This window comes from Sinocyclocheilus rhinocerous, unplaced genomic scaffold (genome assembly GCF_001515625.1).
Source record: "Sinocyclocheilus rhinocerous isolate Xijiao unplaced genomic scaffold, SAMN03320098_v1.1 scaffold174, whole genome shotgun sequence".
Classification (NCBI taxonomy): Eukaryota; Metazoa; Chordata; class Actinopteri; order Cypriniformes; family Cyprinidae; genus Sinocyclocheilus; species Sinocyclocheilus rhinocerous.
In genome coordinates, this window is record NW_015646289.1 from 990375 (window position 1) to 1061938 (window position 71564).

The 71564-nt window shown below is 36.0% G+C and overlaps 3 protein-coding genes across 4 annotated transcripts; 2 read left to right on the top strand and 1 right to left on the bottom strand.

Moving 5' to 3' along the window:
- Window positions 1–6949: 6949 nt before the first annotated feature.
- LOC107707187 (protocadherin Fat 1-like) lies at window positions 6950–41884 on the bottom strand. Its single transcript, XM_016511122.1, has 26 exons — window positions 38689–41884; window positions 36504–36818; window positions 35392–35453; window positions 34259–34573; window positions 33625–33835; window positions 31768–31833; window positions 31387–31526; window positions 29253–29528; window positions 28947–29157; window positions 24745–28803; window positions 23065–23261; window positions 22740–22893; window positions 21609–21842; window positions 18851–19240; window positions 18559–18773; window positions 16552–16689; window positions 16278–16421; window positions 15943–16131; window positions 13575–14376; window positions 12659–12790; window positions 11506–11657; window positions 10719–11181; window positions 9134–9287; window positions 8929–9039; window positions 8247–8848; window positions 6950–7083 (listed from the first exon to the last, which is right to left on the bottom strand). The coding sequence occupies exons 1-26, from the start codon at window positions 41882–41884 to the stop codon at window positions 6950–6952; spliced, it is 13062 nt and encodes a 4353-aa protein (XP_016366608.1).
- Window positions 41885–64245: 22361 nt separating this feature from the next.
- LOC107707197 (acid ceramidase-like) lies at window positions 64246–68016 on the top strand. Of its 2 annotated transcripts, XM_016511131.1 has the most exons (14): window positions 64246–64358; window positions 64486–64529; window positions 64661–64751; window positions 64825–64908; window positions 65029–65107; window positions 65322–65396; window positions 65485–65530; window positions 65860–66004; window positions 66085–66139; window positions 66341–66422; window positions 66703–66834; window positions 66919–67042; window positions 67201–67257; window positions 67463–68016. In XM_016511131.1, exons 1-14 carry the CDS (start codon window positions 64290–64292, stop codon window positions 67550–67552), a joined length of 1173 nt encoding a protein of 390 aa, XP_016366617.1. In that variant the 5' UTR covers window positions 64246–64289; the 3' UTR covers window positions 67553–68016. The 2 variants fall into 2 exon arrangements, with proteins under 2 accessions (XP_016366617.1, XP_016366616.1); XM_016511130.1 differs by having other exon boundaries at window positions 64275–64529.
- A 1752-nt stretch (window positions 68017–69768) lies between these two features.
- LOC107707188 (fibrinogen-like protein 1) lies at window positions 69769–70745 on the top strand. The gene is made up of 4 exons (XM_016511123.1): window positions 69769–69965; window positions 70105–70279; window positions 70395–70554; window positions 70640–70745. Exons 1-4 carry the CDS (start codon window positions 69909–69911, stop codon window positions 70743–70745), a joined length of 498 nt encoding a protein of 165 aa, XP_016366609.1. The 5' UTR covers window positions 69769–69908.
- Window positions 70746–71564: the final 819 nt, after the last annotated feature.

Below are 71564 nucleotides of genomic sequence, written 5' to 3' on the forward strand. Positions count from 1 at the left end.
GTCCTCTTTTGGAAGATCAAACAAAGTAGTTTCGCTTTCACAATGAAGCACACAGCGTCTTCACAACATGGCGGCGGCTACAATACTACAGCGAGAATAAAAGTTACGTCTTCTTTCTTTGCGTGAACATTTGGGCGGTGTTATGCAAATCTTCCCACATCGTGACGTAGATATGTGGGGGCGTGTTAGAACGAGCCGTTTTAGGTAGGTGTGGCTGACTCTTAACTTTTATAAAGAATATCTCTTTGGATTTGAGACTTTAGTCTTTGCAACTTTACAGATCTTCTTTATGCACCAAGAGCTTGTAACACTCCAAAGAGAAAGGAAAAATTTAAATCGCATCATATGACCCCTTTAAAATATTAGCATAGGTTGAATAGGAAAATGAATTCTGCACTGTAAAAAAATTACAAATAAATAAATAAAACAAAGATTATTAGAGTACTTTTACAAAAAATATATATATTTCACTCTTTATACTTAAAAAAAAAAAAATCACATTTAACTGTTAAATTCTCCGATTTTTGTGTTTGTTTCTAAATGTCACTTGAACTTTATGGGTTGGGAATCGAAAATCAATTCCAGAATCAGATAAGTCAGGAATCAGATACTTGTTACAAAATGAACAGTTCAATTCCACTAATTAATTCCTGTGTGTGCATCTTTTTTTATTTTATTTCTTTTTTTTTTTAGGTGGCGAAAAGGGGCTGTTAAAAATGTATTTCTCTTTGAATCATTCATTCAAGAGATTCATTCAAAAACACTGATTCATCCAGTAATGAAACAAGTAAATCTTGAGTTAAGTCATTGAATCATTACATTCATAAATTCCATGAGATTTTGTTTAGTTGTCTAATATTTTTTCTTCAGAATTGTGAGAGAACTACAACCTCCATTTAAAAAAATGATCCAGAATCGTGGAGCTCTATTTTGCACACAAACAACTCTTAATCGAGTCCAGTTTTTATGTAGCCAGCTGATTTTTGTTCATGGTATTCAGCAACAATTAAATGTTTTGCAAAAAGAGACACAGAATAAATGATATCTAAATGTTTGACTTCATTTTATTAACCACATTGGAATCAAAACTGTGAATCGATAAGAACTGGAATCGATAAGCAGAATCCGAATCGGAATTTATAAAATTCAAACGATACCCAGCCCGAAACTTAAAAATGGTTTCTACCAGGTGACAAGTGACCAAGTGACTAAAAAAAGTCCATTACAATTTAGAAAACTATCCTCTGAGGTCATTTTCTCTAAAATTGTTCATTAATATGCAAGATGGCACCCAATGCATATGAAACGGTAGAAACATGAGCACGCTGGCCAATCAGAATCAAGTATTCAGTAGGGTCGTCTAATAAAATACAACCTATAGAACTTTCAGCAAGACATGAAATCTATAAGAGATAAAAGTCAGAGATATAAGGTTTGAAAGTTATAGGACAACAGACTGTTTGTGAAATGCACAAACTTTTCAGTGTCACAGCAAAATTGAAGTGCACTGTTGAAGAAAAATGCCATTGTGTTTTCTGTGAAATTTTGGCATTGAAGGGAAAATTGATAAGGAGTGATCATTTCAAGTGACATTTAGGTAGAAGGGTGTGTGTTGTTGGGCTATTTTGTCTTTCATTTTGTGGACAATTGCTATATTGCAGCAACAAGAGATGTCTTTCTGTATTTTCTCTGGATGGTAAATAACATCGAGCATGACTGAATAGAAAGAGCACAATAGGTATTCAAGGCTGGAATGCAGCTTGTTGTTTATTTATCCATTTTTATTTATTTATTTTATTATTTTTTTGGTTTTCCTGGAAATAGCCAGGAGCAACAATGGCTGCCATGAAGAGGTTATTCTTTGTAGATATTTTTTCCTTCCAAAAATGCTTTGAAAGCACTTAAGAGAGCTCTGGCTGCTGTAAGTGCCCATGCAGAGTTGAAACTGGGACATCCAACATTTCGTGGCATTCTCACCTTCTGTAGAGGCCAGGTGTGAGGAGACTGCACACGAAAATTAGTCCCACTAAACAGGCTATTACCACCTGGCCTGCTCATTAATATGTTTAATTGAACTTGGTGTGTGTGTGTGTGTGTTCCCGAGAATTATAATGAGTGTAATACTCAATGAAATCTTGAGGTGATATAGCACTCAAAGGTCAGATTGAAATATTGGATGTTTTAGACACAAGAAAAGGTGTGAAGTTGCTGTTCTTGACACATGGGTGGTTCTGTCCACTTTAGTGATTTTTTTAACAGCATTTTTTTAGATAGTAAGATGGATTATAGGATAGAACTTTTTACTGTGCCTAATTATTTCTCTATTTTTTATTTGATTTGATTTGTTTTGACATATCACATTCAATACCCACATACAAAGTCCACATTATTATATATTATGCTAAAACCACTTGAAGGTTGATTAAATTCATGATGTGACATTTATTGCAGCACATATGATAAATAAATGTTAACAGATTAAATAATTTAAAGAATTTTGCAAAACGTAACAATCACTCATATATATAAGCTGTGTTAAAGGTCTTTAAAACCTGCTTTTAAAAAATGTTTGACAAATATTTTTGGAGAACATTGATTGTATGTAAGTGCTGCTCAGGGTATAGATATATATTTAGACAGTCTGAACTCAGTTTGAAAATCCCTTTCATGCACCTCTTGTTAAGGTAAGCATTTCCATCCGTCATTGACATTTGAAATGCAATCATCTATTATAAGCATGCAAGTCTCTTCTTCTTCTATGTGCAGTGGGTTATACGAGTGCACTCGTGCAAAATAATTTAGCATTCAAGAAAATTGGCTACATTCATTTTATGATAATGTTTTAGTGATTGGTTCAAATTCTTGAAAACAAAATAGTTAATTTGCAATTTGTGCCCAAATCTTATTTGGCAGTTCACTCAAAAATTACATGAACTTTCAATTTATTTGTCACACAGGATTGCATTGTGGGATAGAGTATTATATTTGGAGTGAATTTTGGCAGACGTCATCTATGGATTCCATAATAGAAAAAAGTCCCATTCATGGAGACCCTTAGACCATTTGTTGTTCATTGTGGAACTGGGTGGGCCACATGAGTCATATGACTGCATCAGGCAAGGTCAACCTGTCACACTGTGTTACACACACGCATCCCATTCCTCGCCTCAGGCCTCTGTCACTACTTGTCAAAGCGTTTAAGTGCTGTCACTCTCATACAGTGATTTGTAAGACATGCACTAGTGTAGACCTGTCTTCCCCTCAGTATACTCTGAGCACTGCTGTGGTCATTATATTTTGTCTTTTACAATCAATTGACTATCAGCAATATTCTAAAATGAAAATATATTTTCATTGAAATATTCTCAAAATTAAGTGTTTTTATGTGTTATCGTTATCAAAAGAATCTGTATTAAGTTCTAAAAGTCTTGTAATAAAACTTCTCTGCGCAGTTAGCTTTCATTAGCAGTGGGCAATCAGTCATGCAATCAAGCTGCTTGTTTGACTTTATTTGAGTGTGCTGCCCACTAGTGTTTAATTGTGTGTATAACATCGAAAGAGTGGTCTCCCTCGAAACCCTGCATTTCAGTTTTGCTAAAAAAAAACAAAAAAAACACCAATGCTGATATTATTTGATGTGCTCATCGTATATACAATATAAAGCATAGATTTTGATTTAGCGGATATTGTAGTAAACCATTGTGGATTATTTGATTAATTAGCCATTTAAAAAGTCATCAATTCAAAAACATGTAAATTGTGAATACATTTAAACCCATAAAAATGTTAACATTTTCATGCCATCAGTTCTAAATGAGTAAAACGCTCTTAATTTGTCCATGAAATAAAAGGGCGACCCTGACAGCAGATGACCTTCTAGTCATTTCCATAACAACCCCATTGAGAACATCTGCTATTAGCTCCGGATCATCAGCCTTTGCAAATGCAAAATTTCACAGCTTCAGAAAAGTTTCAACTCCACTAATGAGACTGTTAGATTGCATTAGAGGAGCTAAATCAGCAGGAAACCTGTAGTCTTCAGGTGTTTTTACTTACCATATGGCTATAGAGATTCTCTCTGCTCCTCAGCCTGATGCCTTACTCATTAACAAAGACCTTCAGGTCCTTTATAATCTTGAAACAATCAACCAAACACTATAAATGCATAAATGAGACAGAACATAATGTATTATCTCTTAAAAAATATTTTCATTTTTGTACGTACAGAACATTAACATTTCAAAGGAGAGAATAATATACACAGCATTTAACAGACAATACATAACTGTCTACTGTTATAAAAAAAGTATTGTGTATTATCACGTATCTAAGAATACATAAAGGAAACATTGTTTGATTTATTTATTTTTTTTAACTTTACAATGACACATTTAATAATGCCCCTTTCTGGACACTAGTCATTTACAAACCTCAGTAATTAAATACATTAGGAATTAAAACTTAAAATGAAATTTTCTTGTCATATTTGTTTCTGATTACCCAAAACTAATTCATAGTGAACTTCACAACTGTACAATTCCCACACTGACCATAACATTTTAATGAAAATTTCATGTCAATTCATGTCAGCAAAAAGAAAAAAAAATTAAAGCTGAAGTGTGATTTTTTTTTTCCCGAGTTAAATATTTCAATGTACTTTAAACAGCGTCTAAACCAATGGCATGAGTTTGGGGTTGAACTATATGTAGTACGACCAATGTATATAAAAATATACAAAAGAAATACATAGGACTATTTAAAATGTGTAAAGATCAATCATATCAGAGACCTAAAAAGATTCAGAGTTCATTTGTACTAACTGACATTCAACTTTGCAACTCAATTGTCAACTAGCAGTCATTAGAGTATTAGTAGACTGTATGCTTAATATCTACTAACACTTTATTTCAGTGTCCCCCAACACATTCATCTGACTACAAGGAAATTGTTGCAAGTATTTCAGCTTACTCTACTAACCCTAAACTAACAGTCTACTAATACTCTAATGTTAGTTGACATGTAGTTGCAGATTACTGAGAGTTAGATGAAGTGAAGTTGCAAAGCTATTTATAGTTAGTAGTATGTTTAAAGTGGACTATTGAAATAAAGCACTACTAGTTTTATTCTACGTGGAGCGAGTCCCCTCTTACGGGCCACCATGTTGAGATCACATGACTTAAGCCAAACTACTTGTTTGACATTAACCTCCTGTTTTGTATGTTTTCAATTACAGAATAAATCACGACTGACTGTGAATAGCATGTTTGACTGATGGCATGAATAACTTAAAAAAAAAAATGTAAAAATTAAAAACGTTTTGCATGATGCTTCACTTCAGAAATCATGTTGACTTGGTGCTCAACAAACATTTCTAATTATTATCAATGTTGTTATTACCATTGTGCTGCTTCATATTTTTGCGGAAACACATTTTTTCAGGATTCTTTTATGAATAGAACATTCAAAAGAACAGCATTTATTTTAAATAGAAATGTTTTGAAAAATTATGACAATATTATATAATCTTTTTTGTCACTTCAGATAAATTGAATGGATTCTTTGCTGAATAAAACTTTTGAATGGTAGTGTATATTGTTACATCATCCACATTCTCACAGCCATAAGTAGTTCCACAACACACAAATTTCAGTAAAGCTCACATGTATCTTCAGACTACGGCATGCTTTGATAGTTCTGAGGCTCATTAATCTTAGACGTGTGAAAGATCTGAGCACGCTGGTTTGAAAGAGCTTGTTATAACTCCTCAGATTTAAAGAAGATTAATCACCAAAGTGCCCCTGAGATCGATGCCAGTGCATCTTGTTATAGCCGATTCACAAGAACCTATCAAATTCACAAAGTTTAATCATGACAACTCTCTGAAGATTTTAGCATGGTGATGGATATGACAATGTTAATGTATTTGGTCTCGGAATAGATCTGCTACACTGCTGCTGAATTGCTGCTGCTGTTGGCTAGAGTTTCATGACTAAACTATATATTTGTTCAGTGTAAACAAGCTTGCTAAAGCAATGGAGCATGCAAGAAGGGTCAAATAAATAACAACAAAACACAGAAAAAAGAAAACGTGATTCTCAAGGTACCAAAGCTCATGAGAAACATCTGTTGATAAGTCACGGAAAAAGAAAAGGGCATTTTCACATTTTGAAAGTTTTAAATACACATTCAAAATAGCTAAACGAATCTCTTAATTTTCATGCGATTAGCTTGGTCAGTGCTGATCGTTGAGTAAATAAACAATCAGCTGCATGCTGCCATGCAGGAACTGAGTTAGAGTAACAGACTCATGGGAAATGTTTAACACCCAACGGGACATGAATGTAACATTGTATACCTGTTTCTCACCATGTCAATCTATGTTTTGACAGGGTGTTTCACTTTGGAGGCTTGTAAAAGTAAAATACAAAGAAATCACTTGTTAAATCAGATCTTACACTTTTTTTTAACATAAAACAATACTAAAGACCCTATGTATTAAAAATATAAATAAAGCCTAAAATATAACAGACACAACATAGAGACATAACATATTGATATAGCCTAAATGTGATTCTAACTAGGTGTTCTGTAAAGCCACTATGAAATCGTAAACATGATTAAGATCTAGCAAGACCAACGCATTATGAAAATACTAAAGCAAGAGTTCTAAAAGGGTTCTAAAAGCAGAAATCTCAGGCCTTTCTTGCTTTTCTTTTTAAAATCCAGTCATTCAGCATAACACTTACACTGTAAAACCCTTTGGATCTGTTCAGAATCTGTACTCAGATTTAATCCATATGGGGACTGAATTCATTACAGAAATAGCAAAGATGCATATGTTGCAAATTAATACACCGGTGCACAAAATAACAAAACACATTTTTGTCTGATCTGTGCATTTGTAAAAATGGTGTTAACTAAATGATACAGTTTCAGATTTGTGGAATTTTTAGTACAACTTACTGTCGTCATCCATGACGTCTGCTTGGAGAGAGCACATGGACCGCAGACCTCTATTTTCATGTGAAAAGGAAATACTGTCGTCCTCAATTGCTAAACAGGAAGTCAAGTCTAGGACTTTTTCTGCAAGAATGAATACAAAGAAGTAACAGTAAACAGCAATTCTGCAAACAAAGGCGATAACTAAGGGTACATTAAAACGACAACAATGTACTAAAAACGGAAAAGCTTCTTTGCGTTTTTGAAAAGTTTTGCATACAGATGACAAAGTTATCAAAATGATCCCCGTCTACAAGAATCAGCGAAAACGACCAAAAACAATGTAATATTCATGCCAGGCCAGTAGTTGGCGATGTCTGCGCTTTTTGTCTCCAGCAGTTATGACTCATAAAAAATGTCTTTGTACTCTTTTAAACTAAAGTTGTGGCTCTCTCATAACCCTCTCACACAAGTGCTTGTCAATGTGGCCGCCTGTTGTTGTTGCAGTCTCCACCATTTTGTTTTTGAAACTCTTTAGTTTCGTTTTCCAATGTGAAACAACCGGCCGGGCCAGTGTTGCCACCTTGTGGAACAATTTATTATTGCAAAACCAAGCCAATGTGCAAGTGCGACCTATGTGTATAAAGTATGCGTGGTTACAAAAATCGGATGGTGTGCATACAATACACGCATACTATTGTGGTGAACAGAGGTGATAATGCCATTGTTTAAAAAAAAACTTGCACTTTGAGACCCAGTTTACAACTAAATAGCTACAACACAATACATAGGACAAATTTTGTTGTGTTGCGGCTTGTTTCTGTTGTGTTGACTTGTTTCTGTTGTGTTGTGACTTGTTTCTGTTGTGTTGCAGCTTGTTTCTGATGTGTTGTGTCTTGTTTCTGTTGTGTTGCGGCTTGTTTCTGTTGTGTTGGATGTGTTGTGGAGATTTCGTTGTGTTGTGCACTACTGGGAAAACGTACAAAGCACTGTTGTTGTGTAAATAAATGGCCAAAACACTTAAAAAGTTTTTAGTTTTTAGTTGAAAATGGTGTTGTATAAACGCCCCCTTAGACCAACCACTGAACAATCGACTATTTAGGAATTAATTTTAAATTAAAATAGAAATAGTTTTAGTTTAAAAATGCACTCAGCAACTAGTTTTACACATTAATAAATAAACAATACTCTTCAGATAATCTACATGGAGTCCACATGTGGAGATCGCATGACCAACCGAATAGTACTTGCTTTTTTACTGAGGGCACCTTAAAAGGCCCCCATCTGAGGGTTCAGATTTCACTAACCATCATACTCCTCATCCCAGTCCATTTGCTGTATGGAATCATTTTCCGAGTGTGAATGGGACGCCTTGCGATGTGGTAGGTTAGGGGCTACACTGCGCACAGCCACAATCTTCCTAAGACCAAATAGTGGATCTGGCATAAAGCTGCTGAACTCAGGCACGGAGCCTCGGTTGTTTCGACATTCTCCAGGAATGCTGGGCGTGTAGGAGATGGATCGCACTGGGACCTGCGGCGGGGTGTCCGGGCGCGATACTTTTCGGGCTTGGTTGTATACGCAGGACCTTTGAATGTAAGAATCAACATCTTTGTACTTATCAATTACTTTATCGCTCTTGTCAGGTTTGCAGGTTACTTTCCACACTATTAAGAAAAACAACATCAAAACAAAGATGGCTGTCAAGAAGGCCAGCATTGCAACCAGTTCTCCAATCCAAGAGTTCCAGAACGAAGATACAAGTTGGTTCCTCACTTCTGTGTCCATTTCACACAGTCTCCCGCTGAATTCCACCAAACAGGAACAGTTAAAGGACCCGTATGTGTTGACACAATGGCCGTCATTGAAGCAAGGCCTGTCCACACACTCGTCAACATCGATCATGCACCTGAAATACAATAATACTCTGTCAGACATACTTAGGAAAAGTAATATGATATGTTCATAAGGATGATATAAACAAAAGACCTTTCTCCTTTGAATCCCGGCTCACACTCACAGATGGGTCCATCAAGACCGTCTATACACTGTCCACCATTCTGGCATGGATTCTCCTCGCAGTATAGACCTATCTGACACCTGCAATCACACAAAGAGTGTTGGGCATACAGTAATTCTGTCCCATTGACAGATTTTATAATCAAAAATTCACTGTACACTGAAAGTGCAGTACCTTTGACCTGAGTAGTGGCCCCTGCATTTACAGAAGTAGTCCAGGTTATTCTGGATGCAGGTTCCTCCATACAGGCAGGGGTTGGAGTCACAAGGACTGATCTTGACCTCACAGTGAGTCCCAGAGAATAAAGTGCTGCATTTACAGACATAACCTGTGGGAATATCAGCGACTCAGCAATACAATAAACCAGTTAATATAGGGGTTAGCTAAAGATATATCTTGTACAGTGGAGTCATAAAGCACCAGCAAAATGCTTTGTTTGTCTAATATTATATCTCTAGTAGGTAATTTTAAAAAAAAGAATGGTATAGAATTATCTCTCTTTTAAATTTTATGGAAGCCCATTTCCTCCTTAGATAAATAAAATGTAACTGAGATAAAGTTCAAAATAAGAAGTACAGTCACATTTTGACAATTAAAGTCACAATTGTGACTATTTCTCAAAATGATAACTACACATTAGTTTGGGGTTGGTTAGATTTTTTAAAATATTTTTTTGAAAGAAGTTTCCTATGCTCACCAAGGTTGTATTCATTTGATTAAATACGGTTTTTAAAAAAAACAGTACTGTGAAATATTATTACAATTTAAAATAATTTTTAAAAATGTAATTTATTCCTGTGATGGTAAAGCTGATTTTTTTATTATTATTATTATTATTATCGAGGTTTAAAACTGTTGTGTTGCATAATATTTTTGAGGAAACCAGATTCAAGATTTTATGATTTGTTTGTCTAATATTATATCTCTAGTAGGTAATTAAAAAAAAAAGAATGGTATAGAATTATCTCTCTTTTAAATTTTATGGAAGCCCATTTTCTCCTTAGATAAATAAAATGTAACTGAGATAAAGTTAAAAATAAGAAGTACAGTCACATTTTGACAATTAAAGTCACAATTGTGACTATTTCTCAAAATGATAACTACACATTAGTTTGGGGTTGGTTAGATTTTTTAAAATATTTTTTTGAAAGAAGTTTCCTATGCTCACCAAGGTTGTATTCATTTGATTAAATACGGTTTTTAAAAAAAACAGTACTGTGAAATATTATTACAATTTAAAATAATTTTTAAAAATGTAATTTATTCCTGTGATGGTAAAGCTGATTTTTTTATTATTATTATTATTATTATCGAGGTTTAAAACTGTTGTGTTGCATAATATTTTTGAGGAAACCAGATTCAAGATTTTATGATTACTATAAAGTTCAAAAGAACAGACATATTTGTTTTTAAATATTTTAAAAACATATCATGTTTTTAAAACAGACATATTTTGTAAAAAATTTAAAGTCAGTACTGTCACTTTTGATCAATTTAATGCATTATGTTTGAATAAAAAATATTACTTTTTTCAAAAAATTAAAAATAACAAAAACTACTACCCCCAAACCTTTGAATACAATGTCACTTTCTATCTCACAATGAGAAAATCAATGGGGTCATAGACCATTGGAGTCTAACAGTAATAATAAAATGTATATGAATAATAAATATAAAAAATATTGTCTGCATTAATATTAATACAGATCCTGTTAGTATGATATTGTCATGAATCTATAGTATGTGGGGTTCAGTCTACCTCCACTCTGCCTCATTAAGCAGCTCCCTCCGTTGAGGCAGGGATTACTGGAGCAGTCTGGAGATAGGAAGAAGACACAGCCAGGAGACACTCCCACCATGTCCTCAATGGCAACCCCTAATGGACCATTTGAGTCCAAGGACAGTCTCTGTCCATTAAACAGCACAGAGTCCATGCAGCCCTGTAGGCTGTCTGATACAGGCAGATTGCGCCTGAGTCTGGAACCGAAGCGTTGAGCGGGTCCACCCAGGACCACCTGGTCGCCCAGGTTGAGGCAGTGGAGGGGACCGGGCGCGATGCCTGACACAGAATGGAGCTGATCCAGAATCAGCCTGGCATAGTTACCCTTCACCTCAAGTTCTGCCATGTGCCATTGTCCATCATTCACCAGGACGCTGTGCACAGAAACTGTAGCGAGACCCCAGCCGCAATCAAACTGGAACTGCAGTCGGCCTCCCACGATCTGAGGAATACATGCAGACAGTATTAAGAAATATAATGGTAAAATTCAGATGAAATGGAAAAATAATTTTGCTATCATTTAAAATACACTGCAGAAACATCAGCTTTTTGTTGGTCTAAGCTGGCTTAAAATGGTTTAGTTAGTCTTCAAGCCTGCCAACCACTCTAAAACCAACATTAAACACCACCTTACACTGGTTTAAGCTCTTTTCAGACTTACCTAGGGACTTATCTGGTTTCATTAGGGTTCAAGTATATTGTACTATACTTTTTTTTTTTTATCAAACACCATGAAAATAAGGCATGATTTAATATTCTTTTATACCTCTAAAACGCTGTGGCCTCTTCCTCTGGCAAGCATTACTGTTCCTTCTCTTGAGAGAGTTTTTAACTTGAGCGTGAGCTTCACTTCTCTCATGCTTTCTCTCAGGCGATATTTAATGTAGCTGCTCTCACTAAATGTCATTGAAGATCCTCCTTAGAACAGAAAAAAACAGACAAAATATGATTAGTAGCAAATTAATTAAAACATACAGATGACATTTAAGTTGGGATCCTGGTTGGTTTAGTCTGTTTTACACACCTTTAAAACTGGCTGTAATAATAAATGTCTTACTAAATCATTTTAAGCCATGGAAAATTGTAGAAAATGTCATGCACAGAATACCCATACTAAAATTACTGACTATGTTTCCACCACAATATCATACTGCATACACAAGAAAGACATAGTAACTATAGCAACACTGGAACTGGGAAAATGGCTTTTTGAAATGTTATATTGATTGATTGATTGATTGATTGATTGACTAACTGGTAACTTAACGGACAGATTATAGTATAAGGGCCCTGGTTACAGTCACAATTCAGTTTTGACTCAGAGTACAGTTACTGTATTTTGCCTTTAGCTGCATAATAACTACAGTAACCGTATCTACAATAAAACTGTTATCAATTGGTAAGGGTTTTAAAAGATGAATGGTATTTTGGCAGAAATGTTACCATTATAATGTCTTTGTAATAGTAAAATACATGCGTCAAAACCAATAGTATCAATTACTCTGACAAAGAAGTATAACACGTGGTTGTGGAAGATAATTATAACTGTTAAGACATTCTCCTTAAGGATATAATGGAGGATACCCCATTTCTCAGTTGAAGAAACTCACGTCTATCTTGTAGTTGATTTACTGTTAAACACCTCATAGATCCTGCTCTCTGCATTAATTATAAAAACACCCTTGTGTTAAATTACGCGTGTAAACACTGCTCCACCTAATGATTAAATCTTCAAATAGCTGAAAGTGAAGCCTATATTATTGTATACTTAATGAATGTGTTTACAATACACACACTTTAACACTAAATGCTTGCAAATTATGTTTAATTAAGTGAGCAGGGAACAATTTAATCTGCAGCTGTGATGTGTCTTTTAGATGACACTGTCTTCTCTGATAAGGAAATTAATTCACTGTTACCTGAGCATTTGACTTTGGCAGCACCTGTGCATACGCAGCTGTGTTTGTCTTCCTCAAAGCCTGACACACACTCATAGCCCTGAGGACATGGGCTGTTTTCACAGGTGGTTTTGTGCTTCAGGCACTTTCTGTCTGAAAATGGGGGGATGGGGGGAGGGGGGGGGTTGGAGTAAGTCCATGTACAATGTACACTTAAATTTTTTACAAAGCATCAATACACAATAATCATTTTGATAATCATTTTTACAAATATATTTAGTTTTATGATCATTACAACTATAATTATTATTATTAAATATTTAAATCATTAATTATTGGTTTTATTAGGGAGTATAAAATAAACTAGTTTTTTTTTTATCAAACACCATGAAAACAAGCCATAATTTAATCTTTTTTTATACCTCTATAACTAGAATAATAATAATTATTATTATTATTATTAAGAAATATTTGTAATAATGATAGTACATATAATAGTAATACTAATAATACTAAAATAAAATAAAATTAGAAATAAATAATAATAATATTATTATTATTAATGATAATAGTACAATTAATACTATTATTAATTCACCAATTAATCACTCCAAAATAAAAGTTTGTTTACATAATATGTGTGTGTGTGTGTGTTGTGAATAGTAATATGTGTATATAAATACACACACATACATGTAAATATTTCTTAAATATATACATGTATGTGTGTTTATTTATATATACATATAAATATACACAGTACACACACATATATTCAGTAAATACAAACTTTTATTTTGGTGCAGTTAATTTAACAGCCCTACTAAAAATATAATACAATTGTGGGGAAAAAACTTTTGTTTTTTAAAATATTACAATTCATAAACAACAACTTTACAGATTACTGTATCCAGTTTATAACCGTAACATTGCATACCTGTGCACAGGCATTTGGCTGTCATGTGGTGTCTGGGTGTGACATAGCTCACTCGGGCAGTGCTGTACGTGGCCGTACTGGTCTGGTTAAGCAGCACCACTCGTCTGCACATGCTACCAGGACACTCAGAGCTTGAGCACTGACTATTCAAAACCCGCACTACATGTAGTCCTGTCATCTCTTTGATGGCTGCTCTGGAAGAGCTGAGCTTCTGAGAGAAGGCTTCCAGCGAGCTGCCACCTCGTCCTGGTTTCTCAAAGCACAGAAGAACATCCAGGCCGTCGCCAGTTTCTGCAGACTGTAGACTGATCAACTGCAGGGCACCCCTGCGGACTCCGGCGACACTCCGCACCACTTTTTGGAGGTTTTTCCAGTGGTCCTGGATAAAATCTTCTGCAGCAATGCCAGCAAAGCGTAAAGAAACAGAACTGTCCAGCATCTGCTCTGTGACCCGCAGCACGTTCACTGTGACACTGGCTAAGGCTGAGAAACGGCCGTCACTGACTGAGACATTAAGCTGGTAATGACCCACGTCCAAGCCTCCGCGGGCCAACAATCTGCCATCCGTGCCAACGACGGAGAACAAGCTGTGTGACTGTGGCTCCAGACTGAATGTGAGCGTGTCATATTCATCTTGATCTGTGGCGTGGACTTTGCCCAGCGTGCCTCCTAAATACTCATCTTCCAAGATCATGATGAAAACATCCAGAGAATGCACAGATGGAGGATACACACTCGTCTGTACTACAAGCACACTGACAGATGTGACTGATTTCAGTGGAGGCCTTCCATTGTCAGACACCTGAAATTACATACAGAAGATTTTCTTTTTTAATTTTAAACTATGGTAAACTAAGGTTCACAATAATTTTCATAAATAACCCTAACAAACATATATAATATGTGACAGAATATTTGTTAAAGTACATACAATTAATTCATATTTAAACATTCAACAATTAAAATTTTTAAGCAATGAATATTTTTAAATGAAAATGTAAAAATATAATATAATATAATATAATATAATATAATATAATATAAGAATATTTGTTAAAGTACATACAATTAATTCATATTTAAACATTCAACAATTAACATTTTTAAGCAATGAATATTTTTAAATGAAAATGTAAAAATATAATATAATATAATATAATATAATATAATATATCATTGTCACATGATTCTTCAGAAATCATTCTAATATGCTGATTTGGTGCTCAAAAAGCATTTCTTTATTATAGTTTTAAAAAGGTAGGCTGCTTAATATTTTATACTGACCCCAAATTTTTGAACATTAGTGCAAATTAAAATGTGAAATCATAATATTATACATGAAACATAAAATTGGTCTATAAGTTATTAAAAATGATGTGTCTAACCAGTATTACAAGACTAATTTGGTGCTCAAAAAGCATTTATTTATTATAGTTTAAAAAAGGTGGTCTGCTTAATATTTTTGTGGAAACCGTGATACATTTCTTCAGGATATTTTTTTCAAATAAAAAAACAGCATTTATTTTAAATAGAAATATTTTGTAAAATTACTTGTATGTCTTTACTGCCATGTTTGTTGTTAATGCATGCATCCTTGCTGAATTACAAATATTATTATTATTTTATTTATTTTTTAATTGGGTCTTACTGACCCCAAATTTTTGAACAGTGGTGGAAAAAATTAAAAAAGTGACATCATAATATTATATATGAAATATAAAATTGGTCTATAAGTTATTAAAAAATGATGTGTCTAACCAAAATTCTGCCAGTATTTCAGGTCTATAGGGCTGAACATTGTGGAGAGGAAGATGGTACAAGTATTTTTACTTGCCTGCTATGACACTTGTTCAACACAAGAGGGAACTTTCAACACATGACTCTACAAATGTCTGCATCACATTACAAAATGAAATCTTCCACTAACCGGTGGAATCAAAGACTTATGCATGTTTTTTGTTTTTTATTTTTTTTAGATTTACATAAATTAATGCTGTTTTCATCATCCTCTAATCATGCATAGTTTGTCCAACATGTCTAAGCCATGGAACCTTACATTGAGCCCAAAGTGTCTGCAGGCCATGGTTAACTACCTTGTATTTTTTATGATTTCAGATGCATTTTTGCTTTGATTCAGTTGGTTGGTTGGGTTTAAGGCTATTATTTTCTAATTCTCAAGAGGAAAACGAATACTTAGGGAACCCTATTCTGCTAAAAAAGTCACTGTTGCACTCTATCAGTGAGGGTCCCCTGGCTATTTATTCGGGACCCACTTGGGTCCATAAAGTCCAGTTTGAGAAACTGCTGTAAGACTCTCCTGAAGGCCTACTACACAACAAACAAATAAAAAAAAATTTTCACTTCTCACCTGCACTTGAAGTATATGCTGACCCTTTCTCAGTGGTCCAGTTGTCTTTGCCACACCCTGCTGATCTATGATGAAGGGACTCGTTTCTTCACCCTTCAAAATACTAAAGGAGAAAGGAGGTCCATTTTGGGGGGAGTCGTTGTCTGTCACATTGAGCTGTAACACAGCGGCCCCTGAAGGCATATTCTCCTACAGAAGAGAGAAAGATATCCAGAATCACTCCAAAAGAACGGAGAGATTACAACATCACCTCTCACTGAGAACTCAGGCATGGAGTTTAGGAAAGGGAGTGTAGGATTTAATTTGCTCTACTCTATGGGAGAGTGTGGTCTTGCCTGGATGATGAGACTGTAGTTAGCCTGAGAGAAGACAGGGGGATTATCATTCACATCAGACACAGTCATGTTGATTGCAGCGCTGTTGGATTTGGGGGGATTTCCACTGTCGGAAGCCAGAACGGTCAGCATGTAACTCGCTACCTAATTTAACCGAAATGAAAAAGGCAGAAAAGATGGAGACATCCTTGGCTTTTCCGAGGAATTAGGAGCACTGTTGTCAAGGCCTGTGAAGATGTAATGAAGGAGGAAGACGTTATTCAAAAAGCATTACCTTTTCCCTGTCCAACTGATGGGCCAGTCGCAGTTCACCACTGACTGCATCCATGATGAATGGACACGTTTGGTTGTTGTTCTCAATGGAATAGCGGATTCGGTTGTTTAAAGGCCCATCAAAATCATTCGCAAGTACCTAAGGACAGGGATCATTACACTTGATGAAAATCTGTTTATCTCACATAAACCATATGCCACACATTTATATATTGGTGTAGCAACACAATCAAAACATAATTTCATAATTTTAACTAGATTAATGTGGTGCCTGCTCACCCAGAACTAGCTGGCATAATGCCAGGGTGTTGTTCTGTGTGTTTTTAGCATATTACTATAGAGGTCCCGAGGTCTGGGCCTCTTTATTTTTTCCAAGGTATGTATAATTAATAAATAAATAAATATTAACTCTACTTTGGTGCTTCAAAGGATATCGCACAACGTCAAGATAGCCGACTTTCTAATGATCTGCCTCAGTGGTCTAATAGCGCTCATCAATGTCAAGATGTTTAAGATGACAGAAGGCGGGTTTTATTGTTCACAAAGGCTGCTGAGTCAAATTCCAGTGCGACCCTTCGGTTGATGGCCATAAAGTGTGAGATAAGATGCAAGAAGCTAAACAGTTAATATTTGATAGCTGTTTTGCGATATAAATGATAAATAACTCACAGATACTGTATAATCAGGGATGCAAACTAACTTTTGTCTAATTTCTCCTTTTGAATTGAATATAGGCTATGATTTACATTTACATATTATTAACTGAGCCGTTTTCAGCATATTATGCATAAGATTAATAGCCTAATGAATGTGTACATATTGTGAATGAATTAAAAAAAACTATATACCTAGTTTTCAGTAAATTTATCTGTCAAAGAAAATGTTTCATAAAACATGCATAAAATATCAGTTGACCCTATGTGAAAAGCACTGAGACTTTGAAAACATTTATTAATTCAGGAAAGAAACATGTTGCTGAAGCAATCTGATCTTAGATGCTCATACAAATTCATAATATAAAACCCATTTCACTTATGTACTGTTGGAGACACATTTCTATAATTCAAATCCAAAATGATAAAATGACGTATAATTTGACTAAATTATTTCACTAAATTATTTTAGATATACAACCCTTTTGTATATCCAGTTTGTAGTGTAAATCATTTATTCAAATATTTAACCTGATTCTGATGTTTAAGAATCTGTTTTCTGAATAACAAACAATTTATGTTACTACCCACTGACATAGTTTTAATGCTTGTTATATATATAGAACCTCAATTTTTGGATCTCAGTATTTATAAAAACTTGTGTATGGCCCTGGATGTCATTAGTGTTTTTTGCATTTTACTATGTGGTTGTTGGAGTATTCTGGGGTCTTAAGTAAGTTGTTATGCGGTTGCTAGGTTGTTCTTGGAGAACTGGGGTATGTTTCCCAAAAACAACTATGGTCGCAAGTTCTGTCGTTACCAATAGAGTTCAATAGAACTAACGAACATAGTTAGATAACGATGCTTTTGGGAAACGCACCCCTGGTTGGTAGGTTGTTCAGGGTCGTTTGCCATTATGGTGTTATATGGTTAATAAGGTGTTCTGAATGTTCAAGCATGTTGCTATGGGGTTGCTAGGGTCTCTGCTGAGAAAAACAGAAAAAACAGCCTAAGCTGGTTGGTTGGTTATAGCTGTTCATTGCTGGATTAGAGGCAAATTTTAGAGGGGTTCTGACTACTTCTCTAGCTGGTCAAGCTGGGAGACCAGCTAAAAACAGCTGCTTCCGGCTTAGAGGTGTTCTGTTTGTTTGGGTTTTTATCTGTGAAAATGCTACGCTGTGACAAATAAGTGGTTGTAAAATTGTTGAATATAAAAACAGAGCATATTATGAAATGTAAGTGTAGAGAGAACCTGAAACATAACTGCCATACATACTGCAAAACATAACTGCCCACACTATGGACCACTTCAAAGATATGGTGTAATTTAATGCAAACACATGCAAAACACTTACCGTCAGCACTGTGCTCTCGAGTTTGGTGTCCTCACTGACTACAGCCGAGTAGATCTTCTGGCTGAACACAGGGCTGTTGTCATTGATGTCAAGGAGGTGAACAGTAACAGTAGCTATGTCACTGAGCGACTCTTTCCCTCTGGCGGTGGCCTTCACTGTCAGGTAGTGCTGTGGAGACACCTCATAGTCCAGCGGCTCCATCACAAAGATGTCACCTGCAAACACAAACATTCACTAGATCCCCAAAGCCACAGTAGAGTCACATCATCAGAGGGGAAACTGTGTGTGTCACCTGTCTGTGAATCAATTCGGAAAGCTCCTTGCTCATTGCCGCTGGTGATAGAGTATGTTGTCTGGGAAGTCATTTCCCGGTCTCTGCTTGCAGCAAAGACATTCAGAAGCTTTGTCCCTATCGTAACATCCTCAGGTAGTGTGGAAACGTATTCCCTGTGCTCAAACGCCAGTGGATGGTCATTAGCATCCAGCACTGTCACCACCACAGAGCTGAGAGAGGACAGTCTATGAGGAGAGCCATGGTCTGTCGCTCGTACCCTCAGCACATGTGTGGCCTTCATCTGTCTGTCCAGGGACCTTTCTAAACTGATAATTCCTGAGCTCTCCTCGACTGAAAACAGACCTCCGGCAGAGTCCTCAAATGTGTAACGTATTTTACCGTTCATCCCTGGAGATAAAGAAAGAAGAAAGAGTATTAGGAAAGGTCAGTTCTGGAGGTCTGCATTAGATTTCTGACGGCCCGTATTAGATTTGTGGCAGCATGGGACTCGGTCTCTGATGTGTAGGATGGGAACAGGTGGTTGTTAGTGGAAGCAGCCTGCTTTAGAGTAGTTTTTTTTTTTGAGTTTTCAGTTCCCTGTAGTGTTTTCTAGCGTTCATAATCATTGAAAAAGTCAATTTAGTCTATTGAGTGTTCACAGAAGCTCCACTGAAAGCCCTTTTTTATAGCAAAAATTGAGTTACATTTTTTTGTTGGTGAACAATATACCATTTATGAATGGTTGTTTAAATAGCTTAATATGCCAAAGCTGTGATGCTGTGGGCTATATAAGAGGTGTCGGCTCCCACCCCTCAAACCACTAACTATAAAAAATGTGTGGGTTGATCTTGTTAAATTTACAATAAAAAAAAAACAAAAACAAAACAAAAAAAACAGGCACCTGTGATGAAAAATGCATGATGAATCAGGGTTCATTGTAAGTGGCCTGTCCATAAAAACTAAATATGGTAGACTGTGCACTTGGTCATAAACACAAAAACAAAATACTATGAGGGTATTAAAATATTAAAATAAAATTAACTAAATAACAGAAAGTGTAACACGAAACACCCTAAAGTACATTACTGATGACAAAAGCAAGAAATAAAACTATTTAAATAAAAAAATAATGATGTCTCACACAGAGACTTCTGAGAATGTCTTTTCACAGTTTTTCACGGTAAACTATATGTTAATTCACAGATTTTACTTCAGTTTTACTGTAAAATTACATGTGATGTTAAACTATTAACAGTTTTTCACTGTATCTGGTCAGGTAACTTACAGTTAACTCGGTTAACAGGTTTTTACTATAGCATTTTTAAATTTCTTCTCTGAAAATTGTAATAATAATAATTACAAACATTTTGTTTACATTTTACAGTGCTACTTTCCTGAAGGCAAAAAAAAATGTTGAACAGATCATTAGTAATTGTAATAATTGTTTAACTAGTTGATAGGCTGAAGTGTTATTAAAATGTAAGTTGTAAATGTTTTACAGTATATATCTTCTCAAAAGACCCATGCAGTATGTGTACCTTTAGTGACCCCTTTATAAACCTTCGGCTTTTGGCAACAAAAATAAATTTCTCACTTATTGTAAACAAGAGAAACAGTGATTTGTGCTGTGATTTATGCTCTTTGTAATTAAATTCATGATATTTCATGACAAAAACGCAGCCTCAAATAAAGACACAGAGTAAACCAGTTCAAAAATTAGACTTAAATTGAGTAGAAGTGGGCAGAGGAATATCATTAAGTCATGAGTGGGTTGAAATGATCAAATTTTCTGAGAGCGTCCTGACTTGTAACAAAACCCAAGGGATGCAAAAACGAGCCTGTTCCTCTAGTCTGTTTCATGTCATAGTGGGGCAGGATGGCATAAATATGATCTGATTGCTTCTTGTTGGGTTAATTTGCAGTTTATATACAAATACATACTTGTTCACATGCTCATTAGTGCAATGAGAGCAGACCTTGTTGTTGGTGTCGCCCGGTCGTCCAGCCTAATTGCCTCTGACTAATTAACGCCTATGAAAATCCTATGATGACAGCTGAGTGAATTGAAATTAATCACTTCACAATCTCCCCTGCAATCAGCAAATGCTCACAAACACATCTTGTTGATGGTAATTTCTGAAAGAACCACTAATTACAAGACATCCATCCGGGTAGTTGTTTACTTTAGTCATTAGTGCCCACAATAGTGTTTGCAAGACAGACAGGCCTTCAAGTGACCAAGCTTTAAAGAGTAATGATGCAGAAGAGAATGGAAAGCGTGCCCGTAACTTCATCTGAACAAAGAAGACTAGTATTGAGACTGAAGCCCAGATGGACAAAAATAATTGAAATGTTACAAATTTGAAGATCAAACAAGCAACAGGCACTTGAGATGTTACAAAGGAGAAAAAAGTGATCTGAACTTTAATTCCGAGGCAGAAAGTTCAAATTATCTGCAGAAAATTAGAGTGCAGACCACTGCAAGAAAGTAATTGTTACCTTCGCAGGGAGCAAAGACAATTGTGCACGAGGAGCAAAGATTATATTCAACTGTTCTATTGTCAGAGAACGCTACACACAGAGTGAAGATGAGAGTGATGAAATGCCACACAGAGCAAAAGATGGCACAGACTAATAACTACTGATGCAACAACTGCTTCAATCAAGATACACACTGCTGGAACAATAGACTACAATCTAACAAATTGTTCTTCATTATTGTATGAGGGAGTTTGCACAAACAACAGAAATGATCATGTTGAAAAGTTGTTCATACCAATATCTGCATCGAAGGCCTCTAGTCGTGCCACGTATGTCCCAGGTTGTGTATTGTGAAAAATACTAATGTGATGTTGGTCAGATGTGAATTTGGGGGCGTTGTCATTAACGTCATCGACTGTGATGAACACAGAAGCTTGGCAGAAACGATTGCCTCCGTCCACTGCACGCACAGTTAAGTTGTACACATCTGTCATCTCTCTGTCCAGGGTTACCAGTGTTCTCACTGCCCCTAGAAGACAAATACGAATATATACACTACTCTTGAAAGGTTTAGGAGTCAGTATGTTTTAAAGAAATGAATACCTTTATTCAGCAAGGATTCAATAAACAGATCAAAAGAGACAGTAAAGACATTTATAATTTTACAAAAGATTTCTATTTCAAATGAATGCTGTTCCCTTGAACTATATGGATCCTGAAAACATCTAACACAATTTACACAAAAATATTAAGCAGTAACTATTTTCAACATTAATTATAATAACAAACCTTTCTTGAGCATCAAATCGGCTTATTAGAATGATTTTTGAAGGATCATGTGACAGTCAACACTGGCTGCTTTGCCATCACAGGAATAAATGACAATAAATGACATATAATACAACAGAAATGTCACATTTCTAACTCTTTTTTTTTTCAAATTTCTATTTATTTGTGATCAAATAAATACAGCTTTAGCGAGAATACGAGATTTAGATTAACACATATTTAAAAGAAAAAAAAAATTTTTTTAAAAATCTTACCAATCCCAAACTTTTGAACAGTAGTTTTAATTTAAAATATTTATATGTACTCTTTAAACATGCTGGCAAGAGAAGGATGGAAACACTCTTTCCTTGCCACTGTCATGTTTGGCTTTTTCGCTTTTTGGGGGGTTTTAAGGGACTGTTCAATGTAAAGCGGATTTGGAACAATTGGTATTAGGAAAATTGCTATTCACATTACACACTGAACGCATTAAAGTCGATACCGATCGGGAATGATAAACACAAGGTTGTGGGCTTGAACCAGGCAAGGAGTGATCAATGAGCAACTGCCATTATGTCCTTGAATCAGACACTTAACCTCTTGCTTTAGATAAAAATGCAGGCTAAATGGCTATATATTTCCCATTTGCTCATTTTACCTGTTTTGGCATCAATTGTGAATGATTCAGCTCCACTGCCACTCAGCTGGTACGTGATTTCTGCATTTGACTGGATATCTGCATCAGTGGCTGAGACTTGAAGAATTTGTCTTCCAACAAGAGCATCTTCAGGAACAGTTTGAGTATACACATCCTGAGAACAAAAGTGGATTTCAGTTCAAACTGACACTGCAGAAGTCAGTCTGTAAAAAAGAAATTCTCTCTGAAAAATGTGTCTATGCGTAATGTGTCTAAAATGTATTAATTCAAAGTTCTCTGCACAGTTCAGAATAAAGAGCTCAGGGGCTAATGAATATACACATGCCTTCTCACAAACAGGACTGTTGTCATTTGCATCAAGGACAGTGATCTCGACGGTAGCCTTTGTCTCAAAGGTTCCATCGGTGGCTGTGATGTTTAAAAGATAGAAATCTCTCTCCTCCCTGTCCAGGGTTTTGCTGACAGCGACCACCCAAACACCATCTGTGTGCTTCACATCAAACAGGCCCTGCGGGTCTCCACCTGAATACATTAAACGAGGAAAAATTAACTTTGGTCTAATCAGAAATATTTAATAAGGAGATTGGCTGTCAAATCATCATGCGTTTAGCATCATTTTAAACAGCTTGGGGATTCATTGTATTTCTAGCTGCATACAAGATACTAATCAGGCGATGTAATGAAACTGAGGACAATAACAAGATGCTCTGAATATCTCTAATCAGCTTCTGTCTAATACAGAACACTCATATACATATCATAGATTATTCATAACATCCAGCAATTGAGTTTCTGGCATTAGCTCTGTAATATCTTTGCTAACTATCCAAAGGTTAATAAATAGTAAATACCTCACAAAATTACCATGTTGAAATGCAAATACCAATTTCCTTAAAGGGATAGTTCGCCTAAAAACAAAAATTTGGTTTGTTTCTCACACAAAAGTTATCATATGGCTTTAGACAAAGTGTTTTCAAACTGGTTCCAGGGGCTGCAAAGGGATTTTAGGCGGCCAAGAAGGAGAAAAGGGGGGGGGAATTTACACCATGTATTTTTAGGGTTGTCAAATATAAAGGGGTAGTTCACCTAAAACTGAAAATGCTGTTCATGATGCATAATATTTAACGCACACAATATAAACATCTTAAATTAGCGTTGCTTTAGATGACCAATGATTTGAGGAACACTGTATGGTTTGATTTCTGGGCAGTCTGAACTATATGGACATTCTTCTTTTTATATTACAGGAACAAACATGTCATTACGGATGCCTGTTTCCGCCACTGAATAAAAAATAAAAAAGTTAATTGCGACTTTTTATCTCTCACATATGACTTTTCTTTTTGCACTGCGAGTTTACATCTCGTGATTGCGAGATATATACTCGCAATTCTGACTTTTTTGTCTCAGAATTGTGAGATATAAACTCGCGAATCTAACTTTTTTCTTTTTCAAAGTTTCTTTCTCACAATTAAGATTTTTTTCTCAAAATTGTGAGATGTAAACTTGCAATTTGCAAGTTATAAAGTCCAATTCTGAGGTAATTTTTTTTTTCGTTTATATCTCACAGTTCTGACTTAATAACTTGCAATTGCGTGTTATAAAATCAGAATTGCGAGATGTAAACTCTCAATTCTGGGGAAAAAAAGTCTGAATTGTGAGTTTATATCTTGCAATTCTGACTTTATTTCTCAGAATTGCGAATTTATTTCTCAGAATTGCAAGTTTATATCTCGCCATTTTGACTTCAATAACTCGCAATTGCAAGTTTATATCACGCCATTCTGAGAAAAAAACATCGGAGTTGCAAGATGTAAACTCACAATTGTGAGAAAAAAGTCAGAATTGTGAAATAAAACATCGCAATTTCCTTTTTTTTTAGTCAGTGGCAGAAACAGGCTTCCATATATCACATAACATGAGGGAGAGTAAATGATGACATTTATGGTGATCTCTTCAATCTTATGAATCTCACCGGTTTCACTTAGTAGCAAGGACAGTGTACCTGTGATAAAGCAGCTGAACCTCCTGTTGACCTCTTCTCTGTCAGAATCAGTATAGCTGAGAATAGTAACAACAGAGCCTGGTGTGGATTCATCTTCTCTCACAGTGCCTTTAAAAACTGCTTCAGTAAATAACGGAGGGTTGTCATTTGTGTCCACAACTGTCACTTCTACAACAGTAGTGCCTGTCATCTGTAGCCCTTGGGCTCGGTCTGTGGCCAGCACCGTGATTCGATATCGGTCTGTCTTTTCTCTGTCTATCTCGTTGAGGGTGGCTATCCAGCCTGACTCACTGTTCACTGCAAACGTCTCCAGAACGTCAGACCGCTCCTGGATTTCATGCAGAGTATAAGTGACCTGACCATTCAGCCAGGAATCCAGATCAGTTGCCTTTACCTGCACTACAGAAGTCCCTTTCGGTAGGTTTTCAACAATATATGACTGGTAGGGGTAGGACTCAAATTGTGGGCTATTATCATTGACATCCTTGAGATGGATACTCACATCTATAACTGAGACAATTTCCATCCTATATTCAGCATCTCTGACCTGCACTGCAAGCTGATAACGTTGAATAGTTTCATAGTCTAGTCTTTTTGTGAGTGTAAGCTTTCCAGTACTGCTGTCAATAGCAAAGACATCATATTTGTTACTCTCAGGAGTGTTCCCGCCAACAAGGCTGTAGATCACAGGCCGCTCGTTCTCGGTTTGGAAGATATCCATCTCACTTCCGACAGCCAGGTCTTCTGAAAGCTCCAGCCACAGTGACGGCTCTGCAAACTTTGGGATTGATGTTTCAGGGGGGACTATTCTAATTGAAACGGGAATAACAGATTGCCTTAGTGGGCTTCCAGAATCTTTAGCCTTCACAAGAAAGGAATAGAGGCCATTTTCCAGCCCAATTAGACTCTCCTTTGTGACAATTGCACCACTAAGTGGATGAATTTCAAAGTGCCCTATATCAGAGTCAATAGTGTAAATGATATCAGCATTACTTCCGTCATCTTCATCTACTGCAGATGTTTTGATCACTGTCGTACCACTGGGAGCATCTCCTGGCACAGTAACTTTATATTCTGAAAGCCTGAATTTGGGTGAATTGTCATTCACGTCAGAGAGAGTTACAATAACAGTACAAAAGCATAATCGACCACCGCCATCTTGAGCCATTAAACTGATGCTAATTGTTTTCTCCTCTGGGTTTTCTCTGTCAAAACTCTCTACTGTGTAAATCCGGCCATCATTGTTGATGGTAAATTTATCCCTGGCGATATCATTTACAATGAATAATGTCAACTGTCCATATATCCCTGGGTCTTTGTCAGTGGCTTCAACTTGTCCAACCAACGTACCAACTGGAGAGTTCTCAGCGAGCTCAATAACATACTCATCCTGGGTAAATGATGGGCTGTGGCTGTTCTCGCCCATCATATAGATGTTTGCCTCAGCAGTACTTCTAAAAACACCATCAGTTACTGACAAAATTAAGCTGTAGAGGTGCTCAAGAGACTGTTGGCTGAAGTTGGCAATCACAATTTCTCCACTTGATGCATCAATGGCAAAGATATTGTTGTCATTTCCAGACAAAATAGCATACTCAAGCTGACTGGTTCCATGGCTGTCAGCATCATATGCTTTAACACAGGTCACAAGCTGCCCTGGAGAAGAAATCTTGCTTATTGTGGCATTATAAAGCTGGTGTGCAAAAACAGGTGGGTTGTCATTAAGATCTGTTACATATATGATCACTTGGACCTCAGCAGACAGCTGAAATGCTCCATGGTCAAGTGCTTTTACAATAAGTTCATGCTGTGATTGGGTTTCGTGGTCCAATAGTCCTGCAGTCCATATGACTCCACTCTCAACATCTATTCTGAAGTGATCTGAAGTGGCTCCATCCTTTTCATACAACTGATAAAACAATATTGCATTGCTTCCTGTGTCCGAGTCCATGGCTACCACTTGTAGCACCGAGGTTCCAATTACAGCAGATTCAGAGATACTGATGTTATACACTGCCGCTTCGAATTTGGGTGCATTGTCATTGACGTCTTCCAATATGATATCTGCAAAAACATCAGAGTTGGCCCCAGTTAAAGAGTCTGTCGCCTGGATGCATAACCGATATGCAGGATGAGCCTCATAATCCAATGGCTGGATGACTTCAATGAGTCCTGAATTGAAATCAACGTAGAACTGATTGAATGGGTTTCCCCCACAGATGCTGTAGACTGTACAAGGTCCTGCAGATTGATTGGCTACGACTTGCAGTATAGATGTACGTTCTTGCACATTCTCAGGGATTTCAATCTCGTAAAAAGGTCTTTCAAACATTGGTGTAGCTTTGTTTACCACTGAAATAACAACCTCTGCTTTTGAAAACAGTGGTGATTCACCTCCGTCTTGTGCGGTGATGTTAATGACGAATTTGCCAACGCTTTTGAGCTCAAGAGGTCTCTTAAGAGAGATTTCTCCAGAAGGGCTTACCTGAAAATATTTATCATGCCCTTTCAAATGGTACGTAACCTTTGCGTTTCTGCCAATATCTTTGTCCACGGTGGTCACCTTCCTGAAAACCGAACCCACGGTTTTGTCGATTGGAACAATGACATTATAGGGCTGATCTACAAAGACGGGGGCATTATCATTCACATCTTCAATGTGCACTCTCACAAGCACGTGGGCAGTACTGTTTAACTTTGGCTCTTTTGTAACCTCCACAAAGATTTCGAACAAATCCTGCTCCTCACGATCAAATGGGATGCCTGTGGAGAAGAGCACTCCAGATGTGCGTCCCATTTCAAATTTGCTGTTAGGGTTGAGAATAGAATAAAACAAAGGCTCATTGACTCTATTTCCAACTACAGAGAGAATTGCCAGGGTTTTCTTCTCTGCTGAGTTTTCCTGCACATAGGCGGTGAAAATTTCCTGAGTAAACTTCAGATTGTGACCTTTATTTTCTTTAACACTAACTTTAACGGTTGCAGTGCCAGTAAAGCTTCCATCAGAGACTTGGATTGTCAGTCTGTACCTGCTCCGCAACTGTGTGGCATTTTGCACAAAAATATCACCTGAAGTTGGATCAAGCATGAATTTGTTCCCTATGTTGCCATCTACAAGTTCAAAGCGCAGTTTGGTGTCTGGCAGTGAGTCCTCATCTGTAGCCTTTACTGTTGTTACTTTAACTCCTTTGTAGGTTGGAAGGAGGAGTGTTGTCTCATATGAATCCTGAGTGAATTTTGGAGCACAATCATTGATGTTAATGACGTATATAGTCACATTGGCAGTGTTTCGAGCAAACAAACGTGGCATTCCAGTGTCATGGACCTGAACTCGGAAGACAAACACCTTTCTCTGCTCGTAATCCAGATTGCTGAGAGTTTGAATAGCTCCGGTCCCAGAATCGATAGAAAAATAGTTATGAGCAAATGGCTCCATAATCTCATAGACAAGCCTGCCGTTTGAGTGCTGATCTGCATCTGTTGCACGAACAACAAGCGGAACATTCTGAGAAGTCAGAACTACACTTCTGACAATGGCTGACTCACTGATGAAGCCAGTAAATTCAGGTTGAGTGAAAACAGGAGCATTGTCATTTTCATCCTTTAAATGAATGTATACTGTGACACTGCTTGACCTTTCAGCCATGTCTGAACCTTGCACAATCAGTTTATATGACGAAAGGGTTTCAAAGTCCAGCTTTTTCCTTGTGATGACAGCACCAGAGTTTGGATTGATGTCAAACGCGCTGTTCACATTTCCCTCTTTGATCTGATAGTAGATGGTTGATTGACTGAAGGCTGAAACTAAAGTTACAAAACTCCCAACAGGGACAGATTCACTGACTTCAGCTGATATTGAACTGAAGGAGAACTTTGGCTTGGTATTATCCGAGATAGTGACCGTGATCTTGGCGGTTGTAACCACACTGAGAGGAGGTTCTCCTTTATCTGATGCTTTAATTACCAATTCATACTGGTCTTTGTATTCACGATCAAGTTCTCTTGCAACTGTTACAATGCCTGAAGAATGATCAATATTGAAGGAATTTTCATGATTTCCTATACCATCAGAAAGAGGGAAAAGATGCATTAAGAAATATTATAATTGCGTTGATCATCTCACTGGCAATTTATACAGCAATTCTATCTATATAAGAATACAATGTTAATAATAGTGCAGTGTTAGTAGAGCTGTGCTGTACCTGAATCTATGTTGTAGAGGATTTCAGCATTTATGCCTTTGTCTTTGTCCAGAGCAGTGACCTGTAACACAGATGAACCAATCGCAGCTGTCTCAAATACACGGGCGGTGTACTGAGAGCTAGTAAACCATGGTGCATTGTCATTACTGTCCTCCACGTTGATGATCACTCTCACAACATTACTCTTCACAGGCACGCCTTGATCCCTAACCTGGAATAATATGACATACTGTACTGTAATAACCAGCTGCACTTTTTCTTCTAATACTTAGTGTAAAGGACAAAGAAGATTATACATGGCCTTACCATTAATGTGAGGATATGTCTGTGCATGGTTTCATGGTCCAGTGTTTCAGCGGTGTACAGAAAGCCTGTTGCAGGATCAAGACGAAACTTCTTCAGGCTGAATAAGTCTGTGCTGCTCAACAGTGTGTAGGATAATTTGTTCTTCTCATCTTTATCTGTTGCATTTATTTCCAGTATCTTCATACCAGGCTGAGTTTCCTCTGGAATACTTATCTCATATTGGTTTTGTCCAAACTGGGGGCGGTGTTCATTTGTGTCAATAACGTGAATTATGACCTGTTTAACAAATTACAATCCACACAGTTAAATATGGCATATATGCATTTATAATAACATTTTAAAGCCCTGCTGTATCATATTTAATTCACAAATTTCTAATGTCTTTAAATTACACACAATTTACTATAAGTTTATACTTTTTTACCAAGTAAAAGGCCTTTTAGCTTAATTATAAAAACATCCCCCTTCAGGTATTTTTGCTGGGAAATTTCTATAGATTTTTTTTTAAGTAAACATAAGAATAACTTTTATATTATTAGTGATATTTCAAGATGAACACTTACTGGACTAAAGCAACTCAGGTTTACTTGATTATCAATACAGCAGTTTTTAGTAAAATAATGGGAAAATGTAAGCATCAAATATGATACATCAGGCTTTAGATACATTTTTCTGACTATTATTGTCAGGCTTTATAGAGTTAACACATATTTATATTTATATTATATTATATTATATTATATTATATAAAAAGTAATATATATAAAGTGATATAAAGTTATTATACTACATTATATTATATATTATTTCTTGTAGTAACCATAGTGGCAGTGACATCAGTTGAGAGTCAAATGGGGAAAATTCAGCTGCTTTTAAGGAAGTACTTTCTTCAAAATCATAGCATATGTCCAAAATCCACATTTTAAGTTCATCACACTGTAAATACATTCATGTTTTTTGGAGAATGTGTGTTTACTCAAGCAACCTGAACATAAGGGCACCCAGTGCATATTATTTGACCCTCTCTCTCTGTGAAAACCCAGATTTTTTTGTGATTTACTGTTTTCTACATAAAATCATCCTTCATAAGGTAAAGAAAATGTAACCTTTATATCTTTAATAATGACTGAGTAAGGCCATGTCAAAGATTGAAATTATAGTGAAATTAATGGTTGAAATCAAACTTTGATGCTTGTTATCTCATAATTAAATTTTGAGACTTTAGCCTGGATTTCACAGAGAGAGTCACATTTATGAAAATCTGTAATGCACACAGACCCTGAAACTGCCCACAAGTAAGAAGCCCATTATGGGATGACAAACTGTACTGAGTGCAATCTCCCGGAGGGCATGCTCTCTGCAACAGGAGCGATGGGCTGAGGGCTGAAACGGAGCTCTCTTTTAAAACATTACTCCCTCTCACACCATTCTTTGCCTCTGGGTCTGCTCACACTGATGGATGAGTCTCGCACTGTGACCTGATAAGGCTGGCTGGCTTGGCTGATACATGCAGGTATCGCCCAAGGAGAGGTATGTTCACACCATGACAAAAGGACAAAGGTAACCCGTACATTAGAAAGACAGCCAGAGAGCCTGACTCCAGCCAAGTCTAGTATTGCAATATGCAGGAGGAGGGTACATTCCAGCTAGTTGAGTTATCATGTTTTTGACATGAAATTGAATATGTTCTATTGAGATTAAACCTGATCTTTCGATTTGGAATGTCACGTGTAACAAGACAAAGAAATGAAATGGATACAACTAAAATCTGTACTTCTTTATTTTTTTTTATTTTTTTTTTTAGAAACGTGATCAAGAGGTTAAGATATCAAGCGTTTAGGAAAAAGCTAAATGATATGTTTTCTTTCTGAGAAATTCAAATCTGTCATTCATTGTGTGGCATGTAATCTTGTTCATTTTAAATAGGTTTTTGCAATTTGAGCAGTGACGGAATGTATAGGTAATACTAAGCAACAAAACAATTATCCTGTCACAATACAGGTGCACGCGTATACAATCTTTGTCAAAAGCAAAGATGTGCATCATTTTTCTTATCCTCCATCCATTATTCAACCGCTCCAATTTTATAAATGCATGGGCAATTTCTTGGTAAGTGCCATTAAAGACAAAACACCTGAGTGCTGATAGATCTTGTTCCATCTGTTGCTTCAGCAGTGAGGTTGTAATTTGACTGCCGTTCAGCATCTAGAGCGCCAGCGATGATGATTGTGCCACTCGCCCTCTCCACGTCAAAGCGGCCATCAGCGTTTCCACCTGTTCATACAAATACAGACAGCGGTCCCATTTTAACGCTGTTCACTAACAGGTGTCATTTTTGCATAATATATCATTTGCATCGGCTATTAAAGTAGCAAACATTCAAAGAAAGTAAATAATTTGCAAGTTCTCTCCACAGAATGCAAATTCAGAACTCTTTCTGGAAGATGTGATAGGAAATAATGCAAGAGCTGCAAAAAAAAAACAAGAAGGGATATTTCTATTTATCAGCAGACACCTGCTCTACAGTTCAGGTCACAAGCCATCTGTAGGATGTGAAAAACCTCTTTAACATGTGTGACTCCTTGTGAAGAAAGAGTAGAAAACAGGAAAAGCAGAGGAGGCAGACAAGAAGGTGGCAGAGGGAAAAAAACATTTAGTTAGTTGAAAGCTGATTAGGGCAAAATCAAGGGTGGGTTATTGAAGATCAAATAAACATTGAACTCTAAGGAGCTGAAACATCAAGAATGACTACAGATGACTAAACATTGTATTTATTGCTTTCTTTTAAAGGAGTAATTCACCCAAAAAATGTATTTCCATTTATTCACCCTCATAGCATTCCAACCCTGATGATGTTCTGGCTTTCGAAGATAAATGGAGAAATGTATTTCCATGTAATTGCAGTGAATGAGAACTAAGGCTTTAAAACTTCAAAAAGCACCATAAAAGTGATATGTGATTTGTCTTCTGAACCCATTCAAAAACATTGTGTGAGGATTAGACTGGAGTTTAAATAAAGTTAAAAGCCCATAAATTCATTTACTCACCCTCATGTCATTCCAAGACTGTATGAGATATTTTGAAGAGCGTTGGAAACCAAACAACACTGAAACTTATTGACTACCATAGTATGGATGCAAAACAACTGACATTGTATAAAATACGTTCTTTTGTTAGATGAAAGAAACTCATACAGGTTTGAAGCAATATGAAGGTGAGTAAATGTCATATATTTTCAATGAATCAATTCACAATACTTAAATATGTTAATTATTCAGTATTGGAGTTGAATTCATTGACTTTTTATAGCGTTTAACAGACCACCGGAGAGGAAGCTTATCAGAGAATAATGGCTTAAAGGGGTCCTATTATGCTTTTTCACTTTTTCAACTTTAGTTAGTCTGTAATGTTGCTGTTTGAGCATAAAAAAGATCTGCGAAGTTACAAAGATCAAAGTCCAGTTTAAAAGGAGATATCTTATTTAACAGAAATCACTTTTCAAAAACTACAACAAACGACTCTTGGACTACAACGCATATTTTCTAGGATTTGTGATATCACAAATACCGACGAATGGGACGAGACCTGGTTGAGCTGCACTAGAGAAGGCAACGAGTGTTATCACTATGTCGGAGACACGCTAGCTTTCCCAAGGCAGACGAACTTAGAATGGTTACAATCATCCAGGTTTAAATCACGCTCAAATTGATTTGATTTTGACGCAATATTTACACTGAAGCACTATGGTAAGGGGCGTGACATTTCCCGACCAGGCACCGAGTGGTGCCAATCACAACACACACTGGCCCAGCTAGCCAATCACAGCACACACTGGCCCAGCTAACCAATCACAGCACATTTCGTTTTTCAGAAGGCGGGCCTTCATTTGATACAGGAACTATTCGAGCCGTTCATGCCAGACCGGGGAGAGAGGTGTTGTAATAATGTAAAATATGTGAAAAATAATGTGTTTTTCGAACAACCTAGTATGAGAGCCTGTTCTAGTACACCCCCAAAACAAAATCAAGACTTTGTAAAAGAGCATAATAGGACCCCTTTAAATTTTTGCCTGTTCTTTACTTCTTTACTAGCTACTGTATGACTTTAATTAGTAGGTTTAAAATGTGCATGAGTTTTATGGAAATTTTAATGGTTTATTTGTCCTTTTTGGGTGATTGAAAGCGCCAATCCCTATTCATAGTGATTGCATGAAATAGAGAAGACCACCATACTCTTGAAAAATTCTCCTGTTGTGCTTCACTGAAGATAGAGAGTCATATGGGTTTGGAATCACATGAGGGTGAGTAGATGACAGAATATTCATTTTTGGAGATATTCTTTTAAGGCTGATTGTAGAGCTTTAGATCTTTACCTTTGATTGTAAACCATACAGGGGAGTCAAGTGGCTGAGCGCTGATGACTCCCACCATATGGGCTACTGGATCATTCTCCATCACAGAGAATGAGAGTGGAATCTCCTCAAACGCCAGCGGTTGTTTAGCCAGCTTAGGCTTTGGAATCCACTCAATGTGCAACCGACAGATGGACGACTTTGAAGGCCTTCCATTGTCTGATGCTTTAATCTGCAAGAGAGCAGTGTGAGTGTTTTCTCTTGTTTCTTGACATAGTGTACCAAACATGTCAAGAACCTATTTTTTAAGAGGATATACTGTTTTTTCAAATCTGTACTGTTTTTTTTTTAGAAACGTGATCAAGAGTTTAAGATATCAAGCGTTTAGGAAAAAGCCAAATGATATATTTGCTTTCTGACTAATTCAAATCTATACTTTTTTTTTTCTTGTAAAAACTAATTTGTTAATAGGTGATTTCTTCCACATTATTTAAACTAAAATTTTATCTAATTATGAAAATTGAAATTGCATTCAAAATCCACTTGGATCAAAAATACAGTATGAAGGGGCATGTTCTCAATTCAGTCTGAAACCACAAATACACCTCTATTAAGCCTGACACCATTTGGAGACTAGGAATTGAAATAAACGTACCGTGAGAATATAATACTCCCCCGCTGAAAAAACCTCTTTGGAGAACACAAACCCAGTTGTGGGCTCAATGAAGAATTTCCTGTGCTCTTCACCCTCCTCGATTGTGTATGAGATATCAGAGGAGGGACTCTCATCTCTGTCATAAGCAATCACTCGATAAATTGGCTCCCATTCGACTGCCTCTGGTCGTTCCACCAGCTTGATTTTAAAGCTCTTTTCCAAGAACTGGGGACTGTTGTCATTTTCATCCAATACGCTGACTATCACACGAACCACTGTAGACTTGGATGGGCTGCCATCATCCGAAACAGTGATCTGTTTATAAGAAAAAACAGATCTCATGCCTGAGTGCTTAAGAAACTACTGCCAAAGTAAACATGAGGGAGGCATAAAATGCATTCAATTAATTGTAAACTTCAATATCTCTTCAATGGGAACAGTTCACCCAAAAATTAAAATTATTAACACACCATCAGTGCTGGGTAGTAACTGACATTACATTTTATTTACATTTTAAAATACTCTTAATCAGACTACAGTTACTTTTTAATGATTACATGATTACATATTCACACAATAGCAAAAAATTATTTATAATTAATTCAGTTAAAATCACGAACCCCATTTTGGGAAACCTTGATGTAATGTAATATTTAATGCACTTCATGCTGGTAATAACCACGAATGGAATATATTTTCTTTGTATTTTTATATCAATATGATTGAGAAGATTATCTTATTTAAATCAAAGTGATAAGTAAGTAATCTAAAGTCAAAAGTAAAGTCAAACGTAATCTAAAAGTAATCAAAAAGTAGTCCAATTATATTACCAAAATGTGTAATGTATTGGATTATGTTACAAACTACACACTCCATCATGTTATTTTAAACCTGTACTGTGTTATTTGTCTTCTGTTGTCATTCACAAATCAGACAAAGCATAGTGCACAAGTGCATTGACTACTTTTTAAAATGCTTTTGTGTCCTTTTAGGAGCTTGACACGTGTGGTCACTATGAATTGTTGTTGTAAGGGAAAAGGGAGCATGAACATTCTCATTTTATGCTCTGTGGAATATAGAAGTCATAGGAACCTGTCCAAATACAATGTCATCAGTTAAAGGGTGCAGCTTACTTCAAGAAGATGCTCCGCTTGCTTTTCTCTGTCCAGTTTCCGAGATGTTGTTGTCACCAACCCTGTGCATGACAAATGGTGTAGTTCAGTGTGTTTCTTCCTCTGACTGAGAAATCTTTCTATCAGCAATAAAAGATTCAAGCTGTTCTCCCTAACAAAAAAGAAACATTCAGGCATGACAGATGAATCTATCCTAAATTTTGTATTCTCCTCAGAGAGTGTTTCCTTTATATTGAATTCCTATTGGGGAAAAAAAAACGCAAATAGAGTCATACATTAGAGTGTACTGTGCTTGCTGTTCCTTGAAACACTATCTGAACAGTCACAATTCTTTCCCAGAAAAACATTCAGTTCTAAATGTACCAACTAAGTTAGTTCAGTTTGTTCGATTGACTTTGGCAGGGAAATCCTTTGAAAAACTTTTTTACTTGCACTGTTGAGACTTTAAGCTGAGCTGACTGAGTGTGGCAAGTAATTTGGTGGAGGAGAAATCAATTGACGCGTCAAATTAATTAGCTGCATTCATTACTTGTGCTGCTCAGTGAAGGTAATTAACCAGCTGGTGTGAATATCAATTATGTCTATATACTGTATGAAAAACTTCAAGAAAGATTTCATGTCAAAACTTATATAGCATATGTGTTATTTACATGTACATTTATGAACATTGATGTTATTGTTCATAAATGTTTGATTCTGATCTCCCTTACAGGTGTGGAGAGCACTCACATGTTGAAGTTATTAAGAAAGCATTATCTCTATTTGTGTATATACAGTGGGTACGGAAAGTATTCAGACCCCCTTAAATTTTTCACTCTTTGTTATATTGCAGCCATTTGCTAAAATCATTTAAGTTAATTTTTTTTCCTCATTAATGTACACACATACAGGGTTCAAAAATGTTTTAAGTATTCTACTCTTTACTAAATGTTCAATGCTGCTTCTTTTTGCATATGAAACACGAAGGACATTGTTTCGATAACACAGACCCAGAAAATAGAGCATATCTTTTTTTAAGATCTCATCATTATAATCATGCTAAAATTTAAAAAAAATTGACATTTTTAAAACACAAATCCATAGGCCGATTTTAATGAGAGGTATCGACTTACCTGTCTGGGTGTTAATGACAAAAAATCCCTGTGGATTTCCACTGGTTATTTTATATGAGAGATTATCGCTTGATTTTGTGTCCACGTCAAATGCTTGGATCTGGATGACAGAGACGTCTTTGGGAGAGTTCTCAGATACAGAAGAATAGTACACAGGCTCTGATGTCAGTGGAGCATTATCATTAACATCTTTAACCTCGATGTAGACCTCCACAAATGAGGAAAGTGGCACAATTCCTTGATCGGTAGCGTAGATTGTGAGCCAGTAATGATTAGAAGTCTCACGATCGAGGATCTCTTGTGTCCTTATTATGCCTGTGACAAAGAAAAGAAGAAGGAACATGTTGCACTACATGTTAAGCACTTGAAAAACAAAAGGCACTTTAAATGTTTAGACTGAGAGAGCACCAATAGAGCTGCCATAAAACCGTGTCACATGGTACTGAGAGTTTTGCATTGTAAACTCTGAAGCCTAGATAAGGATGAAGCAGAAATTAACCATACAAAGTAGGAACGTCTGACACAGCGCTAATAGTATTCTTTTGAAATGAAAACTGTTATCAACATAGAAGCAAAAAATGGATCTATTATCTAGCAGGGAATTGAGCATTCATAACGCAGACATTTGCATAAAAGATTAAATGTGTAAAGGGCAGACATTGTACATAAAATATGGAGTGATTAAGAAGGTAAATGGAGATGAGGCAGCTCTTTTTGTTTGTCTGTCTCTCGGCAGTGTCTGCTTTCACGCTGTGGGCTTTGTTCTAAAGGTAGCGGTGTGGCTTCTACAACTCCAGTAAAACTTGATAAGCTCTTTCCTCAGGGTGAAAGTGTCCAGCATCGCTCTTTGTTTTCCCCTCTTTTTCTCTCTTTTTCTTTTTGTCTCTCTCGCATGTCTTTAGATAGCACTGTGGTACAAATGCAATCAGCATTGTTTGTTAAAAATTCATGTAGTGGCCCTGAAATGTACTGGACACTTCAGTCACACTTAAAATTAATACATTTCATTACATTAGATAACAAAATGGTTACAAAACATTTCAAAATGGTATATGCAGACACCACAGTAACACCACTAATTGTTCAGTTCACTAAGTCATTTAACAGATTTACAGTGTTGGGGAAAGTTACTTTTAAAAGTAATGCATTACAATATTGCATTACTCAATAAAAAAGTGACTAATTGCATTACTTAGTTACTTTTTATGGAATGGAATGCATTACGTTACTTTTTGTCACCTGAACTGGACTTGCTCATTTATTTGAAAAAAAAAACTGTATTTTTGGCAACTGTAAAGGCCCTTTCACACCAAAATTAACAAGTCTTAGGCTGAAGAAAGTGCCTTTGCACCTCACTCACAATTTCTCTCAACACGAGGACAGTTTATGTCATTATTGACTGACATCTCATTTCTTGAGATGTCAGTCAATAATGGGAAAACAAAGTAAATTTTAAAGTAATGTGTTACTTTACTAGTTACTTGAAAAGTAATCTGATTACATAACTTGCGTTACTTGTAATGCATTACCCCCAACACTGCTTATAACTGATCTCAAGGGGATTTTTAGTAGATATACAAAGCCAGTTCTCCTCAGGTCCTATCAGAGGAACCACAGGTATACAGTAGTTCATTACATTATCTGTGAACATGTTCCACTAACATCTGACATCCAGAAAGTGTCCAAATATTGTTTTTTTCTTAATTTTGAACAATACAATGTTATTTTAAAGTCTATTATTTTTTGGAAAAATATTTTGCTTGAAATTGTTATACAGTATGTATAATATAAATGACACTTGGTTTTATATTTTGCTGTGATGCAAAGATGTTCACAGCGCAAAGCACAATATTTTAAAGTGTCCAAACAGTTAGTGGGGCAATCAGTTAATATTAATACTGAAAAAAAGAAAAATCACAATAAGTGTTCAGTAACAAGAAATCCACATACTATACCAAATAAATAAATAATGCACTTTTTACACTCTTTTTCTTAAAAACAAAGAAAATCAATTCACAAGCCTCCATTATTTGCTCATAATATTTTTTAGATGTAGTTTGTAGATTCCTTAACACTTACTGATGACTTATTTGTTTTGAATCCTTGCACCTAATGAACCAGGCTTAATTTTCCACAGAACAAGATATTTTTTCTTTTAAAAACGCAAGAATACTAATGAACTTACCGCTGTCTTCATCAATGGTGAACACACCAAGGCCTGAACCTCCTCGTATGGAGTAGCAAACTTCTCCATCCCTGCCGCTGTCCTCATCGTGAGCTGTAACTTTCAGAACAGAAGTGCCAGCTGGGGTGTCCTCACTCACAGCTCTCCAGTCCACAAAGAATGGGAAGGACGGGCCGTACAAGTTCTCATTAACATCCACAATCTCCACATGAATGAAGCAGGATGACGATAAAGGGTTCGGCTTGCCTCTGTCTTTGGCCTTTGCTGTCAGATTATATACTTGTCTTGTTTCGAAATCAAGAATCTGAGAGACGTACACAGCTCCAGTCATTTTATCCACTTGAAAGCTTCCATCTTCCCCATCTGTTAAACTGTATCTCACCTGTCCAGACAGCCCAAGGTCAGGATCGTGAGTTTCAAGCCAGAGCACCAAGGTACCCACTGGAATGTCTTCTCTGACTCTGATATGGTATTGTTGGGGTATAAATGTAGGGGCATTGTCATTCACATCCTCCAAATTAATGTATAACAATGCTGTTGATACCGTTTTAGGCTCATCAATTGCAGCGTCAAAAGCAGCCACCTTCAAAACAAACGACGGATTGGCTTCTCTGTCTAATGGACCCATAACAGTTACAATCCCCGTTTCTTCATGTATGACGAATTTGTCTGTTTTGGTAAGAAACAAGTATCTAACCATTCCATTGACCCCTAAATCTTTATCTTTCGCTTCAAGCTGAATGATGTCTGTCGCCATAGCAGTGTCTTCACTTATATCCACTGAATACTCAGACTGAAGGAACTCTGGACTGTTGTCATTTACATCTAAAATGTTAACATTTACCATGTGAGATGAGGATTTCTGCGGTAAGCCAAGGTCATAAACAGTGATGTTGAGAGTGTAGTGGTCTGTTGTTTCTCGATCAAGTGGCTCGAAAACTTTAAGCCACCCTGTGTCAGATTCTATCGTGAAACAACTATCAAAATCTCCCCCTGAGATCACAAAAAGCAATTTCCCATTGAAGCCAGAGTCTGAATCGGCAGCTCTGAGGAGTGCTACGCTTGTCCCTACAGGAAGGTCCTCTTTAACTTCTATTACAGTTGGAGTGGACTCTATAACCCGTGGAGTGTGGCGGTTAACAGAATGGATGTCTGCCAATTCATCTTCTGCTTCTTTCTGACTGTGTCGTTTAGAGCCAAAAAGCAGCAGCCCGGCTAAAGTTCTCAGAATGCCAGTCTCTGCACATTTGGAGCGGACATGTTTAAAAGCACTAACTACTGTTAGATTTAGGAACATAGGGTTACTTGATATTTCTCCATCGCTGGCAGTTATTTGCAGGCGGTGGAAAGACTGTTTCGCCGCATCGCCATCCCTCAGCGACTTTTTAAGTGTCAGCACCCCTGAGCTCGAATCCAATTCGAAAAGATTCATGTTATTACCACTGTCAATTCTGTACTGCACTACGCCAAGATCATCAGCGTCGATGGCAGACACCACTATTATTTGTTCACCGACCCCTAGAGATCTTGGCACAGTAACATCACAATCGATATTCTCAAAGTGTGGCTTATTATCGTTCAGGTTGGTGAGAGTGATTGAAACAACAGTCTCTGCCTCACGGCGGAAAGGGGAGCCCCAGTCTGATGCCCGAATCCTTAGGGAGAATTTTCTCGGCATCGTCTCGTAATCTAGATCCTCTGCGGTGCTTATGACACCGGTGAAATAATCCACTACAAAAGGCTGTTTGTTCACATTGACAATACTGTAGGTGACATAGCCATTTTCGCCATCGTCTTTGTCGGTAGCACTGACTGTCAAGACACTGGTCCCTATGGGCACATGTTCAGCGATACTGGCTTCATAATTAGACTTTTGAAACACTGGGGCATTGTTGTTCACATCGCTTATACTGACGACCACCTTGGCCACTGCTCGTCTGTCACTCGTAACAACATCAAATTCATATTGACTGACACTTTCTGCTTTTACAGGTGCCACGGTGGTGATAAGGCCAGTGTTTGGATTAATGACAAATGGATTCTCATGTTGTTGCATCTTAAATTGTAACAAGTAATTAATCTTTGAATGTTTCTGTACAGTTTTGACCATAACAACAGGAGAGTGAGGAGGCGCAAACTCACTGAGAGTAACTCTATAGACGCTCTTCTCAAATGTAGGAGTTTCTGTGTATTCGCTGGGCGATTTCACCCTCACAATTATCGCTGAGGAAAACATTGGAGGATTTCCCTTATCTTTGGCCTGCAATGTAAGATTGTACCCAAAACTATAACCCTCCCATTCCACTTCTTTGATGGCCTTGATTTTGTATTCTTTGCTCCCAGGGTTTGTTCTGAAGGCCTTGAACTGCTGGAGCGGATCTCCAGCTACGATGCTCAAAGAGGCAATCTCGCCATTGTGCCCTTCATCGGCGTCCTCCACAGTCACATACGCATAAGTGGGATCCCTGGTTGCGTTCCATGGAGTTAAGGGGACAGCTGTGATGACAGGTGCATGTTCATTGGCCTGCAGCACATGCACCTTTAGCTTTGCCGTGCTACTGCTGCTGCTACTCCCATAGAGCTTCAGACCTCTGTCCACAGCCAACACATCAATCTCATAAAGAGCCACCTCAGAGTAATCCAGCTTGCCTGTCAGAGTTATAACCCCGCTAGTAGGATGAATGGAGAACATGTCAGTCCACTCTTTGAAGCTGAAATAGTACTCTCCATTGGTGCCTGTGTCAGCGTCTGTGGCAAAAACTCTGCCTACGCTTGTTCTGATGGCTGAGTTTTCGGGTACAAAAAAACTATATGTAGTCGGTGAAAAAAGAGGTCGGAGATCATTTGTGTCCAGAACTTGCACTTTAACTTGTGTTTGTGTTTCAGCGCCAGTATGTCTTTCAATAGCATTTACAGTGAGTAGATAGTGGGCTTTTACTTCCCTATTAAGAGTGGCAGAATTCCCTCCTTTGGTTCTTATTCGCAGGAAACAAAAATTACCCAAAAAATACTTCTCAGCTTTGAATAAATTATCATGGTCCCCGGATTCTATTACGTACCAAATGTCCCAAGACTGGTTCGTCATAAAAATACCCATTTTTATGGGGCATTCAACAAAGGTTTTTGCTGCTGAATTTTCATATATCATTACATTGTAAAGTGGATGAGTAAACTGAAAAGACAATGCATCTTCCATTTGCTGGGCGCCTAAGCAAGTCCACATAAACAGCACTAAAAGACAACTAGTCCAGGATTTACCCATTGTAACAGGTGATTACAGAGTCAACTGAAAAAAAGAACAGAGTGACAGGTAGAAGAAAATACTGTAAATATGACAAAAAATCACAATAATGCATCAATTCAACACTAATGTCAAATTATTTTACTCTATAAAGCCTACTATTTCAAATTTGATATGATAATATGTACTTTTTTAGCAAATAAAAGGCCTTTTAGTATAATACTAAAAATGTCCCCCCCTTAGGTTGTGATATACATGTCTTTTTGCTGTGAAATCTACTGATTTTATGTGATGAAAACATTACAATAACTTTTATATTGTTAATAATATTTCAAGATGAACATACTAGACTGAAGCAACTTGGATTTACTTGACTAGCAATACATTATTTCTCATCAAAAAATCATGTTAAAATGTCAGTATCAAATATGACATCAGGCTTTTGAGTTACATTTCTTTGTAATCATTATTGTACTGGATTGCATTATATGTTTTGCCCCTACAATAAAACTACAGAGCTTTGATCATAACGCTAAGTATTTAAATACCATCTTACAAAGACAAATTATTGGGAGATATAGAGTGACAACTGATATTTAAATGCATTTTTTTAAATTAGCCTGCTACACTGTTATAATGATCTCACTGATTTCATAAAAAATTCATTGCTCTTTGAGACGTTACAAACTATCAGAATTTCATCTATATCTTTATCCTATATCATATGTATGAGCCAAAAAAGCCTGATGTATCATCAAATATGATACTCTCTCACACACACACACACACACACACACACACATATAATCAAAAAGTTCAATTAAGTGTTCCATTACAAAAGTAGACAATATCAAATCATTATTTAAGGGCTAATATAGTAAATACACATATATTATCTAGAACAAATACCTAAATCATACTTTCGGAGCATGTAGGCCACTGATTTCAACCATGAACTTTTTGATGAAGTACAAGTTACAAGGATTTTGGTGGAGACTATTGCGCTAACGCTTCAGCTGCCCGGAAACAGTTCTCTGCCATTTTTATTTTCCCGCTTCTCCTCAGTACATGGTCTCATGGGATGGCAAAGTGTACAGGTTGCACACTTCATAATCTCAGCACGTGCATTACGTCATTTAGGTATTTTTTTTCCATAGCCTACTATTTCAGGAATTCGTTTTAAAACAATTTTCACACAGAAATTGCTAGTAAATGTCACAAATAATTACAAAGAAATGTAACACAATGAATTAGATGCAGTGGCGGCGCTAGGGCGGGGCTTGCTTAGAAACTTCCTTAGCCCCTGCACCCCGCATTTCCTAATGATGTTCCGGTTTTTTTGGTGTCACTCTCATTAACATTGAAAAATAAACATTAAAAACCTAAAAAATAAATAAAAAAAGACTAATATGTGGCCTGTAAACAATTGATATTATGGGGGAGGGGTCAAGCAACACAAAAGAGTTATGCCGGTGAACGTCAGTCAATTCACTTTAGAGAAAGTGAAAGTAAAAAAACTGACGGAGCTTTCTAACGCTGCATTAACGGCGCATATTCTCTGAGACAACGAGAGACAAAACTACTTTAACATATGCTGATAACGGTAAATAACTGTCTTAAATTATTCCCTTAATAGGCCTATTTCTCTTGTGGCCCCTATAGTGAAAAACATGCGCTGAACAGGTTGTTTTTGAAAATCGGCGCACGAAATAAAGCTGCTCTTAATTTCATTGATGACTGCAGTGTTAATAATTTTAATTATAGGCCTATAATTCAATAGTATAAATTAATAGACCTGTTTAAAAAAAAAACTTTTTAAAAACATTTTTAATGAGGAGTAAGCTAATAGCCTAAATTTTAATTATCTTCACAGTGCGTCATGAGGTGATGTGCTATGAAATTATTGCGGCGCAATAAAAGTAACCTAATAATAATAATAATAATAAAAGGCCTAATAATAATAAGAATGTAACAGGCCTACATTATCCTCTTAATATTGGCAATTTTTTTTATGCTTTTGACAATATCTCTGGCTATCGTCGACACATGATACGACGCAACTCAGCACGGGGAGATTATCTCGCCCCCCCCCCCCTACGGGCCCGTCCGCTGTGCCACTGTGTGAAAATAGTTGTATGAATATTGTGTTAATATTAATATTAATATATTGTAAAAAAAATGGTTGGAATTTACCATGTTTTCCTGCCAGTTGGCATTGATAGTGACTGACACTTGACGGTCAGAAAAAACGACTAAATATATATGAAAACAATTAAAAAATAAAAATTGTAAAAATATATTTACAATTTAAAAAAATTCCTAGGCGACTTTCTTTTCTATGTGCGTTCATAAATTGTATTAATTTGTAAGTGTCATATTTGGCAGTTGGCATTAGAAGATATATGTCTAATAACAGCGGCATATGAGAAGTTTATACCACAGAAAAAAACATTTTTTAAATGTGCCTTTTTCGAAGCTACATGCTGTATATAAACACAAGGTGGCTGAATTTGCATGCTACTTAGATAGCTGAAGCTTATAGGCGTTCATTACTTTCACTCAATTTAATTAGTTTTTTAGCACCCCCTCTGAACTGTTAAGATAAGATAATACAATAGGCTATTTAAACTCATTTATTTATATATATTTGATTGACTGATTGATTGAATTGAACCCCCCTCAGAGTGGGACCCCTGTATTCTGTTTTTCGACTTGTTCGTATTATTTAAAATGATTAGATGCCGTTAAGATATATATTTTATTAGATAAAATGAGGAAAATGCACTGGTATTTAATCGGTATTTTAATAACTATTTTATTTGAAAGTTAATCCGGCTGATTTGCTCGCGTACAAGAGTTTATAAAGTGCATGCACGGAGAGACTCAGTTCAAGTTTGTTCTTACGAGCTCTGTGTTAATGTAAATGCACAGGTCTCATGCAGCCCATGATCATCTTTATGTAGAGATCGCGATTTGTACAGACGTTCGTCGCGACAGCAGATTAAATTACAGTACCCAGTATTATATAAAAGAAAAAAGCAAATGCGACTAACTTTACCTGTATTGTAACTATACCTGTTTTTGAGAACAAAAGTGGCTTTAGTTTGTACTTACCATCGCTGCAAAAGAATATTTGTCTAAATGAAGAAGTAATCCACACATAGCTATCTCAGATAGGCTATTTCACAAATGAAGCTGCCGTGTAAACTCCACATGAGGCGGAGAGCGCTCGTGTTTCTGTGCCTCACTGATGCTGGATCATTACCGCTCCTCAGAGGACAGTCTGTCTGGATCAGCCTCTGTGATGTCATCGCTGTCAGAACTTAGTTGTATGGACTGTTCATGATCTGTATTTACAGAAAGACGTTATAGAAAGATATGTAAGTAAAGCGTCGATAAGATTGAGATAATAATTCGGTAACACTTTAGAATACTGTTCCATCATTAATGAATAACTACACAATAACACACAAGTAGCCTGTTAGTTCAGCGCTTTGTTGGACTGTACAATATGTTAGTTCACTGCCAGATTTTCTCCTTAATGAAAAACAACAGAACGCAAACCCTGTAGCTAGCATAGTTTCAACTTTGACTGTATTGGCACTTGCTTCGCAACAAGATGATACACACAGCGTGGAAGCTGTAAGCGTCGCATCGATCTTTCATGAGTGGGAGGATATATATTGGATAAGCCTGTGAGCAAAACGCTTTTGCTTTTCCATCTCGCTCTAACATGATATTTGCATTCATCTCCAGCGAGAGACTTCAGAGAAGCACTCTGCTGTCTTGAGACAATATGTGTTATTGAGCGTCTCTGTGTAATCTATATCCTCTCATGATGCCGGCGATGATCTGTCCCTGTAGTGTTTCTATACACAAAAGGAGAGATAAACACATAACACAGAGCCAAGGGAGAACCCATATTGCATCATTGTCTTTATTTCCTTACCAGGATTACTTGAGAAGTCTATAAGGATGCAAAAAAAAAATGAAATTAATCAGTGGGAAGATTGCAGAACCATGCAGAACAATCTGTGCAATATATAAGAATCTCATAACAATAAGAACATAAAGAAGTGTGGAAGTATAGCTGAATGATACTGCCAAATCCTACCAATTTAATTCAGACAGAGGGAAAAAAGTTGAAACAACTGTGATATTAGCAGTAATGTCAACTATTTTCCTATCTTTTGTAGATATAGGACAGATAAAATGTTTCCCTTTATGTAGAAATTACGGAATTGAAAAACAGGTGTATAATTTGTAGATACACTGTCCACATAAAATGCGCTGAAGCATTTACTGAATCCAAAAATCCAAAATTGCTATACTAATACTAATACTATACCAGACATCTTTCAAACTTTACAGTGAGAATACAATGCAGGATGCAATGCTCTTTAGCCAGTGAAAGTGTGAATCTTGGCCGGTGAAAATAGCACTGTTGCCATCTTATGTGTGACAGTCCAAGACGAACAGATGAACAGCTCTGACTTCTCTCTTCTCCCTTATAGCTCTGGTCACAGAACCTGGAAACATAATCTTAAAGGGATAGTTCACCCCAAAATGAAAATTTGATGTTTATCTGCTTACCCCCAGGGCATCCAAGATGTAGGTGACTTTGTTTCTTCAGTAGAACACAAATTATGATTTTTAAGTCCAGCCGTTGCAGTCTATCAGTCGTATAATGCATGGCAATGGTAACAAAATCTTTGAGAGTAAAAAAAACAGACACAGACAAATCCAAATTAAACCCAGCGACTCATGACGGCACATTGTTGTCCTAAGACACGAAACGATCGGTTTGTGTGAGAAACCGAACAGTATTTAAATAATTTTTTACCTCTAATACTATGTCCAACTTCCTTGAGCGTGCACACGGCATCCGATGCGTGAGGTGTGTACGCGCTCTGGCATGGTTTACGCAAGCGGCGGAAGCTTGCGTAATCTCTCGCGCGTATACGTCACTCATTGTTTACACAGTGCACAGTAATTGTAGGTATGAATAGTTCATCCAAAAATTTAAATTTACTTTAAATGTACTTACCCTCAGGCCATACAAAATATAAATGAGTTTGTTTCTTCAGCAGAACAGATTTGGAGAAATTTAGCATTACATCACTTACTCACCAATGGATCCTCTGGAGTGCCGTCAGAATGAGAGTCCAAACGGCTGATTAAAAACATCACAATAATCTTGTGACTCCAGTCCATCAATTAACATCTTGTGAAGTGAAAAACTGCATGTTTGTAAGAAACAAATCCATCATTAAGGCATTTTAATTTTAAACCCATAATCCATAAATCTATAATCCATAATAATGCTTCCTCCAGTGAAGAAGTTTATTCCCTGTTTTTCTTTCACATCAAAATTCACCACCATTTTTGTTTAGAACTGTTTTGGACTGTCTTCACTTGTAAATGGTGCTTAATCTATGCATATGTCTCTCTTGATTCAGGCGAGATGATTTTTTTACTGGAGTAAGAAATGGATAGAGGACTTTAGGATTTTAGCCAGAATTGGCTCCCATTCACTGCAGAGGATCCATTGGTGAGCAAGTGATGCAATGGTAAATTTCTTTAAATCTATTCTGATGAAGAAACAACATCTACATCTTGGATGGCCTTAGGGTGAGTACATTTTCAGCAAATTTTTATTTTTGGGTGATCGATTGCTTTAAATAGTAACATTTTAAAATCATAGAATGTAATCTTATCTCTAGCATGTTGTTACTTGCGCATACAAATGAATGTGGATGTAATTGTGACACTAGATGATGCAGAATTTTGACTTTGCTATGAAGAGTCTTCAAACTTGTCTTCTGAACTTTTTTGTTTTTCCTGTTGTTTCAGAGCTGTGTAATTTATGTGGTCATAAATAGACTGAATTGTTTTTCACCAGAGGTGGAAAAGATGTGTTAAATGTGGGTGACGATGGGTGTTTTCAGCAGTTTTCCATGCTTGTGGGTTTTAGAATTTGTAACAATATGTTTTAAAGGGTTTGGTAAAATAGCTCCTTTAAGTGTACCATTTCAGTAAGTTGTTATGTATTGTAATCCATTGATTAGTGTGATATTTTAAGATTTAAACTCTGATGAGCTGAGATATACAATCAATACAGTTGCAGACATAAAATAGTAGCATACATATAAAAATATATGTTATGAAAGGACTCCATCATGGACTGAATCATGGCTCAGACAATTCAATAGGAAAGGAAAGATGCATTCAATAGAGTACCCTTATCTTTAATAGAGAAAAACTGGATCATGGCTCAGTTAAAAAAGAAAGACACTTTAGCATGGATATAAACCATTTATGTTTTTATAGGTTTAAATCCAGTTGACATTGATTTAGACAGCATGAATCATCCTCAGATTAGTCACACTCAGGGATTCATTAGTGGGATTTTCATATCGCTAGTAAAAGCATCATACACTGCCACTTATTTCAGAAACTTTCAAACTAAAGCCCCCACCCAATGTGTGGAGATATGGACCAGACGGTTTTAATTCTGAGCCTTAATACAAGCCGCCATTGAGTATAGCTGTTGGGCTTTCTAATATTTCATTTATTGTGAGCTCTTGGGAGGTCGGTTGGACTCTGTGCCTGGTATGTGTGGCACACCTGCACAGCACAGATTAGAGAAGATTTATCTGGGAGTCTAAAAAGAACGAGTTTGCCATTGATTTGTGGTCAATCTATCATTTAATCTTGCTGACTGCAGCTGCCATTGCTGCTGCCTCTTAGGTAAGGAAGGTGTCTCTCTTCTACCCACCCAGGAATGGGAAATTTTGTATGGCCTTAAGGCATCTTTCTGAATGATTCACCATTAGAATGATTCTAAATATCTTGCCTGTTTACAGAATGTCAGTCAGTGTAATGTGTTCACCACAAATGTACCTGGAATGATATTTCTGGGATTTTGTTCAGAGTAGGGTGAAATGCAAAATTAAAGAAATGGCTTCCTTTCAATTCAATTGTGAATATAAATTAAATTGGCCACAAAGGAAGTTGGATTGGAATTTGAATTAGAGTCTATATATCCATCCATCCATTCATCAAACTTGAAGACTTTTTAAACCATTTTTTTAACTTTTGAGTAAGATTTGTCAAGCCAACAGTCTTTGTAGTTAAACTTCAGTTCATTTTAATTCTTCTTCTTTGCATTCATCATTCAACTCATCCATTATGAGTGTCTTTTACTTCGGAGCTCATTGACAAAACTTTAATTTGGACACTTTAGTTATTTAATTCTGTATTGACTGTAAGCACTAATGCTACTTTTCTAATTTGTTCAACTAATATAGTGTAACAAAATAAAGCAATTAATACATAAAACAGTGAGTTGTTGGATGTATGATGGCCAGAAAATAAATCTACATTGTGAACATGACTCTGATGAGACATTAACCTCACACATAGCATGATTTATGAGTTGTTACTTCCAAATACAAGGACATCATTGTATAACACAAAATTAGCTTTTCAAGCTTAATTACAAAATATGTGTTTGTGTTTAGGTAATTAATCAAAAATGATTTACAGTGAAGTCAGGTTTTAAGTATAGATTAATAAGCTCCTAAATATGAAACAGATTGAGGTGACAACAAGGTAAAGCTGGCATTATAAATTAAATCTGTGCACATAAAAGGACAAACTAATCCAGTGAGTCAAACCGATGAAGTTAATTTAAGTCCCTGTTTCAATCATAAACAGCTTCGAAGTGTCTTGGCCAACAGCATCCTCTTCCCTCTCTTCAGGAGAGTTTCGTTCTTATAAACTCTCTGATCTGATAAACTCGGAAATAGGTAACCATCAACCTAAACTATCAGGCCTGAAGCATGTACTCCATCAAAGATGTCAACACAAATTTGTCCTTGAACAGGTCTATTAGTCATGCGCAATTTAACAAGCAACGGTGGGGATCTGTTAAGTAATCACATCACAAGACATTCCCCTCGACTGCCAGCTCTTCACTCACAGCTGTCATGCCAACTGAGCGATGTTCTAGTGCGCACAGTCCTTACTAATCACTCGCTACAAATCACTCATCTTATTGAATTGTAGATGAATCAATGCACTTGGACAACATATTTAGAAAGGGGACTCTCTGCAATGCTTGTGTGTGGAAAATACACTGTAAAAATTAATGTAAGCAATGCTAAAAAATACAAAGATTTACTGGATTGTTTTTTTTTTTTTTTGTAATACTTAAAGTATATTTTGGTTCATTGGTTTTTGATTCTGATTTAGTCCCATGTACCGGGCATGAATAATTCATGTGGGTGCATATGATTTTATATGCACTGATGTTGATTTTTGTCACTTTTACTGGCATCAGGAGAGTTTGTTCCTAATTATCAGTCTGTGAGAGGCTCTTGAAGGTATTTTATGAGTGTCTTTAGCCTCATTAGTGTTCATGTGGTGAGTGTTCGTGTGTTCGTGTGAGTACTTTTATTCCCATGACAAGCATACTTCTCATTGAAAACATGGTGAACAATTTGAATAGAAATCTTTTGAAGATGTAATTAAAATATTTTTTTACAGTAACTGAATCTAGCTAATCAAGGCATATTTTAAGTAATGTCAATTTGGCAGCATTTTGAGAAATGTAGCATTACATCACATGCTCACCAATGGATCCTCTGCAGTGAATGGGTGCCGTCACAATGAGAGTTCAAACAGCTGATAAAAACATCACAAGAATCCACAAGTGATTCACGAAACTCCAGTCCATCAATTAATGTCTTGCAATGTCTTGTAAGAAACAAATCCATCATTAAGGCGTTTTCAACTTTCATCCATAATACATAATATTGCTTTCTCCAGTGAAAAAGTCTATTTCCTGTTTTTCTTTCACATCAAAATCCACTGATATATTTGCTTAGAACTGTTTTGGTCTGCTTTCTCTGGTAAACGGTGCTTGAAATATATATATATTTCTCTTCTGATTCAGAAGAAGTGACTTTCACTGGAGAAAGCAATATTATGGATAGAGGATTCATATTTTACGATTTGAATTGAAAAATGTCTTGATGGATTTGTTTCTTACAAACACACAACTTTTCACTTCACAAATTGATGGACTGCAGTCATATTGTGGATTATTGTGATGTTTTTATTAGCTGTTTGGACTCTGCACTCTGACGGCACCCATTCACTCCAGAGGATCCATTGACGAGCAAGTGATTTAATGTGAAATTTCTCCAAATCTGTTCTGATAAAGAAACGAACTCATCTAGCTCTTGGATCATTTTGGGGTAAACTATTCCTTGAAAACGTTTGCTTAAAATAAGTAAATAAATAAAATGAAACAAAAAAAAGAGAAAAAAATAATTTGGATTTGTGTGGTTTGAGTTTAAGCTTTATAAAACTTTTGGATGACTTCTAGGTCATCTTGGCCTACGATATTCAACAAGTGAGTCATGAATTATACACCCTACCTAAGGAAAAGTACTATTATCATCTCTTAAAAAAAGTAAAAATGGAAAAGCTTTGCATAGCCTGTGTGCTCCTGTTGAGGAATAACAATATAGTTCAGTGCATTTGGAGTCACTGAAACTCTGGATTCAGCTGCTGACTTGTGGACTCCAGTGGTGAATGCCCCAGCTGCTATGCCAAATGGAGACTCAATCACACAGGCACTGGGGCTTAACCTGCAGTTTTCCCTATTTCCACAGCCTTGCTCTCTCTGCCATCTATACGACCCGACTCCTGCCGAAAGCTATTCATCACCCTGTCACCTGCTACAGTCTGACCCGCTGCCCAACTGAACCACTCCTAATGGACCATCATATTCGCCTGACTTCATTCCATTTAGCATGGAGCACAACTCTGCAAGAGCTCAGTCAGAGATGATATTCCGCATGAAGATGGATTTGTGGGCTCAGCCATGCCTCCCCTCGGTTGTATCTACTCAGCACTAAGATGACAGTAAACATATACATGATTTGAGTGAAATGTGCGTGAAATTGAATGAAGTGAGTTATTTTTTTATTCTGTTATGGTGAAAGAAATGCAAGCTTAGTAATAATCAATATGGTTTATGCAGACTAACCTGCAAACAAAAACCAAAACCTTTAGGATCAAAAGGAGCTTTAGGACAATGTGTGGACTGCAGATAAATGTTTTCAGGCTTACATTAGCACTTTCAACTCAATTCATTTGTTTTGTTGAATTCTGTATATTTTTATGTTGATTTTTATGCTTGTTTTAATGCCTTGCGCTACAATATCTATTATGGCTCTTTGATCTGGTTGATCAATTGCAGCATTCATCGCATAAATAATTTTAAATTACCGCTGAACTTTATATAGTTTTTCCTCATACACTTGATTTCATGTATCACTGTGCAAAGGATAGAGGAATCGTATTTTACGGTTTGAATTCAAAAATGTCTTGATGGATTTGTTACACAACTACAAACACACAACTATTCACTTCACAAATGAATGGACTGCAGTCATATTGTGTATTATTGTGATGTTTTTATCAGCTGTTTGGACTCTCAGTCTGATGGCACCCATTCACTGCAGAGGATCCATTGACGAGCAAGTGATTTAATGTTAAATTTCTCCAAATCTGTTCTGATAAAGAAACTCATTTACCTCTTGGATGGCTTGAGGGTGAGTATATTTTCAGCAGTCTCTGCAGTCTCTTTCCCCTCACGTAATCAGTTCAAATCAATATTTTATGTTCATTAATTGACTTATTTGTTAAGTAGCCATGTAATTAGCTGCATAATTGAAAGTACTTTCTGCATCACCGTCCTGATCTACCTGTCTGGGTTTATTTTGCTATAAATACTAAGTTTTGGCTTGTAAAGACCTGCACTTAACATTCTGTGTTATATGGTACGCACTATATGGCTCCATGCAACAGTTAAAAAGGACATAAAATCTGATTGGACACTGGCAGCCTTCTTTAGACTTTTGTCTTTGAACTTCTGTTTTTGCTGTAGCTCTATAGCATCCCTGTTAAAGAGTAATTAGCTGATGAAGTGGATTTACTTATTGTAGAGTTAACGAAAGTTATAATGAACATTGTAATGTTCAAAATGGATGTCATATCCAATGTCAATAGACCGGGAAGATTTTTGAATGTGCGGTTCATTCATAAATTCTAGCAAAATCATTGTGAGTGAGTCATTGAATCATTTACTCGACCGATTTGTTCAAAAATGCTGGAATGAAATACAACTATTCTATTGCTAGAAGATGTGCAAAAGGCTCTGCTGTGTCTTTATTTGGATCTGTTTGGTGGAGCAAAACTATACAAAGTAACTAGCGATACTGTGGCTAAAATATCAATTATTTGATATCACACTTGCAATTGTGCTGTTTTTTTTTATGCATAGGGCTGTCGTGTCTAAACTGACTTGAGTACTTTTGTGTTTGGGTGATGATTAGTGGTTTTATTTGTGGCTGACGGATTGATCCTAGTTTATAAGTGGCTAGGATAAAGTACTGAAAGAAAAGCAAATCTATCGTGATATAATAACTGGAGTATTGCTAATAAAATATTGTTAAAGATGTTATCAGATTGCTGTGAAATGTGAGTATGCGGTGACAAACAGTATTGCTACACGAACATGGCCTTACAGAGCGGGTGTAACGGGGCTGACAAGACGTGAGACATGCGGATCCATGTGCAAGCTTTATTAAGCAGAGAGATCAGAAACACAGGCAGGGTCGACCAATGGCAAAACAGGTATATGGCGGGCAGGGAGTTTCTCCTACAGTCTTTCTAACTCTCTCCCAGAGGACAAGTTCTGTCAGCTGTGTCTTTTTATCTTTTTCTCTCTTTTAGGACTTGGTCTGGGCTAGATATGGTGCATTTTCATGTATTTTTCATCAGAAGAGACTGGTGTAATACTTCCACATGGTGGTATGGCATGGTGATAACTTGATCAATTCTGGGTAATGTTTTTGCTGTTGTTGTTTTTCATAGATAAATTGTGTAAGTGACTCATCTGTTCTCACCAGTGGTCTGGGACTCTTGTTAGCCAGTTTAAATGAACAAATGATATTATCTTTTGAAGTCCTGGCTCTCATGAAGAATTTTTTTCAAACAATACAGAAGTTGATATACTAGAGTAGAAATCTCTGACATCAGCTAGTGTATTTGTGAATCATTATATAATATGAAATTAACATATTTATATGAAATTGAATATTTAAAATGTGTTTCATACTAATGTATATTGAAGGTACATTCATTACTTTAATTGATAATAATACTGTTGCACCATGGATATATGATATATGCTAAATCTGTTTCCTTTTCAACTATGAATTACTACACTAGGCTAATGTGATTCAGTGTAAAAATAGCCAGAATTTCTCACTTCATCTTTGACATGTAACACAATGTATGATGATAAAATGACAGCTGATGTCGAATAATGTCTTACAGATGATTGCGTTTTCACTGTTGACAGGAACATGCAAAAGATTATCTGTCAGTCCAGTGGAAGCTTTTGCATGACTATGTTCCCATGTTACAATCCATGCATTCAGGCCTTTCATCCAAGGTGAAGGAGCAAAATAAATAATGATGAAGACACACCATCTGTCTCTACACTCTCTGCTACACTCTTTCCAAACAAACACCTAAATGCACTGAAGAAAATTTTCCATGAGCTTCCATTTATACATCTGACACTTCACACAAAAAAATATATATGCTAGTATTTTTATGCCCACAGACAGTGACTCACCAGTGATTCATTCAATTCATTGCATGCTCCATTTCCACTATGCATTGTGTTTTATCAAAAGGTGATTTTGTGCCATTTTTTTGTACTTCATTTCTTTCCGGCCTCAGAGGAAGCAGAAAAAAAATAGCAGCCATGATCAGAAGCTTTGTTGTAGAGAAGCCTTTGATTTCTAATGGAACTCTGAGGACTAACTGCACATATGCAAAATGAACAAATATCTATGGTCATCAGAAGTCAAATATATTTTCTAATGATGCATCAAGATGTTGTTTTGAGAGTTTTAATGGCATGGAAGGAAACTGTGTACTGTCAAGAGGCTTCATCATACCATCTGTTAGGGAGTTGTTGTTTTTTCATGTGTGATCATCACTGCAAAGAGCTGCTTGTTGGCTGCATGATATTTTTATTTGTTTATGGATCTCTGGTCACCTGGTATTAAAGTGATAATCTTTTCTTTAAGGAATTAATCATGAATTAATCACTTCCACAAGGGATGGACAATGACACTGGGAGTCTCTTCACTATCGTGCTTTATTTAAATGATGTTTCCTATCTCTGTGAACAAAACAGCTGAATAATCACAACATGTGGTGCCTTTCCATTCAGGTCTGAATAACTCAATCAATCCCTAATGACTGCTTTAGCTGATATAAAGTGAAACTTATATGGTTAAAAGTCCTTCCAAGTAATAATTTCAGAAGTACTTCTATAGCTCTATTTCGAATGGGACTAGTTTTCTAAACAAATTATTTAAGCTCTTAGAACTTTATAGAAGTGGCTTTCTATAATAAACCCATGTAACCGAGCAGAGAAATCTATACATGTGTCTTTCCTGATACTGATACTAAAGAGGCCAGTCTTAGACATTTCCACAACTTGGCTCTCCTTAATTTTATAAAATGATATTACGTTTCTTGTTGGATGACATCCATGTTGGAAGCTGAAAAATTAGTGCGCAAATGTTAGATCAGGTTCGTATGGAAGCCTGTTTCTGCCACAAGGTAAAAAAAAGTAATTGTGTTTTCTTTTTAATCTCACAATTCAGACGTTTTTCTCGCAACTTTATGTCTCACAGTTCAGATTTTTTTTCTCGCAATTCTTAATTTGCAAAATAAAAAGTCCAAATTGCTAGATATAAACTCAGAATTGGGAGAAAAAAAGTCTTACGTGTGAGAGAAACTCAAAATTGTGGGGGAAAAAACAATTGTGAGATGTAAACTCAGAATTCTGAGAAAAAAGTTATAATTATAAGTTTACATCTCAAAATTGCAGGAAAAAGTCCAAACTGTAAAATAGTCACAATTTTTATTTATTATTCGGTATAGCAGAAACAGACTTCCATAGAGGAACCATTTGAATCTGCAAAGTGTTAAACAGGAATTTCTTTAACCTTTTCCAGAAAACTAGTACCTTCTACATAGGGCTTTAGTATGCTGGCCACATCTTACCTAATTTGAAGTTTGAAAATTACACTTTTAAGAACACACAAGAGGATCCGTTTACATTTGGATGTTCTGCACACTCCTCTTTTACCTAGGGGCACTTCACACCTGTGTTCATGTGTCTGAATTAATGAAGTTTCAGGGTTATATTGGCACCCTGACATAATCTGTAGTCACATAATGTAGAATAAAGCCAAAAACAATTACATGCATGGATGACTCATAATGCGTTTATAACTCAAAATAATTTAACTACCCCCTCCTCTTTTTTTACACGATTTCACACTTCATTGTGCGGTATTAAATGATAACAATGGCACACATTAAATACAATGTCTTTCTTCTCTCAGTGTAACTATTATCATTATTATTAGCCAATTACTACAGTGCCTGTTTTCTAATTCATAACAGCTAAGCTATTAATGGCCACGCCAGCTGTTCTGTTATGTCACTGTAATCTGAAACTGAAGTAATCAATTTTTTTCATGATGTCTTTTGTCATCTAGAACTGTCTGCTAATTAGGAAGGCCATTATTCATTACCATCCGGAATCTTGTGCGTTTCCGCCAAAGCCCTTCCAATGTATTTCTGTCTAAAGAACATATGACATTATTTTTTCTCCCCTCCATTCCACATATAGAGGTTCTCCTGTGGAACCTTACAAGAGTTATTGCCCCTTGAAATACAATAAACCTAAATACCTCTGCTAACTTAAATACCTGTCTGTGGAACCTCCAGACAATGACGGATGAAAGCCTCCCTATCAGAACAACTAGAGGAGCTTCCTGAGGTGCGCTTTCCACCCTGCACTGATAGATACTTTCATTAAGTCTCTGTCTCACTGGAGGACAATGACAAAGAACCAAACTGATACAATATTCTCCTTTCTATTTCTGTGCCAGCCACAGAAACGACATACGTAGCCACTCATTAAGCCACCGACTAACTAACATCCGTGTAATGTTTCAAAATAGTTAAAGATGAATAAATATAATATTAGTATTACATTCCCTGTTTTGAAGCATTGAGATTCATTATGTTCTGGCTTATCTTGTGTTGAAGAGGCTGCAGTTTAATCATCGTTTCTGTGCACACGGCCAGCAGTCAGGACCAAGGACACCGATAAGGTTAATAACAAACTTGATGTGCTATTAGTGTCGTGTTTTCTGACAGATCCTAATAGAAAATGAGTAGCTTAATTTAGCTGAAATCATGTTGGTAATTAGGCTCTTCATGACTGTGAATATCTGTGATGCAATATGTTCCTAATGTTCGAATGTGCAGGTCTCTGTTGCAATTAATGAGTTTGTTATAAGTGCATCACTCATTGAACTAAGACAGAAGCAATTACAACATGGCAAGTTGAGATTCACTTCTGAAAATGTACTGTTTTTTACACAGAAGACTATGTGTTATTATTTTCACCCCTTTTTTGGTCTTAGGTTTCCTTTTGTTGATTTTTCAACTCTTTTTACATTTTCTGTCTTTCTTTTCTTCCTAAATTTTGTCTTTAAGAAAAATCTAAAAGGTCTGATTCTGAGTGAAGAGTGTCATATATTTCTAATATATTACTAGCCTTTCACTGCTGCATCACTTTCATGGGATTTGAAGTCAAAATGTACCTCATGACTCATAACGCATTTATGAGTGTTCCTGGACTGATAATGCATTTCTGGAAAAAAAAATATCTTTGAAATATACCATTAAAATGTAACTTGCTCTGCCTCTGAAATGACTTTATTATCAACCCCTTTCCCTTCAACCATCTTTCATGCAAAGACCATTTTTTCACAATAATTAATTTCTGATAAATAAAAACAAGCCCCAACTCTACATGTATTTATGTATTTATGCTTATAATAAATGGCAACTTAGAGAAGCCAAAACAGTGCAGAAACAAAGAAGCAATCCATCACTGGAAGATCGAAACCACATACTTTATTTTCGTAGTCTTTTTGTAAGATCACCTAAACTGATGGAGCAGCTTTTGAATTAAACTCAGGGTGTGAAAGGTATGTTTTTAATAAATAAATATGTGCTGTTTATCTGAATGAGGAAAGAATATTGTTGACAGTGCATAATTTAAATTATGGTGATATCTAAGCTGAGCTGAAGTATATAAAGTTTAGAAGTAAACATCAAACACTTTTTCCATTAAATTCCTGAAGCCGTTTAAGAGCGATGTATTTTCTTTTTTGTATTTTTTTAAATAATAAGGATGCATTAAAGGAAAAAAAAGGAAAAAATTTTAATTTTGTGTCATTTTAGTAGTAAAACTTGTTGACATAAAATGCAAAAATTAAAAAATCTCACATTTATGTCAATTAAATGTTCATTATATCTTATTTTCTAATAATAATAATAAATAATATGTCAATAAATATGGCTGCAACCATATATCACTATATCACAAACACGATGTCACTATCATCTCCATGTTGTGAAAAAAGTGAAGTGACATGTGGCCAAGTATGGTGACCCATACCCCCAAAAAGTCCATTTGAGAGGCACCATTTAGCAAGCGAGTTGCTACAATACTACAGTTCAGTTCTGGTAAGAACTCGAAGGTTTAATCTTGCTACTCCTGAGAGAAAAGCTATTTTATACAGTAGTTTAATAACACTTCCCTGGCAGCTCGAGTGGTGTTACAAGATGTCTATGCTTCATGCATCACACTAAAACCCTGTTCTTTTTGTGTTAATGGTGCCAAACAGATGCCAGAAGTGTCACATTTCACCTCACTTCTCCCTTTACCTCAGAGACACTGTGGAGGCAAAAGTGGTGTGTCAACCTGAGACTTTGTGACATTTGACAGATGCTTACAGAGGCTTGGATTACCACCTCAGCAACTAGCCAGATAACCAGTCCCCATGGCACTGCCTTAACTCTTTAATGTGACATGACATTGTTCCAGTAAACTGCATCTAATTCCTGTCTGGAGCTGGCCTAAGCCTCAAAACAACTTCTGAGCTTGCAAAAGCTTTTTACTTTAACTGGATTTACATCCAACAAGTCCAGGTGGTTGTCCTTCTGATCTGCTTAGAGTTCGCAAGCCCTAGATTAGCATTGAAGAAGATTTGCATTTAGTCTACATTTGTAGGGAAGAAGAGTTGATATTTAATGTCATTTAATTTCATTTTATGTTTACATTTTTGTTTGTCATATAGACAGTACCTGTGGAAGCCAATTTCACACTCAGAGAGAAAAAAAAAAAGTCTCATAACTGAGACTTAATTTCTCACAATTATGACTTTATTTCCCATTATTTTGACTATATTTCTCTCACAGTGAGAGCATAGGCGGAGCGTGCCTGGCCACGGGGAAAAAATGCCACTAAATTGGACAAAAATGCCCCTGCACAGACAAATTAAATCTATTACGTCTGTTGCTAACAAAGTGAATATGAATAGACAGTGTCCATTGCACCATTAAATTAAGATCTGCTCATGTTGCAACGTATTTCATTTTAGGCGTTTTTACAGTGTTGCACAATTTAACCAATCACACACATATCTGTTGAGTTTAGGAATGCAATAGCCAATCAGAAGTGTTCAGATGAGTCATCGTTCAAACTCATCCGTTTTGTTGAGTGCGCACGCGTTCGCTGACTGAATTCTGGACTCTTGCGAATTCTCTCATCATAAACAACAAAGCGCAGATGTACGTACAATGTAAGTAAGAGACCGATGAGTTTTGTAAAAATCGACGCGTTTCAGAAAGGCGGGGCATAGAGGAGAAACAATAATGTACAGTATGTGGAAAATAATGTTTTTTTTTTTACCTTAAACCGCATAAACACATTTCATTACACCAAATACACAAAATAATGTTCTTTTTATCAGCATCATATGACCCCTTTAAACTCACGATAGATCAATGTTAGTGATAAATTTCTATATATAATTTATTCGCTGTTTGAATAACCGTGGAAAGGAAACCTTAGCCTATATAATTATCAATTTCTAAAGTTTTTAATAAATTGTAATCACGTTAAATACAAATTCAGTCCCATTAAACATTTTTTTAGCCTACATGCATGACACCCATGTCTGGTTCTTGCCTAAAAAGACGGGTTTATGATGTTTAATACATTTGGCTGCTTTTAGCCTTACCCTGGAGTTGGTTCACCCTCCGCCTATGAGTGAGAGTATTTCTTTTTTTTAGTTTCACATTTTTCATTTTACTCTGAGACAGAAACAGGTTTCACATACCTGGTTATGTGGTCAAAATAATTTCCACAAAGCATTTAATTCTTATTATAGGCACAAGAAACTTTGTGATTATGTGTAATCGTGTGTAACTTTTGAAAAATATGCAGTTTCATTTTGAATGTCAGCACTAAGAATTCAACTGGAAAGTGCAACAACAATTTGCAACATGGGAACATTTCATAATGTCAGAAAAACATTTGAGACCCAGGAGACTTTTGAGTCAAATGAAAATTCTCCAATGCTACAAAGCCATTAGCTTTCAAGCTTCCATTTGTGTATGATTTATTGCCCTGCGACAGATGCTTGAATCATTTTCAGCTTTGACAGTGAACAGGTTTACAACTACAAACACTTCAACTGTATATAAATCATCAAGACTTTATATGGTTTTCATGAAGCAGAATGCATAAACCGATGTTATTTGTAGTACAGATTGTTGTAATATATTTAATTTCAGGTAAACAAGGTTAGAGAAAGTTGTTAAAGTTGCTTCAAATAGGTCTATATGTACATAACCACAGCATAAAGACACAGTTAAGATACTCCAGCTATATCGTCAATGCCTACAGTATCTGTTCACTGTGTAGTCAGATATGATATACTGTATTCGTTTAACATGCAGCCTGCATTGTGTTGGTAAAGCAACGTCCTCTGAAATCTGAGCATGATGGATGTTTTTGTGCTCTTTTTGCTAGTTTTACCTTCAGAAGTCATACAGTGTATTTCAGTGCATGCACAGGGTCACCTTCCATTAATGCTAAGTGACGAGGTGATTTTAATGGCCACATATACAGAGCTAATGAAACACAAGAAGGCAAAGCAGCGTGGGCAGCTTCCCTTTGTTAGATACGCTGTAATCTGTCAGAGAGTGACAACCCTCCTGAAGGCATGACATAATAACTTTACCCTTGAACCACAGACACATGCATTCTTTCAGACGTTTGTATATGCTGTTACTGATTCAAAGTGATCACGCCAATACGAAGTCGGTGGGATCATCAATATTATCCAGAGGAAATGGAATCCAGGGACACCTCAGTAAAAGTCAGTGTCTCAGTAAAGGACTCCATACACCTGAGAACAGGCACAAATTTATATTGTAAAAAGGAAAAACCTGAAAAAAGTGCATCATTCTATGATGATGTTGTGTAGGCAACAGCTTTGATTTTTGTGGTGAACAATTACGAGTAACGTGCTGTTTGTGGCACTAGTGATGAAATTGTGGGTATATGCACTTCAGTTGCAGTTTGCATTGCAAACCTAATCTACAATGTTTTACCCAGTGGAAATATGAAGATTGAGGCTAGTTTTCACACCTTTCCACTCTAGTGAATAAATCTCAGGGAAGTCCATTTCTGTATAAACATAAACATCAAAGTCTTGCCAAAAGAAAAAAAAAAGTCTAACCACAATTGTTAAACACAAAACATCAAATATTTTAATAATTGCAGGATTTTAATAATAAGATTTTATTATTATTATTTTATTTTTTATTAATTTTTTGCAAAATATAGGGATGGGTAGGATTTTTTAATGTTTTTGGGGAAAAAAAGCCTCTAATTCTCACCAGGGCTACATTTGTTTGATCAAACTTATATTAATAACTGTAATATTGTGAAATATTATTACAGTTTAAATAACTATAGCATCATATTACTCATAATCTGTCTTGTCACATGATCCTTCAGAAATCATTCTGATTTGCTACTCAAGAAACATTTATTTTTTTATCAGTGTAGAAAAAGTTGATTTTTTTTATTAATAAACATTTTGAAAAACAGCATTTATTTAAAATAGTTTTTGTGATCTTTATTGACACTTTTGATCATTTTAATGCATCCTTGTTGAATAAAGGTGTTAATTGGTTAAAAAAAAAATGTTGCTGACCTCAAAGGTTTGAACAGCAAACCTTTTTCCATCCAATCTTTTTCCATTCATCTTCATTTTAGCTTGTTTGCCTTCCTGAGAGACAGAGAAATCAGCTCTCCTTTGGGTCAAACTGAAATCTGCAGTCATGCAGTGTATACGACGTGAAATGCATCACATTGTGTTTGTGTTTTGATGTAACAGCCCATTAGGTGGGTGCAGCCCTGACTCTGGAGATAGGTTCTATCAGGGGGCATAATCACTGGGAAGTGTTTAATTAATTGAGGATTCTCAGCTGGCTGAGCAGCCAGTCGGCTTTTATCTCCTGTTTGTGAAAGGCTCATAACTCAAACTCCGCTCTGTGCTTCATTCACCGCTCTGCAGGGGGCTGTGCTTGTATTTTAAAGCTGGTTCCACAGGAACCTTAATGTTTATAACCAATAACGGAAATGCTCGAATTTTGTGATGCATACAGATGGTTGCTCATATTCTGCATTTTTATAGACAAACAGGATGCCAGTGGTTCTAAATGGGTTATTGCCAAATCCAAAGGAAAACAAAATTAAACACACACATAAAATATTTTAATTAGGGGTATCCAGTATGTACAGTGCTTTAGTCAGCACAATAAACTATGTTACCTGATATTAAATGTTTTGGTCTGAGAAATGATCACTCAATTTATTATCATTCTAGTCGGGCAAAAATATTTTCTTTTATTATTATTATTATTACTTCCTCTTTTAATACATGTTAACTTTACACCTTTAGGTAAGCAATTCATAGTCTGATTCTTCTGTGGCACAAAAAAACACAACATTTTAGCACGGTTTACATTCCCTGTCCCTTGCTGGCGTACTCTCTCTGAGGGCTGTTAACCAATCCGCTTTAGCCAAAGTTGAGATTGTGGTTTTTTTGGACTCCTTTTTGGTGGATTAGCAATGCTCTCTCTCTGTAATGGAAACTGAGGTTGTTGCTAGCATAGTCAGTTTGGTGAGATTGGAGTAGTTTTGCTGAACAAGCTGATCTGTCACTTTGAGGAAACACTTTTTCATGGCTTGAAAAATGCACAGAACGCAGCATTGTGTTGAAGGCAAGCAGTGGTAAGCACCTCATCTCATCATTGCTTGAGATGGGAGAAGAGGTGGATCAGTGCAAATCAATTAAAGAGGTATGGAAAAGTTTTTGTGTGGTGATGGTGTGGTGGAAAAAGACTTGAGTTGGCAATCCAAAAGTCCCATCTAGAGGTTGATTTTATTCTTATCCAGCTGCAAATACATGGTTTATAAATAATACATGGTTTTCAATTTTGAAATGCTTTTTGTTCTTTTTTTTATATATATAGGCTAGTTTATGGCCATTTTGTCTGCTTGAAGAATATTTTCATGATGTTGCTTGAACAATGTTTTTGTGATCTAAGCAGGATTATACTGCCTCCTGCTGGATATACTGAATCATTTCATCTGAAGTGAAGTCTAAAAAGTAGAAATTACGAGTTAGAAAATCATAGTTCTGATATTATTAAAAGTAATGATTTCGACTTTTAAAGTCAGAATTCTTACTTTTTAATTATTATAATTATAATTGATCATTATAATTTACCTGTGATTTTTTTTTTCTCCATGTTTTTATGTGGCGGAAATTGGCTTCCATATATTGTTGAGACGCTTAAACAGCAGAAAATAAACTCGTGATGATTCTTCTTTCAGGTGTAGTGGTGGCTGGTAAACCGGTGTCGTGAAAGCTCACTCGTGATTCCCTCTCTGTCACGCTTGATTCTCAGCGGACAAATCAAAACATTGAACAAATGAACTTGAACTTCCTTGTTTACTTGGCGAGAGAAGCTCAAGCAGCAGAATGACGGGGGGGGTGGGGGGGTTCGTGTTGTGGGTGTACTCATAAACAAGCACAACCTAACAAATCCAATTAAATAACAGTTAATCTATGCAATTATATTGTTAATTAATATTTAGAAGAAGAAAAACATATTTTAACCTTTCCTTAAAAATAATGCATACATATAACTGTATCTCAGCACCCCTTACATTATGGTACATTCCGTCGCGAAGCTTATTTCCGCAGGGAATGACTGAACGTTTAGAAAACTTCGCGGAAAGACAATGAAGCCAATATCAGTTCATGACATTGTTGTTATATCTTTATTTCTTTTCTCACAGTTTGTTCGAGGGGTAAGAATGAATGCGTTTCCTGCACCAGAGTGATCTGTTCTTCATTATAAAATGTATCAGGCTGTTTTGTGAGCTGGTTCACTTTGAGCTGGTGTCACGCTTTACTCACTACTGTCTGTATTTGCAGCTGGAGGATTGCAGAAGTGGAATGTATCCACCTAAAGGACCAACGTACTGCTGTTATTCTCTTCAAATATCCAATTTGATGTGCTCCTATATTTCACATGCTCTGTGCTCTGGACTATGTGGAGCTCATATGTTGATTTTAATAACACGTTCATCTTCTTGTTTGGTTTATCTAGGTTTAAAGGTAATGTGACCTGGTACACTGTTAATCTCGATTTACCTCCTAGTGAGAGATGGACGCAAGTGATCAAAGATAAAAACACAGAGGTAAGACTCTTTAATAATGTGCATGTCTCTTAAAGGCTTTGATTGTTTTTACAATAATCATGTTGCATTACAGTTGATCACAATGGTACAAACAATAAAAGACCTGGCCAAGGACTTTTTTGATGGAAAACTTGTTGATTTAGTAGACGAGGAGCTGGTAAGCAATTAAATGTATGAATGAATTTAGACCTCTTAAAAATGCATTTTGAATATTTTGATAGTATATTTTTTGATGTCTTATTATTTTGCTGTGATTTATGTCCTCGCTGTTTTACAGCCTTTGATTGTGGATACACTTCCACAACCTTTCAGTGATGAAATCAAGGGAATAGCAGCGGTTTCTGGCATCCCTCTAGGTGATATTTTTCCCTTTTGATTATTTTTGATTTTGTTGTTATTTGCATTTTATTTGTTAAATAATAATTATGGTAAATGCAAGCAATCTAATAAAATTAAAGCTCAAACTAGCTCCTTAATTATGCTTAAATGTCCCCATTTCTTTAAAAAGGTATTGCAACTGTAATTTATCATTTTTATATTTTTGTACATTTATTTTATGTGTCCCTCTAGGTGAAATTACACTGTTCAATATCTTTTATGAGGTTTTCACTGTTTGCACATCAATTGTTGCAGAAGACTTTAATGGTGAGAAAATATATATCAGTTTGCATAATGTTTTAAATCAAATTTAATTTTAATAAACATTTTATTACATATATTTTATTTTTTCTAGGAAATATTTACCATGGCCGGAATTTGGACTTTGGACTGTTTATGGGGTAGGATTTTTATTTTATTTTTTTTTTTTTTGGCAAATATTTAGGAAATAATAGGAAAAAAGATCTGCACACTGTTACTCTCCCTAGTGGCAACGTTTCGGTCAAAGACCTTCATCAGGCAAGGTCTTTTTTTTTTGCCTGACGAAGGTCTTTGACCGAAACGTTGCCACTTTTAACTTTTTTTGAATAAAGGGAGGATAACAGTGTGCAGATCTTTTTTTCCTATTATTTGATGTACCTTTTGATCTTGCACCTGGCCAAGACATTTTTGGATGTACGTGCATACTCACTTTATATCATGTCATAAGAATGATGTGTTTTTCATAAAGGTGGGATCGACAGAATAAATCATGGACTTTAACAGAGAAGCTTAAGCCTCTTGTGGTGAATGTCAATTTCCAAAGAGACAACAAAACCGTCTTTAAATCCACAAACTTTGCTGGATATGTTGGCATGCTCACTGGAATTAGACCTGTAAGTGAATAAAGATTTTTTTTTTAAATATGCTTCTTTTTTGTGTAAATGTAAAACAAGTAATTGTTTTACTTGTTTAGGGTGAATTCAGTCTAACAACGAATGAGCGTTTCAACCTTGATGGGGGTTATGTAGGTACGATTTTTTTAAAGGATTATGACAAATGAAATGTAAGTGACGGGTATATAAACAGTTATTTTAATGTTTAAAGTTTGTGAAGAACTAACACTACACAACTCTACATATTTATTTCTTCTAAACATTAGCTACAAATCATGGGTGCAACTAGATGTTTTTGATGGTTGACTGGTTAGATAACATCATAAATTCTCACAGGGATTCTGGAATGGATTTTTGGCAAGCGAGATGGAATGTGGATGGGTTTTCTCACTCGGAAAGTTCTGGAAAATGCTACCAGGTAAAAACAACACCACACTAGCGTAACATGAAAGCACAACTTCCTTATTTCTCCGTCATGACCACATAGTTCTCACTCACACACTTTTTTTGTAATAATTAAAAAATAGCTTTCATCAGCTAAAGTTGTAACCTTCACACTCTGAAAAAGGCACCATGTGTAGATAAAAAAAATTATTTTTATTTTAAAAATATTAATATTTGTGACAATATGTGATACTCTTGTGACAAGAGGACACGAGCACTCATCAGTCTTTCTTTTTTATTTTTTTTACTTGCAGTTATGAGGATGCCAAAGGCCAGCTCTCTCTGACGAAACTGCTTGCACCCGCTTACTTCATCTTGGGTGGTAACCGAACGGGTCAGGGTTGTGTGATAACCAGGACGAGAATAAACACATTAGACATATGGGAGTGAGTAAATCATATCACACAGAAGTACCAAATTTCTGTCTGCAATGCTTTAAACTGCCCTAAAATTTGTTGTTGATGTTAAAGACTTTATATGAAGCTTGGGAGATGGTACGTCCTGGAAACAAACTATGATCACTGGGAAAAGCCTATGATATTTGATGACCGCAGAACACCTGCAATGAAGTGCATGAATCAAACCACACAAGCGGTATGTGGCATTTTGTGTTAGAAGTAAAACGGCTATGTAGTAGTAATTAAGAGAGTAGGTTAATTAGTTTTTAAGTGCTTTTAAAATAATGTGCATATTTAGTAACTAATTGTTCATGAAGATGTTTTATAGAAGATAACAAATTGTAATTTCCACAGAATATTTCTCTGGCATCAATATATGATGTTCTGTCTACAAAACCGGTTCTTAATAAAGTAAGTCTTCCTTTCAGTTGAATTAACAACAGCCTTACACTTACATATATCATACTTATATTTGGTTTATTTTAATTTTTTTAATTTATTGTTCTTTCTTTCTTTCACTATTTTTTAGACGGAGAGACAAAAAGGGTGTTTGATCACATTTCTGCATCTGGTCTAATGTCATATAATAATGAAGCCATTTTCTATGTCTTTACAGTTGACAACCTACACGTCACTGATGGAAGTGTCTACTGGATCTCTGGAGTCTTATATCAGAGATTGTCCAAATCCATGTACGCCATGGTGATCTGCCATCAAATCTGAATTAACTAAGGCATATGAAATACTGTTCTGGATATCTGTCATTACAGGGCGGTGTATAAGAAAAGGAGGATGTTAAAAATCATAATGGTTGCAATTCTATCTCTGAACTTGCACATATCTCTTCACATGGACACGTCTGTTGTAACTGCTTTACCACTGCAGCATTTGTGCAATTGTTTCAATTTTGCATAACAAACTCTGAATAACCACACATTTTAAATGGAAATGTTTTTTTTATATATTTTCTTTGAGTGTTGCCTTTTTCTTTAATATTTTGATGATATAAGGAAATCAGTTTTTCTGAAACCCTTGGTAATGATGCTGAAAAGTATTTTTGTAATTTATACTGACATTTTATGTGTCTCTTGCTGGGACTGTGTTGAATGTGTAAGTGGAGGTATTACGAGTTACAAACAGTAATAAAATGTTTCATCAACAAAGGCTAAACTGAATTTGATGTGTGTAATTTTAATCCTTTTTACACCTACAATTATTAAACTGATGCAGTCCAGTTACAATGTCTCTGTTGGAGGTCTACTTTTGCAGCTAAATGTTAATACATTCAGTATATTTCTATTAGTCATTCAGGTAAGTTTATTCCCTGAGACCCGGAACAGTAGGCCTATGCTTGATTTCAGAGGCAAACTTACATTAAGTGGTGGCCCCAGCCAAAATTAATAAATAAGACCCTTTTTGTTTAAATATAGGTATTAGTTACCTAGAGAAATAATTATATAACATACATTGTAAACTTTTGGGGCTTAGCACAAATCTTGGCAAGTGGACATTTTTCCCCATTTACGGCAGCTATAATATGAACTTGTGTTTCTCATAGGAATTTATGAGACTATCCTTGGTCTTTAGGGTGAAAATTTATATATCCAAAGTCCCGATCTGAATCAAAAGATTCACGAACCCGCAACGAAGTTCCAATCTAAATCAAACGATTCATAATACACGCTCCAAAGTTCGAACTGCATAATGATTATCAAACCATTATTCAGGTCTGAATCAAAAGATTTGCAAACCCGTTCCGATGAAGGCTGCGTTCCAGTCCATTTTTTATGCCCTTCACTCGCAAACTTCCCTCGGTTGTGGCTAGAAGGGATACAACCAGTGCCGATCCTAGACTTCTGGTTCTGGGCAGAGACGATCCTCTCTATACACAAAATACGCAAGCTGCGTAGGGCCCCCGAAACATCTGGGGGCCCCTTTGCTCTCAAAGATTATTTAATTTTAGTTTCGTTTTTGAATTTGGCCAGCGATTATGAAAACATGAATGACAGAGTGAAACATGGACGAATGTGTTTCATTCATTCGTTTATAACCACTCATACCCCACTCCACCACCGACACAGTTTTGCGTAGGACCCCCAGAAGCAGTGCCGATTCTAGACTTCTGGGGGCCCTAGACTTCTGTGTAATTTTATCTATCTCAACCAGTAATTGGTGGGCGGAATTAGTGTAAATAGCTTCTGCCAACAAGGTGGACTATTGCACTTAGTGTAAATAGACACTTTGTTAATATTAACATTTCAGATTATTTAAATGATCAGCCCTTGGGGCGGCCCTCAAAATGCAGGGCCCCAGGCAATTGCCTGCTTTGCCTGCCTTATTGCTACTGTACGCCTCTGCTTGATTTAAATTTAACTAGAAAACAAATTGCAGCAGGTTTCTTTTATGTGTTGTGCATATGCATGTCTATCATCAGCAAGATAAATTATTCTTTTAATGGTTTTACTTTTGGAATGAAACTCCCTCTCTCTCGCTCTCTCTCTCTCTCTCTCTTTAGGATCAGTGTGCCTCACACATGTTTTTCCCATTTTGTTTTTATGGGTGTTACAAATCAGGTATTCGTCCCTGCGTATCAGACATTCTTTAATCAGGATTGTTCTATTTATTTTGTAAACAAATATGCACGTGTTTTAGATTTACAGAGAATTAAATGTGTGCATCAATGTAAATTACAAAGAATTCTTTTTTTTTATGTAAAAAACATTTAAACTTTAAGGACCATTCATTTGTTTTACTTGAATTTTACTTGAACAAATTTAAGGATTGAGATCAAATGTCTCAATTTTTTATTCATTTACAGAAGATTTTCAGTCTTCTTTGTGACGTCTCGGGAGCTGTTTGTAGTTATCTGCACATCTGTTTTGATCCAGAGTGACTCAGCTCAAAGCAGTGCACATTCAACCACAGGAAACTTTGGTCAGGCACCAGAACAGACCTCAGAAGCATCTGTACAAGCTGTTGAGATTGTAGTTGTTCTTTAGTGCCTAAATTGCACACTGCATGACTTGGTTTACAATCTTTTATCTTTAAATACAGCATCTACAATGTCAGTTTTGCTCATCATTTGGATGCTTTGTACTACTCTGGATTTGTCAGACTCTGTAAGTATTGTCTTAATATTTATTTTGCTTCTTTCTTATGTGTTTAAATTACATTTAGTTACACCTAAATGAAACAGTGTGTTTATACTTTATTTGTATGTTGAGTCTACAGTAGTCATTCTGTGTGTTGTGTGTTTAGACTCCTGACGAATGTGAAGATGAGATACAGCGTCTTCGAGTGGAGTTGAAGAGTTTGGAACTTCGCCAGACAAAGCAACAGCAACTTATTCAACGATTAATGAATCACAACCAGATGGATGAACATTCCCTAAAAGCGGGCTCATTTTATGACATGGGAGACAACCAGTACATGGGTCAAAGCTCTATATTATTTTCTTAAGATGTAGTATTCATTGTGTAAATATGTTATACTTGTCTGATTATAACAGCACAATGTAATACTAACAAAAATCAATCTGCCACAAACAGACTGTGCTCAGATCTTCAAAAATGGAAGCACTCTGAGTGGGTTTTACATGATTAAACCACTGCTAAATCTAACCCGGATCAGAGTGTACTGCGATATGACAGAGGGGGGTGGATGGACAGTCTTCCAGAGACGCTCAGATGGCAGTCAGTCATTTGACAGGTATGGAAAACTCTATTTCATTGATGTGAGAAGAGATGTGTACTGATTAATAAATGAAACATGATGTCTCCATGTTCATGTTTAGAGATTGGAATGATTATAAAATAGGATTTGGTGACATGAAGTCCGCTAATGGAGAGTTCTGGTTAGGGAATGATAATCTGCATTATCTGACATCTCAAGGTGAGTAAATCTATGCATCTAAAATGCATGCAAACTGAAATAAATATGTCATAATAGGCCATAATTATATGTATATACAGGTGCATCTCAAAAATTTTGAATATCGTGAAAAAGTTCATTTATTTTTGTAACTTATTTCCAAAAGTGAAACTTTCATATATTCTAGATTCATTACATGTAAATTAAAACATAAAATTGAAAAGTAAAACGTTTCAAAATATTTTTTGTTTTAATTTTTAAAAACTTTCATGAGCTGTAAGCTCAAATAATCAAAATTAAAACAAAAAAACTTTTGAAATGTTTTACTTTACATGTAATGAATTTAGAATATATGAAAATTTCACTTTTTGAAACAAGTTACAAAAAAAGAACTTTTTCACGATATTCAAATTTTTTATTACAACAACCCTACATTTGAAGAATAGATGGATATATTATATTATATTATATTATATTATATTATATTATATTATATTATATTATATTATATTATATTATATTATATTATATTATATTATATTATATTATATTATATTATATTATATTATATTATATTATATTATATTATATTATATTATATTATATTATATTATATTATATTATATTATATTATATTATATTATATTATATTATATTATATTATATTATATTATATTATATTATATTATATTATATTATATTATATTATATTATATTATATTATATTATATTATATTATATTATATTATATTATGTGTGACCCTACATAGGACAAGCAGTTTGAAGAATGGATTGATATTATATTATATTATATTATATTATATTATATTATATTATATTATATTATA

Bases quoted from the DNA above. Each gene is read 5' to 3' on its own strand.
- LOC107707187 (XM_016511122.1), bottom strand. From the start codon at position 41,884: ATGGAAGATGCATTGTCTTTTCAGTTTACTCATCCACTTTACAATGTA. The intron at 35,454-36,503 runs GTAAGTCGATAC...TGTCATGCACAG, and splicing joins TGTCATTAACACCCAGACAG to GGTTGGTGACAACAACATCT. The intron at 19,241-21,608 runs GTATGAACAACT...CTTTATCTCCAG, and splicing joins GGCCTTCGATGCAGATATTG to GGATGAACGGTAAAATACGT.
- LOC107707188 (XM_016511123.1), top strand. From the start codon at position 69,909: ATGTCAGTTTTGCTCATCATTTGGATGCTTTGTACTACTCTGGATTTG. The intron at 69,966-70,104 runs GTAAGTATTGTC...TTGTGTGTTTAG, and splicing joins CTCTGGATTTGTCAGACTCT to ACTCCTGACGAATGTGAAGA. The intron at 70,280-70,394 runs GTCAAAGCTCTA...TGCCACAAACAG, and splicing joins GGGAGACAACCAGTACATGG to ACTGTGCTCAGATCTTCAAA.
- LOC107707197 (XM_016511130.1), top strand. From the start codon at position 64,369: ATGCGTTTCCTGCACCAGAGTGATCTGTTCTTCATTATAAAATGTATC. The intron at 64,909-65,028 runs GTAAGCAATTAA...GCTGTTTTACAG, and splicing joins ATTTAGTAGACGAGGAGCTG to CCTTTGATTGTGGATACACT. The intron at 65,108-65,321 runs GTGATATTTTTC...GTGTCCCTCTAG, and splicing joins GGTTTCTGGCATCCCTCTAG to GTGAAATTACACTGTTCAAT.